Below are 72,089 nucleotides of genomic sequence, written 5' to 3' on the forward strand. Positions count from 1 at the left end.
TTAACGGTAATTAAGGTAATCGAGACCGTATGTCCAGACCTTAAGCCAATACAACTGGTGTCTTTGTAAGATGAGGAGATTAAAACACAGACTTGTACAGATTGAAGACCATGTGAAGACAGAGAGGAGATGGCCATCTATAAGCTGAAGAGAGAGGCCTCTGAAGAAACCCCGCCAACACCTTGATCTCAGGCTCCTAGACTCCAGAACGGTGAGAAAATAAATTTATGTTCGCTAAACGTTTCAGTCCATGTTACTTTGTTATAGCACTTCTAACAAACTCGTACAACTATTTTTCTCTAATTAGACTTTGAGCACCTATGAGAGGCCAAGGAGAAATATGGTAAAAAGTAAGATTGGAGAGAAAGGCTGTATCAAGATTCTGTATAGTGTTAAAAATATGGGAAAGAATTTGAATTTTATTCTCAATGAGATGTAAGAGGGGAATGGAATGCAATAGTAAAAACAAATCCTTTAGAAGGTAAGATTTGAGCAGTTTTGATAGAGAGGTAATGATATAAGCTAGACATGCAGTGGATTAAAAAATAAATGGATTAGGAAAAACATGGACTCAGGGAATGTAGGTAGCGAAACTGCCTATGTCTTCCCTCTAACAATAACCCAAGTAATGCTAGCTGGTATTTAATATGGGAAATAAATAAAAGTTTAATGCCTTGGTCTAATATAAATGTTTCTGCTTGTATAGTGGAAAAGAAACAGCAGTGCCCTGACAATGACTTACACCTATTACTTAAATATGCACATTTCTTCCTCTTGCAAAGTTGACTACTCATAAAATAAATTATAATTTCTCCACATCTTACTTTAGGATAATTGAAAAATATGTTTTCCCTGGAGACTGATATGTATGGATAGACTCGTACCATTATGCTATGTAGACTTAGAAAGTTAGAAAACAGTAGGTCAGGAGAATTTTTTTCTTTTCTTTTGCCGTTAGGCATTAGCCTTACATCCTTAGTCATTGATACGTCACAAGGGAAAGCTAAAATTCATATTTGTGCTACCTTGTGACTTTACTTTCTTACATCAAAATTATCCAGTAATTATATGAAGCTCTAAATATGTCATAATAATGGCCAGAGATTATCATCTGTTTGCCAGTGCAATCTTGGAAGATAGTATTACATTTTATAAATAGGAACTTTTGTTTCAACCCACTTGGGTGAGCATACTCATAATACAATTGGGATTTCACTTGAAAATTTGCAGGGATAGCCAGAATGAAGTTTCCAAATTTTCCTGAGATATTGTCAGAGTATATTAAATATTCATCATTGTTTTGCTACTTGGTTGGTTGTCTGTGATTGAAATTTTTAATTAAAATTCAGTGAGATAAATACACAAAATACTTAGCACAATGTCTAGTGGACATTTGAAATATGTATAGTGAATCAGTTACTGAATGAATAAATGAATGTATCATATGGCAGAAACGCAGCTGATTGTCAAGGAGACTAGAAAAAAATTGTCAGGAACTCAAGCTATATCTTTTCTTTGCCATTACTTCCATTTTATTGTTCTCATCCACTAACTAGCTTTCTCTGCTTCTCTGTTCCTTTGGGTATCCCAGTGCTCCTGAGTTTAAATATGTTTAACATATTAATATATTATTATTTATCCACCCCTCAGAGACTCTTGTTCCCAGTGCTAAACCTCGATTTGTTCAGCTTAAAACAAGTGCTCACCCAGGGTCCAATTGGCTTTCACCAGAGGAGAAATTTTCACATGAAAAGTATGGCAGTTGAGTAAATTCTCTAGGTAAATGGAAGGCCAGTTCATTTCCAGAAAAAAGGAATTGTTCTAAGTTGGGCAGATAACCAAAAGGTGTCCTCTGATGATTTATGGTGGGGAGGGGAATAAGATTTTACTGAAAGGAATAAATGAAAAAACATCAGTACAAAATACAAAGGAAAGATGAGAAAATGATGACTTTGAATCAAAATGGAAGAGAGATTTGAAGTCAATATCACAGAAGAACCATTCATAATTTAGTGGGTCATCTCTCTGCTCATAGTCCCAAATGGACTTTAATTAAGTTTTGTCAAACATATGTTTCAAATTAATTGTATTTTGAGTATTTTATTATATTTATCTCTTTAAGATATGTAAGTGATTAATTTTCAAGAAATTTAGCTATACAGTATATACTTACATGAGGATTAGGAAATATAAATTTAACCTATGAATATTTTCACATTTTTTGTTCCTTCATGTACATTTATAAATCAAGAGTAGTCCAAACATCCACTTCAGATTACATTTTTGACACCCTTTCATCACTGAATGGAGAGTAACGCATATAGTTTTAAAAATCAGCTAAACCTGGGTTTCCGCTGAAGCAGCTGAGGATTCAAGATGCTCTAGGTTACACGCTGAAGTTTGGAAAAGATTCAACCTGCTGACTTTTATCCCTTCTTTTGGACACAATTGCTATGGGTAATTTGGGCCTCTGGCTATAAAATAGGAAACTGTCTGTCTGCATTATTAATGGATGCTTGATGGGATGAGTTAACAGTGACTTTGGGTTCATTGCAAAAAGACCATAAGAAATTTCCTGAGATGGAAAAAGCCAAATGGAGAGAAATATGATGACAACAACAACTAATATTTGCACATTGCTTAAGATGTGCTAAGCATTGTGTTGAATACTTTAAATGGTTTACATGATTTAATACTTACAATTAACCTATCGCATAGATACGATTATCCCTCTATTTCCAAGACTAGAAAATCAAGGTCTGAAGAAATTAAGTAACTACTTATGGTCACAGCAGCTAGGAATAGGGTGGAACTGAAATTTCATTTTGTGTAACATAACTTTAGAACCATCATTCTCCTATAGATCATAACTTCTACTTTACTGCACCCTTCATGTTGAGGGTTAAATTTTAAGCAAAGCCACAAGTCATGGAAGTAATGGGCCTGAATTTTCTCTGTGCTAAACCATTCTTTGATTTTTTTTTTTTTTTTTAAGGATGAGATGAGGCAAGGGACTTAGGAAAAATTACACCAGATACACCTAGAATTAAAACCAATTTGTAAAATCCACAAAACAGAAATGTTGAAAAGGTTTTACATGCATTTATTCCCTGGTTAATATAATGCACAAACAGCATTTCGATATTACTTACACTTCAGCTGTTTCATTTGTTCTGAGACCAAAAGCTGGAATTTCTCATTCATGGATAGGGAAAGAAGCAGCAGGAAGAAGGTGATAAAGGGGTTATGCCAAGACTGTAATTAATTCTCTGCAGGAAACACCAAGAACTACTCCATAAAAGAGAAAGACGTTTCTGACCTTCCTTTCTCTCTTACTCCATAGAAGAATGTACTGGGTAGATTGTAAACCTAGATGGAAATTTATTTACAACCCCCAATCATTTACGGTAAAATCTAACTATGACTTTCATCCATGGCAAAATCATATTACAATTTTCTTTTGTTTTATTTTGGATAGAAATGTCACATTTCTTCTTAATCTATGTATATCAATATTGATATGCTTACATAAAGATACAAATATATTAAAAATACCCGGGGACGGCCCGGTGGCTCAGGCGGTTAGAGCTCCGTGCTCCTAACTCCGAAGGCTGCCGGTTCGATTCCCACATGGGCCAGTGGGCTCTCAACCACAAGGTTGCCGGTTCGACTCCATCCCAAGGGATGGTGGGCCCCGCCGGCTGCAACTAGCAATGGCAACTGGACCTGGAGCTGAGCTGCGCCCTCCACAACTAAGACCGAAAGGACAACAACTTGAAGCTGAACGGCACCCTCCACAACTAAGATTGAAAGGACAACAACTTGACTTGGAAAAAAGTCCTGGAAGTACACACTGTTCCCCAATAAAGTCCTGTTCCCCTTCCCCAATAAAATCTTTAAAAAAAAAAAAAAAAAAAAAAAAAAAAAAAAAAAATACCCTAAACAAAATAAGGAATTGGCATATTTTGCATATTTTTATCATTCTTAAATGAGATAGGTATATATCTTACACGTGAGATCTCTGTAACCTTAATTGTCATGCCTTACTTAAAATAATGGACATAATTTATTATTTCCATCTATTCTTATGAGAAGAAAAATTAACATAAAGTGTTTCAGGAACTTCAGGGCAATTTGTTTATTTTCCCAGTGATATCCAAACACTTCACACCTGCAAACTTCCAGATTTTCTCCTAATGTGTAAATGGGAATAAAGGGGAGACAGAAATATTCTCCCAGGGGTACACTAAATATGGGAAAAGGGAAACAAGGTCAAAGAGATTTTCATGGGGAAAAGCAGATGGTTTTGGTCTTAGCAATTAAAACCAAAATCCTGAACCACAAATTCTTTTAATCCCACTGCAGAAGTCTTCATTAAGCTAAGTGAAATAGTCAGACAGAAAAAGTTGAGAACCATATGATTTCATTCATGTGTGGGATATAAAACTCAAAACAACAAAGGAAAAAAACAAATGAGGAAACAAAAACTCATAGACACAGACAACAGTTTAGTGGTTACTTTAGCGTGGGGGGAAGAGGGTAGTAGGTGAGTGTAAACAGGGTCAAATATATGGTAATGGAAGGAAAACTGACACTGGGTGGTGAGCACACAATGTGATATATAGATGATGTATTACAGAATTGTACACCTGAAACCTATGTAACTTTACTAACCATTGTCACCCCAATAAACTTTAACTAAAACAAAACAAACAAAAGAATCTTCTGTTTGGTCTTAAAAGGAAGTAAACAGAACTCATCCTAAGCTTTCCTCAAATGCAGACTTTTTTCTAGGTTAATGTACAGTTTCAGAATTGAAAAACATACTTAAACTGTACTGTAGGAAATATTTTCAAGTATTTTACAATCCAAATTTGAAGAGAATTTGAATGTATTTATTGGCTTCTTAGCTATGCTTCTTTGCAGTATTTTTTAGTAATGTTTTTAGTGATAACTTTGGAGTTACAATGTACACCTTTAACTTTCAGTCTTCTTAGAGTTAATATTGTGCTACTTTACATAAAATGCAGAAATTTTCACCCATATGGGTCCATTTGCCCCTTTCCCCCATCCTTTATATTGTAATTGTCATATTGATTACATCTTCACATAGTAAATACCTCATAAACAATATTATAACTTTTTCTTCAAACAGTCATATATATATTTAAAGAAATAAAGAATAGAAAATAGCCTATATTTGTGTAGGCCTTCTCTAATGTTCTTAATTCCTTCCTGAATGTCTTAGTTTCTATCTGCTATTGTTTTCCCTAGTTCTGAAGAATTTCCTTTAGAATTTTTTTGTCGCACAAGCTGCTGGTAATTGATTCTCTTCATTTTCTTTTGTGTGATCATGTTTTTATTTTGCTCTATTTCTTGATGGATATTTGGATATTTTGGATATCTTTTTCTGGATATAGAATTCTGGGTTGAAGTTTCATTCTTTTAGCACTGTAAGCATGTTGTTACACTCTCTTCTGGTCTTCACAGTTTTCATTGAGCAATTAGTGGAATTTGATCATTGTTCCACTATATATACTGTGTCATTTTTTTTTAGTTGCTTTAAAGCTGCTTTTTCCTCTCAACTTTTATTTTCTAGCAGATTAACTATGATGTGCATAGGTGTGGTTTTCTTTGCATTAGTTCTTTTTAGATTCACTGAGCTTCTTAGACCTGTATATTCGTGTCTTTCACCACATTGGTGAAATTTTGGGCCATTATTTCTTAAAATACATTTACTACCCCTTTTTTCTTCCCTCTCCTTCTAGAACTCCAGGTACACATATACTACACCTTTTTATATTATATTGTTCCACAGGTCCCTGGGACTCTGTTCTTTTTTTGTTGTTTGTTTTTTAATTGTCCCCCTGATTAGATAACTCATATTACTCTATATTAAAGTTTGCTGATTCATTTCCCTATCATTTCTATTCTCCTGTAGGCCTATCCAGTATATTGTAACTTCTGATTTATAGTTTTCAGTTATAGAATTTACATGTGGTATTTTGATATAGTTACAAATTCTCTGCTTAGTTTTGTATTTCTCATGAGTATATTTTCCTTTATTTCATTGTGCTTAGTTTTAATAGGTGCTTTAAACTCCTCAGTCTGCTAATTCTACGGTAACATCTGATTATTCTTTGGGTTGGTCTTGGTTTATGATCTCTTCTCTTGAGATTGGCCCATACTTTCCCAAATCTGTACATCAAGTAATTTTAAATTGTGCTCTGAACATAGAAAATGATAAAAGAATGATTTTTGTTGTTCTTATTTTAGCAAGCAAAACATTTTGTTACCATCCAGCTGAAAATTCTATCTTTTGAGTGGCAACTAAAATATCAGTTTTATCCTTGCATCCTCAGTTGGACTGCTGTACGTGTGTCCCAGAAATATATGGCTCAGGAGTGAATCTAACAATTGGGCAGAATTTATATACTGTATTCAGAGCTTCTTGTCTCTGGCTTTCTCCTTTCTTGGATTTCCCCTTCACTTTCTTAGCAGCTTTGATTTCCCTGATCTCTGTTCTCTCATTTTTGAGGCCAGAAAGACTGATACCATTTGTAAAAATGAAACTCTCCCTCATGTCATTCCATTCACCCAAGTGTCAACTTCCACCACAAATTTGCCCAATTTTCTTTCGTCTCCAGTACTGTAAAGATTTTATTTTTAATTTTAGCCAGAGTTTTAATTATTACCTGTAGAAGGGTTGGTCCACTAAGGGGTTACGCAGCTATATCAAAAGTTAAACTCAAGATTATAAAATGTACTGATTGCTTTTGTTATTTCTTCTTCTCCTCTCTCTCTCTCTCTCTCTCTCTCTCTCTCTCTCTCTCTCTCTCTCTCTCTCAAATGTAGAAATAAACTTTGAAGAACATAGTTTATCAGAATATTTATTGTTGTTGTTATCTCAGTTCTTTCACATCTTTTTTTTTATGAAATAAGTTGCTTCTCTCCTTCTCAAACATATGAGGCAAATTTGCTAGGAGAATTGAAGTATTCGAAGAGTATTTAATCAAAGAAAAGGGAACTTCACGACAGGGTAGCATAGGAGTTAATTCCAAATACATTGATGATACATCAGATGACAGAGAAGTGATGACTGTAGGAAAAAAAAAAAAAAAAAAAGAATTTGGCCAGAACTCAAACCCAGTTTCGAATTACTCCAGGGTCCATGCTCCTGACCACCCATGCTATACTGAGGAAGAATATTAAAACCAAAAATTGGAAAATACCATTTAACATGGAGGAAAGACCGGAAAACAGTATAAAATTGTTTCAAAGAATGTGAAAAATTAGTAAAAAAGATCATTTTAAAAATGGTGCTGTTTGTGTTGGCTAATGATAGAAGCCAATTTAAAAATGGGGTTTCTGAATTCTAACATTGAAATGGAAGTGTCTTTATACAGAATTGGCCAAGGATCTTCAATATTGTAAAGAAGGAATGATGAGGTTTATTGAATATATTTAAAAAGCATTCTTTCTCTAAGATGTCACCTCTATTGCTCCTTATGATGATTTGCTAGTATTGTGGAAGATAAGGTAAAGTATTTTGTCCATTTCTAAGAGCCTCAGGAATGTTAAGTTCTAAAGGTAGTTGCAGCAACTTCTTTAGGAATACCTATTAGCTCATCAATAGAACAGCACCTTCTGATCACCTGTTTACACACACACTCTGCTGTTGAGGCATTGACACATTAAAGACCATGTTGATATAGGTTGACAGAAACAATCTAGTGATAAACCTGAACAAGTATTTGCATTAAATAAGAATTTATACTATGCGTAAGCAAAGATAAGTGCATTCACTATAGGGTAGCAGATAGAGAAATTTCTTGTTTAGACAGAAAGATCTGACAAGAAAGAGCTCATTAGGGCCTCTGGAGAGTGGCTGACAGCTGAAGAGCTGTCGGCTCTGTCAAAAGACCTTTGAAAATTATGCTTGTTTTTGAATCAGAATTTTGTGAATCACCAGCAGGACGCCAGAAGCACATTGTTTGCTTCCTTGACTATTTCCTCACCCTTTAGTGCTATCAGAATTTGCCAAAGCCTTAGCGGCCTTCAAAACTTTTTTGCTTTGGGTGCGTGCCCGCAGACAAACTGGAATTTGTTTTATCATAAATCCATTTATTTTCCCTTGCTTCTATTCTAACTAACTAATGCCAGGCCTTTCTTTGAAATATGCAGTTAATGACAATCTGTCATTTTGTGTGTGTGTGTGTGTGTGTGTGTGTGTGTGTGTGTGTGTGTGAAACACATACACAGATTGACCTTAATTTTGTGTCTCTAAGATTGACAAAATAAACATGGTAGGAATATAGTGCTAGACTTGCAAAAGGAAAACTGATTCAAATGCCTCCTGTTTAAAACAAACAAAACCCCCATAATTCTTGCAGACAGATCTGGTCTAAATTATGTATTTTAATGGTTCGCCTCTGATTTGTTCTGCTCAAGCGTAGAAGATTCTAATTTTCTATCCTGGAATCATGATCTAATTCAAGATACACACACGTCAGTCCTCAGCACCGCCATTCCCAGACTTCATGTGTATTCAACTTTGCCATCTGATCTTCCCTTGCGTCGCCCTCCCTGCCCCCGACATGCCCACGCTCAGTACTACCCTCAAATCGAGTGTTACCTGCATCGCCAATCTCTGCTTGCAGCTTTATGTTTCCTGACAGCTTATACCAGCACTTAGCTAAAGAAGGAATGACCATGTTCATAAATAGGTTAACATATCTTTTTATGTGTGAAAAAAGACCTTAATAACAGTTACCATAAGAGGTATAAGAATGATTATCCCCATTTGACAGTGAAAGAACTGACAGGTATTCCTCACTGACTCGGGATATGTTGTAAATAAGGGACAAAGTCTAGATTCCTACTCAGATATGACTCTTAAACCTTTGTTTTCTCTTAACCACTATACTAGTCTGCCACCCCTGAAGCAAGGCTCTCTATCCTTAGTTGGTGGTTGTATTTCCCTGAAGTTACAATATGTATGGGACCTCACCTCTGAGTAGTTCAAGAGTGCTTCCTAGGTACCCAAAGCACCACTGGATGAATTCCTCTAATAAAATCACAAAACCTCTATCTCATCTTTGGTGTTTGGTTACCTTGATTTTCTTCACTATCTGACTGCTTCAGAAGGGTGGTAGTGATTGAGCTACTGGTCAACCTGAAACAGCTATAATTATTATTTCCACTTTATAGATGAAAAAAATTGAGGCTTAGTACAGTCCCATGTCGCCAGGATCAAATGCAAGGTCTACTTGTCAACAAAACTACTTGTGGATGGAAACCTCACGTTGCTCAGCAGTCTGGTCCACACTCAATATATCTGTTGACTTGAATTGCCCTAAATAACTACTCTCAGTACAACCTCTCTCCAGTGCCAATTCTCTCATGCTGAGCAGGAACCCTTATGTGTTCCAACACATTCTGACCTTTCTTTAAATGTTTATTTCCTCTTCTATCAGTCAAAGTTTCTATAAGAAAAGATAGTGTACACACATTTTTATAGAATTATTATTTTTCAGGGATGTGAGTAGGGTTAAGAGCACCGTGATAGATGGTGAAGAGGTGCCCAGGGACTAGCAACAACATGTATCCATAATCACCTGCTGAGCTAAAAAGCAAGAGGGAAAGATGGTATTAGTGGAGCCAGTAGAAGAGGGGATGTCAAACAGGAGCTGTGGCTATAGAAGAATGGACCCTCTCTCTATGGTAGTGAAGCAGGGAGAAATAAATACTGTAATCTCTCTCTCTCTCTCTCTCTCTCTCTCTCTCTCTCTCTCTCTCTCTCTCTCTCTCTCTCTCTGTCTCTCTCTCTCTCATGCATGAGTGTGTGTGTGTATGTGTGTGCCCATTATCCAGTCAGCTTCTGGGCCTTCCAATTGCTAAATCCAATCAGGATACAAAGTACAAGGGAACTAGGATGATTCAGGGCACAGAGTAAGACAGAGAAAAAAAGAAAATGGATCCAGAGGGGCAATCAGAGAACCACCAGTGTCTCTCCCATGAAGACTACCCTCCTAGTAGATAACTTGGGCATTTTCCACTAAAGCTAAACATATGCATATCCCTGTGATCCAGGAATTCCAGTCCTTGGTATACACGTCAGAGAAATGAGTGCATATGCCCACCAAGCTAAACGTACAGAAATGCTCATAGCAATTTTGTTTAAACTAATCAAAACCTGGAAACAACCCAAGTGTTTACCAACACTAGAATGGATAAATTGTGGCATATTCATAGGAAATTGCACAGCAATGAAAAAGAACAAGCCACTGATAAATGCAACAAGATGAATGAGTCTCACTGATACAATGTGAAGTTGAAAAAAAGCCAGACACCAAAGAGTACATGCTGAATGATTCTATTTATAAAAAGTTCTAAAACAGGCACAACCAAGCTGTGGTGATAGAAGTTAGAATAGTGTTTACCTTTTGGTGTGTGTGGGAGGGGAGACAGAGCTTGGCATTGACTGGAAAGGGACAGGAAGGAACCTCTGGGTAGTGGTTACTTAGGTATATGCACATGTAAAATTTATTGAGTTGAACGTTGAACACTATTTCACTTCATGCAAGTTACATCTCAGTTTAAGCAATAATAACCATCACTACAACTATTATTACTACCACTCTCCCATGTACCACCATTATTCAGAATTAGGTTGTCTGCCAGGTAATAACAAGTGAAAGATTTAATCAGAAAACATTCTCTTCTTATTTGTAAACTGGACATTCCTCACTGGCAACAAAAAAAGGAACAGATTATTGAAAAGGAAATGACAAAGACAAAAACGCTTTCAATTGCAGAAGACATTTGGGCCATGAATCCAACTTTTGTTCAGAGACAAGAGGAAGACAAGTGGGTAGAGTTAATATTTTGGGATGGGCAGCTGTTGGGGCCCTTCAAATCATGCCTGGCTGGCAAATGCCTGTGTAAGTCTGTCTCAGAGCATTGTCCTAAAGTGTTACTATGTCACACAAGAATAAAGCTTCAGAGAACTACGACAGATAAGGCATTTTTACAAAAAGTGGTCAGAAATATCGCATGACTAATTTTCAAACATAATTTATCTTTTGCCTGGTAACTTGCGTAGAACATAGAATTGAGTGAAATTACCCAAACCGTCCTGGTTTGTTGTTTCCTCATTCACTACTAGATTGGTTTTCAATGTAATAGTCAATAATATTTCTAAATAGAAGTCCAATTACATGGCATTTTAATATCCTGACCCACAGATAAGAATTTAACAGATATCTTTACAATGCTGTTATCTCAATGGTCCTGATCCTATGGTAAAAAACAAACAAACAAAAAAAAAAAACTCCACCCTGAGAATAAAGTGTTCACCCTAAGAGTGGAATTAATATTTTTAAACACCATGGCTCCATTTTGTAAATTGCTTCTCCATGATATGTTACTGGGCAACCAAAGAGAGGTATATAGACTTGAGACACAAGAGAAAAGACTACTGGAGTTGGTACTATATGGAAGCAAAGATTTTAAAGAGACTCTCAAGATCAGAGGGGAATCAGGGCTATCATTCATTTGTAATTTGTATGATCCATGAACCCAGGGCTGTAGTAGCTTGTAGACTCAGAATATTCCCATCATCATCTGTGAGAACTGCACCCCAAATTCCTCTCAATTCCATATGGGATTCACCAGAAGCCTTCGTGTATGTACTCCATGAACAAAACCTTCAGGCTATCACATGTCATTCACCATTTTCCTCCTTTCCCCCCAGCTCACTCTGGGCAGTCTCCTGCTGGAGCCAGTGCTGCTCCCTAGGGCACTGATGTCTGTGCTGAGGGCACTGTCTTTTGTCAGAGCCCTCTGACAAATGTGAAAAATGTTGCTGCTGGTGTCTTAAAGCTCTCCTAATGGCACAGAGAGATTAGAGTGAAACTGCCATTAGGTTTACCTCAGATTCTCATCAAATATATGGTACATACAAAAGAGTACCATATATAAACATTCTTAAATAACAATAGTAATAAATTAAATAAATCAAATAATCCATGTGTACTCACTACTCAGCTGAAGAAATAAAAGTTTCTTTCAGCTTTGAAGCGTCCCCTCCATCCCTAACCTCTTCCCCCCTCCTCTCAGTGTTCATCAATGAACATAGTATGTCCAAGACATACTATTTGAGGGATTGTTGATTTTCTAAGTCAAAGGGAAATCTTTGTGACTTTCTCCCAAAGAAAATGAGTTAGGACAGAACTAGAGAGGAGCTCAGATTGGAGTAGCTGGAAGGTGGGTAGAGCAGGTTGCCCTAAGCATGGATCCCAGTACACCCCATACAATTGGGGTACTGGGTATGGACCCGCACACAGATAGTGGAGTCAAATCTGGTGCTCGAATGCTGAGGCTGAAACCTTAAACAGGCAGAAATGGCCTTAAAGTCAGTGATGTCTTCTGGCTGCTTGTAAAAACAAAAGCAGAAACAGATGCAAACCCTCTCTCAATGAAAGATACCTTAATTCAGGTGCATGGACATCACCCACGTGAAGATCAAACAGCAAGTTCAAAATCAAACACCGAGTACATAAGAAAGCAAGGTGCTATGGGTGAGCATCAACAGAAACAATAAACAATAGTCACAGACACCTCCCACTTCAAGGACTGTGGATACTAGAATTATCAGGTACAGCACATAAAACAAGTACAAATAAAATTTAAAGAAATCAAGAAAACACAAAAATCAAAGTAAGCCAATAGCAAGGATTACCTTTTTTTTTTTTTTGAAAGGGCCTGAACCTAGAGTTTCTCATCTTTTTTGTGGACAAGAATATTTATAACTATTTCAGTTTCATTGATCCTATAGGAGTATTAAGTTTCTATATCTTTATGTGTCAGCTTTACTAATTATATTTTTCTTTGAGATTCCTGTTTTATCTGTTTCCAAACTTATTGATGTAAAGTTGTTCACATTTTCATTACATTTGTTTTCTTTGCTGCATCTTTAGTTACACTATTTTCATTTGTAATACTGTTTCTTTTTTCTTCCTTTCTTTTACTCCAACTTGTCAGAGTTTTATTTTGTTAGCTTTCCCAAAGAACCAAAATTTTGTTTTGTTGGTCATTTCTATCAAATATTTGTAATCCTCTTTTATACATTTCTGTTCTTCCCTTTATAATTTCTATCCTATACTTCTTTTTTTTGGGGGGGGAGTGCTTATTCTGTTGCTAGTTTGCAAACGTGGTCCACTGAACAATATGCTGGGTATTGGTTTCCAAAACCACTTTCCTATGCTCTGCTTTGTGATGACAGTTCTGCAAACAACAGACAACTCTCTTTGTCAGACGTCTTACTGTTAGTTTCCACCGATAGGAAGAACTTGGGAGAAGAAAGGATGGCAGGAGAAGAAGAGACTTATTCATTTATGCTTGCTTATTTTTCCTGTTAGGTCATCCCACCATGGACTTTTGTCCTGGCAGCAGAAGAATAAAAGGTTAGAGCTTGCAGCTTACTGGGACACTCCCACTACCAGCCTCATTGAGCCCCTTGACAGCACCTGGTAGAGGCAGACAGTTCCTACTGCTGGTGTGTCTGAGGCACAGAAACATGGGACCTCTCTTGATCTTCAGAAGTAACAGCACCAGCTGGGCAGCATTCCCTGCTGACTGACCATCAGAATGACCACAGGAGATTAAAGCCCCATTCTATGAGTGCCTTCTCCAAGTCCTTACAACACCAGCAGCAGCCAAAGAGGTGGAACCTTCCTTGGAATTCTGAGTCCTAATTCTGTAGCCCCCTCCCTGAGCTTCTAGATTCTAATATTCTCAGCCTCTTCTCTTTATTTCTCCACCCTTAAGCTTTTTGTAATGATCTCTTTTAATGTTCCCTTTTTCTTTTTTTTCAGTCCTCCAGCACTTGATTAACAAATTTCCTACATTAAATTCTCTCTGTTGAAATACCTGCTGTGATGTTTTTCCCTGAATGAACCCCAACCAATATAAGTGCTCAGCATATTTGTTTCATACTTTTTCCTATTATAAAGATTTAAAGATTACGCTATATTTTCTGTTGCCACTCTTTCCTTGACACACTGCATAGCAGAAGAGAATCTGGGAACTACATCTCCCAGAATAATCTTCTCCATATGTTCTGTATTTGAATGTAGATTACGATCTCCTTCTCTAAGAAAATAAGAGAGGCCATTAGAATCATGGACATACGCCTGATACAAAATCCACAGTAGCTTCTGGGTGAGCTCCACTGTTTCAGTGCTTTAAGCAGCGCTGATAATAGCAGCTTCTTACAGGTTTTTTCAGATTCTTAGGCGCTTCTGAGAAAGCACCTCAGAACCCACTGGAATTCCTCTTATATTTATCTTTAAATTTTTCTTTTATTACAATTGTCTAGCTAATTCTCACTTCTTTAGTGTCATCTTTTGTATCCCAATAAAATATAACGACATAATGACATTGAGATAAACTGATAGACACCTATTTTATTTTTTCTCTACTAGTGGACTTGTTATCAGTGTTGGAATTTCTATACAGCAGCTGACAAGAAAGTCCACTGAATATTTGGACTGTTTTGAGCATTTAGAATTCATACGAAACAAAAATTATGAGCTTATTCTTCAAAATCACACTTGCAAATTAAAACACACATATAGGCTCCCCACATATTAGCTTGTAAATTCTTAAGTATTGGCTCTAAACTGAAACTGATCATCACAATGACCACAGGAGATTTTTAATAGACAGATGACCAAGACTTATTCCAAGAAACACTTCCTGAAGTAGGGTTAAGGTATCTGTATATATTGAAAGCTCTTCAGGTGAATTTGGATGATCAGCCTTGTTTTGGAATCACTGCTTTATATTATCTTGTAAATAATTTTTTGATCCTGTGTTTTAAAAATTAATCCCAAGCTTTTCTCCCTTAAGTGTTTCACTCCTCCACTGGACTTAGTACTGAAGTATATTTTCTTTAATTAAAACTTATTGGGGTGACAATGATCAACAAACTACATAGGTTTCAAGTGTACAATTCTATAACACATCATCTATATATTGCAGAATCAGTTCTCCTTCTATCACCATATATTTGACCCCCTTTTACCCTCTTTTACCACCCCCCTTGCTTACCCTGTGGTAACCACTAAACTGTTGTCTGTGTCTACCGTGTTTCCCCAAAAATAAGACCTAACTGAAAAATAAGCCCTGGCATGATTTTTCAGGATGACATCCCCTGAACATAAGCCCTAATGTGTCTTTTGGAGCAAAAATTAATATAAGATCCGGTCTTACTTTGGGGGAATCACTGTATGAGTTTTTGTTTCTTTATTTGTTTGTCTTGTTCCTTTGTTGTGTTGTTTTATATCCCACCTATCAGTGAAGTCATATGGTTCTCGAATTTTTCTCTCTGACATTTCATTTAGCGTAATAATCTCAAGATCTATCCATATTGTCATAAATGGCACTATTTCATCTTTTCTTATGGCAGAGCAGTATCCCATTGTGCATATATACCACATCATCTATATGCAATCATCTATCGAGGGATACTTTGGTTGTTTCCATGTCTTGACTACCGTAAATAATGCTGGAAGGAACATCGGAATTGGAGTACATGCATCTTTATGGATAAATGCTTTCAGATTTTGTAGGTAGACACCCAGGAGAGGGATTGCTGGGTCATATGGTAATTCTATTCATAATTTTTTGAGGAACCTCCAAACTGTTTTCCATAGTGGCTGTACCAATTTACATTTCCACTAAAAGTATATGAGGGGGTCCTTTTCCTCTACAGTCTCTCCGTTTATTATTTGTCTTGTTGATGATAGCCATTCTAACAGGTGTGAGGTGATATTTTCTTGTGGTTTTGATTTGCATTTCCCAAATAGCTAGTGAAGTTGAACTTTTTTTCCACATATCTATTGGCTGTATATCTTTTTGAGAGAAGTTCCTCTTCATGTCTTCTGCCCATTTTTTAATTGGATTGTTTTTTTTGTTGTTGAGTTGCATGAGTTTCTTATACATTTTGGATATTAGCTCCTTATTGGAGGTGTTGTTTGCAAATATCTTCTCCCATTCGGTTGGTTGCCTGTTTTGTTGATGGTTTCTTTTGTTGTGTAGAGCTTTTTAGTTTGATTTTCAAGTAGTTCCATTCATTCATTTTAGCTTTTACTTCCCTTGCCTGGGAGGTCAATTTTATAAAATCTTCTTTGAACCCAAGGTCCATAAGTTTAGTACCTAAGCTTTCTTCTGTGCAGTCTATTGTTTCAGGTCTCATGTTTAGGTCTTTGATCCATTTTGAGTTAATTTTGGTACATGGTGACAGATAGCAGTCTAGTTTTACTCTTTCGCATGTGGCTTTCCAATTTTCCCGGTACCATTTATTAAAGAGGCGTTCTTTTCCCCATTGTATGATTTTGGTTCTTTGTCAAAAATTATCTGTCCGTATTTGTGTGGGTTTATTTCTGTGTTTTCAATTCTATTCCATTGGTCTGTGTGTCTGTTTTTCTGCCGATATCATGCTGGTTTGGTTACGGTTGCTCTGTACTACAAGCTAAATTCGGGGAGTATATCTCAATCATTACTTCTTTTTAGGATTGCTTTGGCTGTTCAGAGTCTTTTGTGATTCCATACAAATTTGATGATTTTTTTGTTCTATTTCATGAAAAAATGCTACTGGAATTTTGATGGGGATTACAATAAATTGTTATATTGCTCTGGGTAAAATGGCCATTTTAACTATGTTGATTCTTCCAATCCATGAACATGGGATGTCTTTCCATTTTTTTTGTGTCTTCTTCAATTTCTTTTTAAAAATATCTTATACATTTTTTTCAGTGCATAGGTCCTTCACGTCCTTTGTTAAGTTTATTCCTAGGTATTTTATTCTTTTTGCTGCAATTGCAAAAGGAATTATTTTATTTATTTATTTTTCTGAGATTTCATTGTTAGTATATAGGAATGCAATGGATTTTTGTACATTGATTTTGTAGCCAGCAACTTTACTGTATTCGTTTATTGTTTCTAATAGCTTTTTGGTGGAGTCTTTAGGGTTTTCTATATATAGCACCATGTCATCTGCAGAGTGACAATTTAACTTCTTCATTCCCAATTTGGATGCCTTTTATTTCTTTCTCTTGCCTGATTGCTCTGGCAAGGACTTCCAACACTATGCTGAAAAGCACTAAGTTGATGTTCTAAGATGAAGTGTTCTATAAATGTCAATTATGTCCATTTGGTCTAATGTGTGATTTAAAGCTTATATTTCATTATTTATTTTCTGTTTGGATGATCTATCCACAGCTTTCAATGATATATTTAGGTCCCCAACTATAATAGCGTTTTGGTCAAGTTCTCCCTTTAGTTCTGGTAGTAGTTGCTCTGTATATTTCGGTGATCTCTGATTGGGGGCATATATATTGATGAGTGTCATGTCTTCTTGTTTTATTATCTCTTTTATCATTATGACATGTCCATCTTTGTCTCTAGCTGTGTTTTTTATCCTATAATCTCTTTCATCTGGTATAAGTATGGATGTACCTGGTCTTCCCTGGATACCATTTGCTTGGAGTATCAATTTCCACACTTTCACTTTGAGTCTATACTTGTCCTTGTAGCTGAGATGTGTCCTAAAATATACTTTATGAAGTTACCTGTATGCAAGTGCTTTAGGAGGTACGAGTTAAAAAAACAAAACAAAGCACAAACTCCTCCTGCCTGACATTATCTCCCAAACCAAGGATCCCTTCTTTTGTACATGATGTCCCAGACTACACTTATTTCAGAATGATAGTCTTGTGGAATCAACATGTTAGACTACGTATTTCTGTTTATAAATGCAGAGTAAGTCGGGAATGCCAAAAGACAATGTCACAGTTCTTCTGTTCTCTGCCAACTTATTTGCCTTATGTACTCAAATATGTTTTCAAACATGAAGCAGATGGCTCTCCCTACCCTGCAGGTTATTACACAAGAAGGTCAGGTACACAGGACTGGATATGCTGATTCCTAGGAAGACAAACACAATGCATGTGATAAGGCCCCAGGTGTAGGAGAAAGAATAAAGCTTCAGAGCCAGACATGTCTGGATTTACATCCTGGTCCTGCCTTGTTCTGATTACGAGAACTTCAGCAACTGAGCTCATTTGGCCTCCATTTCCTCTTCTGCAAAAATGGCAATAATAAAATCCCCATGTGTATTTATGGGAAATTTGAGTGATTATATATGTATATATATATGTATATATGTATATATATATATATGTATATATATGCAACTGTCAAATAGAAGATGCACAATGAAAGATTTGCTTTTTAAGAATTTCCACATGAGAAAAAAAAATAAAAAACAGGATTTCTCCTAAACTTCCTCACAAATGGCATTTGTTCTGAATTGAGAAAGCCACTTGATATGATTAAATGTAAACACAGGTCAGTGATCCTTTTGCAGGAACCTATCACAGTGGTTGTTATAACTTGAAAAACACACAGACTGAAAATTCAATCTGTTGGATGAATTCAATCTGTAGGATGTTGCTTATGTGAGTTTGATCTTTCAAAGCACTGGAACCTGGACTCTTGCAGTCTACCTGAGTTCAACCTTCCAATTATCTAAAAAACCTATGTATGTGTGTGTGTGTGTGTGTGTGTGTGTGTGTGTGCGTGTGTGTGGGGGGGGTGTGTTGTGGTGGTGTTGGGGGCAAACTTAGAACTTTAAAAGAACCCCAGCAAAATTTGATGAAAATTACTGAGCCCACTCAATGTGAGAACTACATAACAATGTTTAAACAATTCATTTAAATATATTTACATCCAACAAATGACAAATAATAAGTAAGGGACAATTCAGAGTAATTTCCACTTTTGATCCTGAAGAGGAATTAGCAAATGTACAACCTTAATCAAGGAAATGGTTCAATTAAAATATTTTCTTTTATATTCTGTTCAGTATTCTGTGTGCCCTGCAACTCTGTCCTACATAAACAAGATGGTATTTGTTTGTTTTTTAATTGGAGCTTTTGTATTGTTTTCAAATTCTTCATCTTTGCTTAAACCAAATTTTAAGATGATATTTGCATCAAGTATTTCTTGAGCTACACCTCAATTTTTTTTACTTCATCTACAGTGGCCACAGTCAGCCCCGGGCCAGCAAAACCCCTCAAGTTGCACCCACTTCTCTTGCTTTCTGCCCTAGACTTCTCTGACACCTGACATCTGATGCCTGTGATGCCTAAGGAAACCCAATTAGTTCTAACACATACATAAATCTGGACCACCGGCTTCCCATAAGGTAACAACCCTTGGTCAATGCACAATTGGAGGCAGAATCTCCCTCCTAATTAGAATTCAGAGATGCCTTCTACCTGACATTGCAGAGTCACAGTGGGACCAAACCTCAGTTGCCCACTGCTCTGACCAGCTCGATAATGCATCCTGATTTTGGCAATCCCTCCTTCCCCATTTTACTTTTCCCAGTCATCCATTCATGACCCCCTGAAATGACACCCTCAAGTAAACCCCCTTCATAAAAGATGTGTCTCAGACTCTGCTTTCTCACAGAAAGCCAGGTTAAGATAGCATTGTTAAGGCCAAACAACTTGGTAAGCAAAATTACTGAGTATCTGAGCTTACATATGACTGCAAGAATGGCTGGGCTTTGCTAGAATGTGCACTGTGTCTCTCTAAGATGAGTATTCTGTATTTTTGATCTATGTTTTCTGTTTCTCTGAGGTGACAGTGAAGCTGATATGCCACTGTGTTTGGTGGATCAGAGCTGATGCTACCCTTCTACTGGAGTCTAAAAGAGTTTCATCTTTGGGACAAAACATGGAGTAACAACCCTTTCTATGTAATATCCCACCTCTATTCTAGTAGAATTAGATCTGAGACTTTCTTGTTTAACCTCTTCATCCACAATATCATTTAAACATTTCCCATCAAACTTTAGGTCCCCAAATTTACTTTCTACAATATTCTCTTTTACCACCCCCAGTAAAACAAGAATATTTCCTCCCCCAAATTTTATTCAGTATGGTTTTTCTGTTAACTGGACAGTACTGCCAAACACTCAGAAATAGAAAATGATGGAACCAAGAGCACATTCTTGGCAGAATATTCCTTTATGTTCTTTCACTTTCCCGACAGAAGAGTTAACAAGACCTGCTCTCTTCCCTGTCTGCTCTGAGACAGGGGGTGTTGTCCCTGCTGTGTTCATATGTTCAAGTGTTACCGTCCATAGTGGCTGTGCTTTTCCCTGGTGTATCCCTCAGGGGTGGGTCAGGAGAATCAATCTGTGAAGAAGTAGAGACACATATTTTCTGTATATTTCTGTCTGGCCTTGAAGAGATGACTACAGATGGGGCTTCTTTCACTTTAAGCTCTATTATCACTCAAAATATCTTCTGTCCTTTAGTGAGGCCAGCTTTGCTTCCTCCTTTTAATTAGCCATATGTTTTTACTGGGTTTTGTTTTGTTTCCACCACAGACAGTCCCCCCTCCTTCCAAAAGACTGAAGAATTTTCCCCCTGACAGCTTTATTTAGCTTACTTCATCTCCCAATATGATCTCCCTTGTTCAATATTTCTTTTCTTTACTGCAGCACACAGAAGCACAGAAAGAAAGTGAACTTTGAAGTCAGACTGATTTGGGTTCTAATCAGAGTTCTGTCACCTACTATCTGTCTGACTTTGAGCAGGTGTTTGTACTTCTGACCCTGAGTGTCTTTCCTTGTAAAAGATGTATAACACAGAACCACAGAATTTTTGTAAAGACTGCAGAATGTACAGGGTAAATGCTCAGAAAATGACTGTCTTTATCTCTCTGTTAGTAGCTATATTTTACTTGAATGTGTAGTCAGTTATGCTTCATACTACTTGTCCATCATGGCTAACTCCACTTTTTTCAGCCAACTCTGGTTCCTCTCTTGGTTTCACACTCACTCTGCTTACCCCTTGATTAGTTTTCAATTAATGCCCGTGGCCTCTTATGTAATTTCTTAGACGTATTGTAAGAGTCCTTTATTGCTGATTAATGACAAACATTTAATACTTCGTACAGCTTCTTAGGGTCAGGGATCCAGGAGCATGTAGGCTGGGTAGTTCTGGCCCAGGGTCTCTCACAGGTTGCATTCAAACAGTTGGCTGGGGCTGCAGGATATCTCAAGGTCCTATAGAGGCTGGAGCACATGAAACACAACATCTGCCATAAAACCCATCTCAGCAATCAAGCAAACTCTGTAACCCCCAATCGTAGTCATCTTAACACATATTGGTTTACTCATCGTGGGTTTACAATCTGGTTCTTTCCACCTAGACAAGAAATCCCTAGGTTTGGGTGAAATTGTTCTTCTAATTTGGAGACTTAATGGTTTGAAGTTCACAAACCCTAACAGTATTTTTGCCTGGTGAAAGTTTACCCTGTGTCTACACAGAAATGACCTGCAGGCAAATGAGGATTTCCCTCCAAGAGCCACTTCGCATGCGTTCCAACTGCTGACAATGTGCCTAGTGGGTCCAGAGGTTTCCACCCAGCAGTGGAGCAGAGATAGTCTGGGCTGGCAACACATTCAAAGTCAATTTTCACAGTTCCCTCATTGGCTGTGGGAAATACCTCAACAGCTGTGATGCTGGCTGCCTTGTGTTTACATTTCCAAATCCACTCTTGGGTATCCTGTGTCTCAAATACTGACCTGCATGGACTTCACCAGCAGGTTCCCTTGACCTCAGGCTTCTCAGCCAGAGTCTGGTCAATTGGAAGCACTGGGAGGGGTTGAAAGAGCAGTAAGAGAATGAGATTGGATAGTTATCCCCCAGCTCCTTCCTGGCCAGATCCCAGCATGAACTATGCCTCCATTCCACAGACCAGAGCCCCTGCCAGCGGGTCCTCTCCGCCATACCTTCTCCCCACCCATTCGGGCTTACAAATGGTAACCGTTCTCCCACATTTACTGACTTCAGCTGCTTCGTTATCATTTTTCCCCTAAACCATGCCCACAACTTTGTAAACAGTCCTTTATTAAACTCTTCTCTATACCCAGTTTGCCAATGTGTCACCTACTTCCTGCCAGGACCCTAACGGATAGTTACTGCCATGTGGCTGGTTTTAACAGCTTGGCCTCCCAGGCTTCCTGCAAATGTGTATTAACCATAAAGTATCGTCAGGAGTCATTACAAATATCTGACTATTGAATTGCCTAGTTGTTATCTGAATGAAACTTAGTGACTGGCAGCAGTTTTCATTTCTAGAATATCTATGTGAACAATTATTCATCACCAAAAGCTGTAAGAGCTAAATATTAATGAATTAAAGGGCATCCATATTAAATCCAGCGAAATGCTTTGTAATTTAAAATAATGGGTAACTTGTATTAAGTGCTGTGTGGCAAGCATTGCATCAAATAATTTACATTTTTTAAATTCTTACAAATTTATTTTTATAATCTTAAATTCTTTTAGTCTTCTCAATTATTGTGTAAGGCATATTGTTTTTGCCATTTGACAAGCATGGAAATTAAGGCTTAGGGAGAAGTACTCTGCCCAACGTTACTGCTGGAGCTGATATTCAAACCCCGCAAATGCTACTCAATTTCCTCCTTAGTTAATGAGGAAGTAACTAAGAAAAACGGCCAAGGTATGTCTTTGGTTAAATGGAAAACATTTGCTAATTTCTGTATGTATGAATAAACTCTTTAGAATTATAAATTATACCACTACTTGCAAGACTTACTTATTCCAAGCTTGTTAGTTGATTTTGTGTAATAAAAGGAGCCAAGCTTTTGTGAATTTCAAGTGTGGCCCACAGACACATGTAATTCTGAGTTCACCAAACACTCCCCCCCACCCCACGCGTGCACACACACACACACACAAACACATACACTGGAGTCTAACTCTCCTAACTCTAGTGCTTAGCAGTTCCTCAAATGGGAAGCAGTTAGTCCTGGGTCTTCTTATAAATCTCCTTATAAATAATGGTTGTGTTTACACAACCTGGAAATACTGGATTTTTTCCCTGAATGAGTCTTTGTTTTGGTATAATGTAAACAGAGCCAGTGTTAAGGAAGAGGATTTCTTTTTCTAGTGAAGCTCTGAACATTTAAACAGCTGCTTAGTTTCACTCCAGAAGTGTTTGCATTTCATTGACAGATGGAGTAATTTCCAAATGGTTTTTAATCAATAGGTACCAGACAAGTGGTTGAGAATTTTCTCTTAAGAGGAGAGGAGCAGGAAAAAAAAAAATGCAGTTCAACGATGGTGTTATTATTTTGTTTTTTTAGCATCTGTTATTAGATAACTACCACAGAAACCACATGTTGGGATGTGAAATGTTATGCGCTGGTCCATATTAAAGCTGTTTATTTTCATGCCATTTGTTAGTTTTTCTTTGTATGGTTCTGAAATTTTATTTTCTTAAAGAAGCAGCACTGTGTGTAAAGCATAGTTCTGCCCAAATTTATACCCAGGTTACTCTTGACTTTGGCTTTTCTAGGAGGTGTCAAATTTTTAAGTGTTATATATAATTCATATATTAGCAATATCTCTAGGGATTTTTAAATAAAATCCACAAGACATTATTATTGCCTTTTAACATAGGCAATGTTCACTTAGATTTACACATATAGTAACCAAGTTCCTTGTTCTTCATCTCTTCTTGCATTCATCTCAGACCATTTTCCTTTTGCCTGACACATATCCTTTAGAATTAATTTCCTTAGTGAGAGGTTGCTGGGGGGATGTTTTCTCTGTGTTCTTTTTTTTCCTATTTTTTTTGCCTGAAATTGTTTTTATTTTGTACTCATTCATGAAGTGTATTGGTTGTATATAGAACAGTAGTTTGGCAATCACTTTCTCAGCACATTTCTGGTATTATCCCACTGTCTCTGGCATCCATTGTAGTTGTTGATAAGTTAACCATCAGCCTCACTTCTTTGAATCACCAGGAATTCTGTTCTGTGCTGTCAGGATCCCTTTTGAGAACTGACGTGATTTTACCCGCAGAGGTTGAGTGGTGCTACCAGCTACCAGCTATGGCTGTCATCCTTACTGGAAATTGCTTTCAACTGAAAAGACCCATCTCAGTCAAATTCATGTCTCTTTTCTGCAGGCTGCCAGTATCTGAATATTTTTCTAGCCCACAAACCAGGTGACAAAAGCAGCTGCTGGCTTTGAGTAAGGGCCAGAGGAGAAAATGGCCATGGTACAAGTGATCTTGCCATTTGACTCAGCAGACCGTAAGTTATGAGATGTATCAAAGAGAAAAAATGGTGCAGTGTGAGTTTAAGCCGAGCCGCAATACAAGAATCACCTTTAGAGTTCTGAAACAAGGTCATGCCATCTGCAACAGAAAATTGTATACCTTTTCAAAAACTGCTTAAGTGTACTACTTGGCTCTAATAAAAACTAAATGCCTGACCCTAGAGCACAAAGTTCCCAAGTGTACCAAAGTTCCAAAGAGAAGCTGGGTTCTGCCACATACGCCACATACGCCGAACTGGGCAGGCCCAGAAGCAATAGATCATGGCTGGAAGTGAAATATTGGGATGAAAGCCAAGGCATCGCCAGAGGTACAAACGTGAGGCATAAGGAGGTGGACCCATGTCACCTTATCATGAGCCTATGAGTGCCTCTTTCAATGGCAAGCTGATGAAGGAGAAAGAAAGTCAAGCTTGGTTCGTGGATGTGCTATCTCATACCTTTTTGCGTAATAGCTAAAAATAGACTTTGTCCACACTGCATCCCCATTTAGTGATGGCCTTGAAGGTGAGGTCTGTGAGGTGAGATTTCCCCAGTGGATAGATCTTTAGGCAACATATCTGATTTTTTTTTTAAATGTGGAAAGAAATACAATCAATACGTGGACTCAACAAATAGCTTAGCTGGTTGTTCAGAAGCCAGAAATAAGAAATACAGAAGATTAGGGACAAGGTGTGGACAGACCTTTAGTGTTGCAGAAAGAAGATATTTTACATTGGCCTTGGATTGTTTCTACTGATATACAGCTGATATACACCATAGAGTGTCCCTCAGGGAAGAGGCATTAAAAATCAAGTAGGGAGAATGATTTGGTCAGCAGGCATCAGTCAGCCTCTGTCATCAGCTATCCCAGTGCTGGCACAACGGCTCTATAAATGTAGAACCATAGTGGCAGTGAGAAGGGCTATGCATGGGCTCACAATCATGGGTTTCTACTCACCAAGTCTGCTGGCAAATGACCAGCCTGTCAAAATTGACTAAAACTGATCCCCTCTACAGAAACATCCCTCAAGGATACCAAGAGTCCACTTAGTGGTATAAGCAGCCTCCATTGGACCCCTCCTATCATAGAAGGAACAAAGATTTATTTTGACTTGCCACATATTCTATGCGTGACTTTTTATCCATACGGCCTCAACTAGCATCACTACTGGAGGACTTACAAAGTTCAACCCACCCAAATGGGATTCCCACATGACATTGCATCAGATCAATGAACCCATTTAATAACAACTAATATGGTATTATAGGCAAATCCACTGGATTCATAACATATCACCCACAGGCTGCAGACCTGAATGATGTGCTGAGTGGTCCATGGCATAGGAAGAGGCCTAGGGTCTGAGAAATGAAGGTTCAAGGAGTCCATATCTTATTACTACAGGGCACAAGGAAAGCTGTATACCAGTAGAAAATTCTGGCACATTCCCACAGGCATGGCTAGTGCAGTTCAGACTGATATAGCAAGGACAAGATTTATACAGAGACCAAGTAGAAATAGTGGGAACCTGAGAAGAGTGTGTGGACACATCTCCCAGAGTCACGATGCTTGTAATTTCCTGGGATGGAGAAAAGCAGTGGGGCCAGCCATACCCAGAACAGCCCAAATAGACAGTTTGACCCTTGAATTAATGAGTTTAAATCCTGAGTGAAATTAACAAATTTTAATTACTTGTTACTGTTTAAACCAGAAGAGCCCATATTACTTTTCAGTAGCAGGAATAGGAGATTTTTAACGTCAGTAGAATGGGGCACCAGAGCTAAGTCAAGCTCAATAACTGAAAAGGTAAAGTTACATTTCTGCACAGCTAAGCTATGAGTATTTCAAAACACTACACATGTAATCTTCTTACATATTGGTACCCTGACAAGCAGCTATCAGAATTTCCTGGGATTTGACTCAAAATTAGCCATTCTGGTCCATTCTCATCACTGAGGGATGGAGAATTTAGTCAAGGGGGGAGAAGATAAGTTCATCTCTTTTTAAAAACATAAATCAATTTTCTTTTGCCAACATACAAATGTCCTTTAATGATTCATTATAGGCACAGACATCTTTATAAATACTCTTAAAATTCTCCAAAACTCCAAACAACAACACCTATACAATACTGATGGAAATGTAAAATTGTTCAGCCACTGAAGAAGATGGTTTAGCAATTCTTTAAGACGTTAAACTTCTAAAAATAGAATTCTAAGAAATTTTAGAATTCTAAAAATAGAATTACCATGTGGGGAAAAAAAAAGCATTACCATGTGACTCAGAATTACCATCATTCTACTCCTAGGTACATAACCAAAAGAATTGAAAATAGGTATACCAACAAAAAATTTGTATAAAATCGCAGCACTATTCACAATAGCCTAAAGATGGAAATAACCCAAATGTTCATCAAAAGAAGAATACACAAATAAAATGTAGCATATAACCATACAAGGGAATATTGTTTAGTCATTACAAGGAATGTAGTACTGATATGTACTACAACAAAGATGAAGCTTGAAACCATGCTAAGTGAAAGAAGCCGGACACAAAAGGCCTTATATCATGATTCCATTTATTTGAACTATCCAGAGTAGGCAAATCCATGAACACTAAACGCTGATTTGTGGCTTCCAGGGGCTGTGGGAATGGGGGAATGAAGAGTGACTCCTAATGGGTATAGGGTTTCATTTAGGGGGATGAAAATGTTCTGGAATTAGATAGTGGTGATAGTCTCACAACATTGCGGATATACTTAATGTCACTGAATTGTAGAGTAAAACATGATTAGAATGATTAATTTTATGTAATATGTATTTCAGCATAATAAAATGTTCTCCAAAACTCAATTAATAGGTACCTTCCTTGTCCATCTAAGCCATTTTAGTTCTCAAGGAAAGTTTTCTACAGTACCACCTAAAACGAGTCACCAGTTTTTCCTTGTGGGAGGCAACACAAGACTGACTACACTGAGGAAAGTTGGTCAGCTGTTTCACAAGGAAAACACCTGGCACCTAAATCCTGGGCTGTTTAAAGAACTGCTAGCTAAGCCTATTCCCCAGGGTAAATTCAGGGAGAAACGCTATGAGTCTGAGCTTGCCAGGTTTGTCTGGGCCACACCCCGCAGTTAATAAGTTGTTCCAAACTCTACATGCCCCATCTTAATAACTAGTTCGCTTCCCAGTTTGTAGGTTCCCATAATCATGTGGCTACTCAAATGAGAACAGCGAAAACCACTAACAATTTGGAGATGAGACAGAATCCAGAAAAGGAAGAAAAGTCATGAAAATATAAATTTAGCTTGAGGTGTTCCATGAACACAGGGCCGAGACCTAGAATTAGGGCTTGTTCTAAATTTCAAAATTGACAAAACAGTGGCTTCTCTGAAAGCAGAGTCATTTGGGTAAGGAAATCTCTCAAGTTGGCATCTTCATGAGTGTGAGGGAATTGATCAAAGAATGCAAAATTGTCGGAATTCAAAACGAAATTTTGACTCTGGTCCATCCAGTAACAACTGGTCAGAACAATTAGCCGTAACATAAACCCAAGAAAACTGACCTGCACGTAGTAAAGAAAACTATAGCTTTGTCTACCCCAAAGTGATAGTTATGAGTACTAACTTTTAACTTAGAACCAGCCAGCAGTCCACAGAGAAAAAAAATAAACAAACAAAAAAATCCCTAGTACAGAGAGGTAGGCAGGAGCCGTATAATTTAACACGTTGAAGTCTGGAATTTCTTCTAAGTCTGATTAAAATACATTACAGAGTTCGAAGCAGGAAAGTTGACATCATCTAATTGACATTAATAAAAGATCTCTTTCTGGTTGCAGTATGGAGAATGGGCAGATTGTAGGAACCTGAGAGCAGAAGCAAGAGTAGTTCCCAGGACAAAAGCTGCATGGTGGTGGCTTGGACCAAAGGAGATCTAGAGAAGTAGAAGGATTCAGAGGAATTCTCTGGAGATCTAGAGAAGTAGAGGGATTCAGAATGTATTTAGAATGTGTGGAAGGGGAGCAGAAAGAGAAGAGTCAATATGACTTGTAGATCAAGAGGAAGGCTGTAGCACCCAGACTTTTCAATGTAATAGGCAATGCCAGGGTCCACCCTGTAGAAAATCTGGTATGCCTTGACCCCTTCATTTTTGTAAGTTTCTGCTATAGGAGATGAAAATGGTATCTCATTACATATATTTTTTTAAAATTAATAGTGAGATAAAACACTTGTTCATGCATTTGTTGGCCATTTGTGTTTCCTATGTTTGTTAATTGTGTTCTTTTCTTACTGGTGTGTGAGATCTGACCACCAATCCTGCAGAAGCCCTTTATCTCCCTTAGTTTTCTTGGTACTGTCCTCCTCTTACCTCCCTGACAATTCCTGCTCAGTCTCCTTTCTTGCCTCTATTTCCTCAATACTCTGCCCGGCCCCATTCCCACCTTGTCAAGCCTCTACTCTCAGCCCTCTTTTCTTCTTTCTATAAATGTCTCCAGATGATCTCATCTATTCACATAATTCAGCTATTTTCTCTACATTAATCATCCTATAATCTCTATATCCACCCATGACCTCTTCCCAGATGTTCAAACCAATGGCTCCAACTGTCTACTTGGCGTTTTCACCTCTACATCCAGCTGACACTTTTGTTAAAACATGTCTAAAATAAAATCTTACCCACTTCTCCAGGCAACTTCTTATTTCCTCTTTCCATCAATAGTACCAAACTTATCTTAATTTCTCAGACCATAACTTCCTTCATTTGCTCACTTTTTTAGCAAATATTTATAGAGTATCTGCTGTTTGCAGGCACTGTGCTGGGCTGCAAAGTGTGACTCCCTCATCTCCTTCGCTATATTCACCCTATTATTAAATCTCCTGAAATTTTCCTTTGTGATAATCTCTCAAATGTATTACCCCTTTTTCATTCTGGTTTCTACCATTATAATTCCTAGTCTCTCTAGCAGGTCTTTTATATCTCATCCATAACCTCATCACATTCCTTACTCCTCACACCTGAGCAAAGTGAATCACCCTAGAGCATAGCTCTCTGATCATTTACTTCATTTCTTAAAACCCATCTTTGACAGCACATTTACAAAGAAAGAAAAATCCAACTCTTCACTAACATCGATGGCCCTCAGACCATATTTCTCACTAATCCTTGCTCTCCATCCAAATCTCCGTGAACACACTTAAATATTTGATTTTCCTCCTTCTTTTTGTATCTTATTATTTCATTTGCTGCATCTTTTTTTTATGAAGTCATATATTAAAATGAAGAGTTTAAGCATGCAGTTCAATGACTTTGACAAATGTATATACACTGATGAAACTCATACTCAAATCAAGATATAGAATCTTTGCAGTACCTAAAAAGTTACCTTGTGCTCCTTTCCAATCAGCCCCACCCCCAGCCACAGGCAAATGCTGTTCTGATTTCTATCAACATAGAGTAGTTTTGCTTCTTCTTAAATACCATATAAACAGAATCATATACAATGTACTCTTTCTTGTCTGGCTTTTGTCTGGTTTCTTTTGCTAAACACAATGTCTGTAGAATGTGTGAGTTTTTTTTTTTTTTATGTGTCACTGGTTTTTTTCCTTTTGTATTGCTGAGTAGTATGCCATCCTGTGAACACATCACAATTTGTTTATTCAATTTCCTGTTGATGAACATTTGGACTGTTTCCAGTTTGAGGCTAGTATAAATAAAGGTGTTTGAATATTTGCATACAAGTCTTTTTGTGGTCACATGTTCTCATTTCTTTTAGATAAGTACTTAGGAACAGGATTTGTGGGATCTATGGCATGTATATGTTTAACTTTGTAAGAGGTTTTATACAGTGTTCCAAAATGATTTTCCATTTCACTCTTCCTCACTCAAAACATGAGAGTTTGACTCATTCCACATTCTCGCCAATATTTGCTGCTGTAAATCTTTTAGTTTTAGCCATTCTAATTGGTGTGAAGTAGTAAGTCAGTGTGGTTTAATGTGCATTTCCCTGATGACTAATGATGTTGGTCATCTTTCATATGCTTATTGTCAATTTGTGTATCTTACTTTGTGAAATGACCCTTCAAATCTTTTCTTCAATTTTGACTTGGTTTCTATCTTATTATCGATTTGCAGTGAGTCTTTATGTATCTAGGAATAAATCCTTTATCAGATACATATATTGTAAACATTCTTTCTTTCTGCATCTTACCTTTCCACTTTTAACATGCCTTGTGATTAGCAGAAGTTTTTCATTTAGACAAAGTCTAATTTATCATATTTTTTTCCTTTAATGTTAGTGTTTTATGGAGTCTTTCAAGAAATCTTTGCCTACCTAAGTAGGTAAACCTTCTCATATTTTTTCTAATAGAAATCAACAGGCTGATTCTAAAAGTTATATGGAAATGGAAAGGATTTAGAATATCCAGAAATGATCTTATAAATGAAAAGCAAATTTGGAGAAAAGAGGATACCTAATTTAAAAAACCAAAAAAAAAAAAAGAAGAGAGAGAGAGAGAGAAGCTACCACATTTCAAGATTTTCTACCAAATAACAGTAATTAAAACAGTGGTGTTGGCATTTGTGTAAGAATAGACCAGTACATCAATGGAACAGAATGGGGTCCTGAAATAGACCCGCACATATATGGTCAGTTGATTTTTGATAAGAGAATAAAGATAATTCAATGGATACAGGAAAGGCTATTCAACAAGTTGTTCTAGAATGGTTACATAAATGTATGGAAAAAATAAACATTAACTTTTAGTTTATACTATACACAAAGATTTATCTGTGATGGACCATACCAATAAAGACGAAAACTGAAACCATAAAGGTAGGGAAAAAATTTATTATTTTCACTTAAATTTTTCTCTTCCTTATCTTTTCCTTTTAACAGATTATCTCTATTTGAAGGCTGAGCTCAGATATAATCTTCTTTATGAAGCCTTCATGACCACTCCTATCAGAAATAAGTACTACTTTATCTAACTCTTAAAGCAGTCTCTTCATCCCATGTTAAGCACTCTGTTATGGTCAAGTATGTACATGTATGTATATGTATACATATCATAACCATCCTTCTAAATGATGTATTCCTTGACCAGATCCTGTTCCTCACTGAATCCCCTAAACCATGAAGCTGAGTATTTATCCATAGTAAAACATCAAAACAATTCATCTCAAAAATGTAATTCCATACCAAAGTATTAAGGGGGAAAAAAGGAAAGGAGGGAACAAAAAGAAGGGTTTGCTGTTTGCTTATAGGATGGGGAGAGGGCGACAGGAGTAGAGATAGATCAAATGCAAATGAATTTTAATAAATGTATCAATATACACTTACACAACTACTAATAACTCTCTAGCAAGAACATACTGGCAAAATTGGACAGGAGCTTTGCATGAACAACTACAAAGCTATTACCAAAAAGTAATGTAAGCTTTACAAGTTTTTCTTTTGATACAAACTAAGAATATTCATAAGTAACACTCTCTGGAGAAAGAAATTCATAATAAATGTGATCTTCCCCTAAATAATTTCCTGTATACTTCTGTTTACAGCAGACGCCTATGAGGTCAGAATTGTGAATAATTTTATTATCATTACCACTGTTCAATATTTTACTTGGAAGACTATAATACATATGTAACTTCCATATTCACTAAAAACAATTGCATTATCTCCAAGTTCAGTCAAGAATGTATTCAGCTTCATGTATCACCCTAACTCAGAAGGAAGAGTTCTAGTGAGCAATATGAAACGGGGAGAAAATAATGATAGGAGATTTAAAGAACAGTTGAGATTTTTAATTTCAGTTGAACAATATAATGAAGCCCATTAAAATTTCAACTTATTTGTGAGACACATTTTATACCTGTTTCAATACAGCCCCATTAATTCTCCAAAATCATACCTTTGTTTCAAAGACTGAATCATTCCAGTTACTTAGAATTGTCTTTCTTTTCATATAAAACTATATTTGCGTTTGTAGGTAAGAAATTTTTCAATAATAAGTAAAAATCTAAGAACCGTTGCTGCTGTCTTGCCATGGAACATTTATTTTAAACTACGTATGGTCTACAAAATATTTAAAAGAATGAAGCGATTACTATCCTGTTATTATTGTTACCAACACTGCTGTTAATAGATTCTGTAGAAATACTGGAATAAAGGGAAGGCCATCATTACTACTCTACCTTGGCGTTATTAGCATGGTGCTCTGACCAACTGAGCTAACCGGCCACCCCTTCACCATTAATAATCTTGATGTGATTTTACAGGCCTTGGAACATATGCCTGGTCCCTCAATCTTCCTCCCCCAAACTTGGTTTCTCCTTAGTTTGCAGCACATCCAGATGTCAGAAGGAAGAGGGAGGCGGAGTAACACCACCATTTAGGAGCCGGTTTCTGTAACCCTATCTATGCTTTGCCGGGGAAGCCTTTAAGTATTTGAGACATTTATCTCTTCTGTCTTCTGTCTCCTCTCTCTCTCTCTCTCTCTCTCTCTCTCTCTCTCTCTCTCTCTCTCTCTCCCCCCCCCACTCCCTCTTCCTCTCTCCCCCCACTCCCTCTCCCTCTTTCCCTCCCTCCCTCCCATTCTCTCTCTCTCTCTCTCTCTCTCTCTCTCTCTCTCTCTCTCTCTCTCTCTCTCTCTCTCTCTCTCTCTCTCTCATCCTATCTTTCCCAGGACAAAATTTCCTCTTCCTTTAGTTCTCATCAGACAAAATTTTTAGAAATCTTGACTTCTCATTTATACACAATGTAACTTAACTTTTAAAGAAAAATTTACCTTGCCTTTTATTTACTTTCCATGTTGTACATTAATGTATGCCCTTTCTATAAAAATTAGTTTAATTTTCATAATTATTATTTCAAGAACCAAATAGGTTGAACATTTATCCCCCCCAAATCCTTTCTTTATTCTTCATATTTTATATAGTTTTCATCTATGTTTTGTTCTATTCCTAGTAAATAATAAAGAATAATTATAAATAATAGAGACAATTCAAAAAATTAGGATAGAATACATTTCCAAAAATATCACTTTAAAATAAAGAACATTTACATAATGTTTACAATCAAATTCCTTTTTTTATATAAATGTACCCCTGTTGTGTTATCTGAGATATTCCCATAATTTATACTTTTATTATAAAAAGCAAACCTTCCTTTGTGCTACTGTTAATTGAAAAAATAAAAAACACATTTTTTTCTCAAACCAAAAATTCTGACTTTGAGTGGAACAGCTCTGTAAATAAGCTTCTGTGCCTTTAGGTATTTGTTTGTTCAAAGTAACTTTAAATAATTGAAGATGTGTACTCTGAATATGTAGACATATTCCTTCAATGGAAATAAATATATTTCCTATATGGTTTAATATCTGTTGTGGCAAGTGAGTAGAGATATTTGGAGGCTGGGTGGGAGAGGAGGGATGGATGTGTACGTGAAAATTGCATAAGTATTTGTTATTAACATGAATATGGAAAAAGGTTTAGAATCTTCATCTCTTAAAATTCATATGATTTTAAAGCACAAACCTGGATCTAATGTCAGTTTCAATGCTTATTAAATGTTTTATACATGTCATATCACGAGTTACAACAGAGTATGCTTTGAAAAAGTCACTTAGAGCATAAACTCACATGCCTGAAATAGCTAATGATTTAATTATTAATCTCATTGTTTTATATATCATATTCAATTATTATTTTCTCTGAACAACAAAGGGAGAAATCTCCCAGGAGCAGAATGAATCAGGCCAAAATTGGGGACATAATGATTTACTCACCTATCCCTAATACCATATTCAGTTCATTATTTCAATTCAGCTATAATGAGAATCTTAGTCCAGGCTGAATATTTCATAGGACCAGATACCAGATATGCACTCAATAATAAGAGATTGTTTTTTAGTCTATTTAATATATTTCTACCCCTGTTTAACATTACAGTTCCCAAGACCTCAGTGTGTCCTATTTCTGAATGCTGAAAATATCTTTAGCTAAATCATGTATTTTTGCCTGAGTCAGATAATTTATTGCTAAGCATGACATGCTTCCTCAAGCTGCAAAGGAAAACATTTTCAAAAATAGGTATAGCAAAAAAGAACAAAAAAAAACCCACACATCTACAATAAGTCAAGGCAATGAATCTACCAAATGATAAACGAGCTATCTGCTTGGGCATGCTAGGATCTAATTTTTATCACTCATCAGGTAATTAGCCATGTTCAACGACTTTCAGCACTATGTCAGACTACATGTCATGACAAGGATAGTTTAAAATTTATTAAAGTTTGCTTCTAGAGAACAGCATACGTTTTAAGCAAAAAAGAATGATTTTATACAATAATAATGAAAGCCAGAAATGGGAGGGGAACTCTTCTAGGCCCACAGTAACCAAAACATGGCCTTTTGTCCTAAGGAGGTTACAGTCCAGTGGCGGAATGGGAATGGATATAAATCATTATAATACAAAGCATGGTCTACGTGGCAAAAGCAATGTGTAAATATTGATTAATGTTGATAGGGTGGGGGTTGAGAGAAGCCTCCCAGAAGAGAGTAACATTCAGTTTAGCCTCAGAGGATCAATTAAACAGAGAGAAGAGAAAAACCCTGAAGGATTGGTCATTTCAACAAAGATAGAGAGTCAGGAAAAATGTAAGACGTATTTAGGGAGTAAAATTATGGGTAAAATGCATGGTGATTTGGAGACCATAAGGCCAGACATTATAATAAAAAGGAGGCTGAAATGAGAGGTTGAAGAGCCTTGAGGAACAGACAGAGGAATGTCAGCTCTCTTCTATAATCAATGCTCTCAGCAGGGAAATAGCACAATCAGTTTGGCTTCGGCTAACACAGTTCTAGTGGCAGTGTCTACGAGCAATTAGAAAGAAGATAGATCAGAAGCAGGCAACCCAGTGAGAAGTCAGTTTAAATTGCATGGAAAAGAGGAAACAAGGTAAAGTGGGTTTGAACTGAGGAAGTGGCAGTGAGAACAGCCAAAAGTAAATTATTCAAGAGACTAAAAGTGTTACCAATAAAATTTGGAGACAGATGTCATAGGAGTAAGGGAGAGGAGTCAAAAACAATCTGCAAGGGTGACTTGCCCCACTAATTTGGTGGATGAAAATCAGACACATTGACAGACACAACTGTGATTTTATAAAGCCTTTCATTCATTCTGAACTATCCATTTCTTATTTACCTCCAGCCCTTCTTCAAAGCTTGGGTCACATTCCATTTCTTGCGTAGCAGCTTCAGATTCCCTGCCCTATACTTCACCCACACCCAGAATTCATCACTTCCATACTTGTGCAAAATATTATCTTTACTTCTGCTTTCTGTCATAAATGATTACTTACATGTCTGTTTCCCCAGGGGTATGTAAGAACCTTGAGAATCATATATCACTCATCTTTGTATTTTTCATAATATCCAGTATGGTGATGTTTAACAAATAAACCTCTATGCCTATTTCACTTGTGACATTTCTGGATACTGTCCATGATTAAGGTGGTCCAAAGGAGGCAACACTGAGCAATGACTCTCAAAGTGTGGTACGTGTGTTACTAGGAAACTATGGAAAATAAGTTAGAGTATGGAAAGACTTTTAATAGTTTCTATTCTATATTTGTGAAATGGAATAATACCCAGAAATAAAAAAATTGAATGGACTAGTGATATATGTAAACAATGTAGATGAATCTCAAAAATAGCATGTTGAAGAAATAAGCCAAATATTAAAGAATACATATGATTTTATTTCTATTAAATTCACAGAGGAAAAGTTAATCTATGTTGATGAGAATCAGAACAGTGGTTGCCTAGAAAAATGGGATTCATTACCTTGTATACCCTAAAGAAAGGTATACAAGATAAGTTTCTAGGGTGATGGAAATATTCTGTATTTTTGATAAGAGTATTGATTTTACAGGTATATATATTTTAATAATTAGCGTGTTTCATTCCAAGTAAACTTTATCTCAATTAAGGAAAAAAACATTTAAATAAATTTGAATGTCATCTTGGTACTTGTTGATACTGAGGAATTATTTGTACTAATTTTATTAGCATTTGATGATAGCATTATGCAAGAACATGTCCATCAAATTTAGAGATATATACTGAAGTACATCTGGATGAAATGATATAATGTCTAGATGGCTTTAAAATAACTCATCACTTAAAAATGATTCAAAAGGAGATAAAGCAAATGTGTCAAAATATTGATAGTGTGGAATCTAGGTAAGGGTTATGTAGGAGTTCATTTTACTATTCATTTTGTATATATTTAAATTTTAAAAATAAAAATAAATTTTACAAGAACTACTTTATGAAAAAAATGAATAAACTACCACATGGATAATATCAACTCCCTTACTCAATCCAACAGCAAATTGTGTTGCCTCTAGCTTGAAAATAGGAGGTGTGATCAAACAATATGGTGAATATTTAAATTTAAAAAAATTATTACAATAGAAGACACATTGCTATTAATCCGCCTCAAAATACCCCCCCCCCCCACTTCAAACACACTTATCTTTTTATTCTTGCCACTTTCTGAAGCAGTTCTGGAGTTCTCTTTCGTGAGCATCTTCAGTTGCGCTGTTGTGGCTGCCTTGATGTCCTGAATCATTTTGACTTTGGGGAAGAGCCAGAAGTCACAAAGCACCAGATTCGGTGAATAAAGTGGATGAGGACACACAGTGATGTTTTTATTTGACAGAAATTACTATATACCAGAAGCGATGTGTGACATGGAGCATTGTCATGACAGAGGGTGATTTACAGCACATTTTAAAACATACCTTCTCTCAACCATAGCTCACACCTGACTGACTGCACCCAAAGTTGAAAGTTGTCACACACTGTTAAGATTTGATGCACCACTTTCCATATTGAAGATCCATGTTTTTCCATTGGATGGCACTCGGCAGCAGCATTCACTGTATATTTTGATCACAATGGAAAGGCTCTGTGTCACACATTACTTCTGGCACAGCAATTTCTGTCAAATAAAAACATTACATTCTGTCGTCATCCACCTTATTCAATGAATCTGGCACCATGCAACTTCTGGCTCTTCCCCACAGTCAAAATGACCATGAAAGGTAAACATTTTGAATCGATTCAGGACATCGAGGCAGCCACAACAGTGCAACCAGAGAGACTCATGAAAGAGGACTTCCAGAGCTGCTTCAGAAAGTGCCAAGAATGATGGGATAACTGTATTCGAAGCAAGGGAGAGTATTTTGAGGGGATTAATGGCAATGTATCTTTTAGTGTAATAATTTTTTAATTTAAACATTCAATGTATTTTCTGGTCACACCTTGTACATCCAGGATACAGAAAGTCTTACCACCTCCACTGCTAACTCCCCGAATTAGGCCCCATTCATCTCTCAAATGTACTATTACACTTGCCACTTTCCACCTAACCGCTTTCCCTATGTCCATAGTTTACCCAGAGTGTCTCTATTTCATATGAAATTCAGAACCATCTTTTTAAAGCACAAGTCAGTTCATATTATTCTACTTCTCAAAATCCTCTGATTTCATATCCGTCTCAAAGAAAAATTCAAATTCTTTACCTTGGCTTTTGAGGATTGAAATGAACTGTTTCCTACATCCTCTCTAAACTTATCGCCTATATTTTCCCATTTCCTTTACTCTGCTTAAGCCACACTGGTCTCCCTGTACTTCTAAAAAGAAAAAAAAAAAAAAAACGTCAACAACTAGCCTGCCTCAAAGACTTTGAGCGTGTTTTTCCCTCTACATAGAGAACACTTAACCTCAGGTAGCCACACGTCTCATTTCCTCACTCTGCTGAAATGTCACATGATCACAGAGGCTTTCCTTGACCACTCCATATGAAATAGCAACATCCCACTCATATTGTATACCCTCTCTTCTCCTTCACCGACTTTATTTTTTTTCCTATCCTTCATCGCTATCTGACATTTTATAAATTTTTTTGTTTCTCTGTCTCCTCTGATTAGAATAGAAGTTTTTTGTCAGCAAGATCACTGCCAGTTTTCTTCACTGTGGAATTCCCAGCACCTAGAGTATATATTGTATGGCACATAGCAGGTACTCAATAAATATTCATCACTGAAAGAGGAGTCAAATGGGTCATAGTACCATCATTACTTTGGGATTTCGAAATTCAGCTTAGAACTCTGAACAAAAGGAATTCTACATTCCTCTAACCCTAAAATAGTGTTACCCACCCAGGGACAGCATGGAGAAGCCGTGGCTAATAAATTTACCTTCTGAATAGCAACAAGATTAGGGCGTAAAATAGACAGGATCTCAAACTAAAGAAGGGCAGGTCCCATAGGACTCTTCATTGAGTTCAGCCATCCTCCAGGCATATGATTCACCCCTCCCCAGGCAAGAAGGAGTGAAGCTGGGTGTAAATGGTAGTGAAGGTAAATATCCATATTAACTTCCTAATACAGTCAAGAAAGCCAAGTACTTATTTGTGGACCAAGAGGAAAATACTAAGAAAGGGATAGAACACTTCCTATCAAAATGAAGATAATGATGATGACTGTAATAAAGAAGATAATGATAGGCCTTTTTCCATCCCCAATTCCTTTCTAAGCCTATCAGAAACAAATTAGATTACAAGAAGATGGGCAGAGATCACGATTTTTTTCTTCTCCACCCACCAGAAATTCCATCATTTGTACTCTTAAACCCAGGAAATCTGCCCATCCATCCACAGATATGCACAGAAAGAGATTTGGGTGTATTGGAATGAAAGGTATGATGATCCTTTTTAAGAAGGATATGGCCATATGTTAGGATAGGACAATAGTTAGAATTTGTGGCAATGAGTGTATACTTGAGAATTTTCTAGAAGCCAGTAAGCCGTACAACTTATAACTGTTGAACTCTATACAAGTTACTTGACCTGTCTGTGATTCAGAGTCTTAGAGTCTTATCTGTAAACCAGATGAATAACAATATTTCCTTCATAGAATTGTTCTGAGGTAAAATTACATTAATTTATATATATATATATATATATATATATATATATATATATATATATATATATACATATATATATGTATATATGTGAAACACCTAGAAAAATAGCTGGCACATGTAAGGACTCAGTTAATGTTAATTATTAATGGTTAGTTTTCTACAGTCAACTTTAAATCATGTATTATGAGATTCCAGAAGATGCGATTATATATATCTTCACTACAAATAATGGAATATTTTTCCTTGGAGCAATGTCAAATAGAAATTCTGCTTTGTAATTATTAATGCAGGAGCTCTGGTGTAACCAATGGAAAGTGGAAATGTTTTTATATTTCTCATTAAAAAATGAAATGTATTTAACCCACTTAACCCCTTAATTATTTGTTGGATGTTCAATGATGAAAGAATCAGACTAATACTTAACAAAAGTTTCCATAAAAGATTACTGTACATTGCTTTCAATGAAGAAATTAGGTAAAACATTTGTGGGGGAGAAGATATAAGACAGTAGATGGAATCTTATACTTAAATTTTATCTGCAACTGAGCTATTTGGAGAACATGGCTTTATTTTGGTGTTTTATGGGAAAAAAAATAACAAGATAAAGGTGGTACTTCCCGTCAAGATGGCAGAGTAGGTAAATGCTGTGCTCACCTCTTCCCACAACCACAACATCACAACAAACTTATAGAACAATAACCCTTGAGAACTACCTGAGGACTAGCTGAACAGTACTCCTATAAGTCAGAATATAAAGAAGAAGCCACAGATATGCACAGAAAGAGATTTGGGTGTATTGGAATGAAAGGTAGGAGGGGTAGAGACCCCAAATGGGCTGTTCTCTCACCCACGTGTAGCAGTTAAGAAACTGGAGGGATATCTCAGCTGCAAAGGTTCCCACTGAGAAGTGAGGAGTCCCAGCCCCACACAGGGCTCCCTAGCCCAGAGCACCAATGGCAGGAAGAGGAGTCCCCACAACAGCTAGCTGTGAAAATCAGTGGAGATTGCATGCAGTGAGACAGAGGACTGCTGTGGTCTCTTAAAGGGACCACACACAGACTTACTCACTGACAAATTCAAGCACGCTGAGCTCCAGAGAAGAGAAAGCAACACAACACAAAAAGCACCAGAGACATATGGGAAGGAACCAAATTGTCTGGCTTCAGTGTGAGGGATAGGAGGACAGTTCTCTCTGGTGCCAGCGGCACCATTGTTCCCTTGTTGAGTCCTTCATCCACACAGCCTGCAGGTAGAGGCAGGCACCCATTCTGGTGATTCTCTGACACCCTGCTCCACCCAATTTGCACCCAGCTGAAACCTCTTTCAGAGGCTAATGCACACAAGCCATCGTGGGCCCACACTGCAGACTTGCCAAAACACTATCAAGGATTCACAAACCACAAACAAGCAGTGGCAGACTTGGCATGCCTTGTACGTCTTTCTAAGCAGCCCCCAGCCCTAATGATAGCTGACCTCGATTCACAGCATAGCCTCTCCTAGGTACTTCCAACCTCAGCACAGGTAGCTACCAACAATAGATCACCTTGTATTTCCTACCAGCTGGCCCTGGGCCAGATATCAGCAGTGGCTGACCTTGGCTTGCACCAGAGCCCCTCCGCATAAGCCCCCAAACCAACACACCTGGTGGCCAGCTTCAGACCACAACAGAACACCATCCAATTAGCTCCACAAATGACACACCCAAAGGATGGATTCAGCAGGCATTAGAACCCTGCTAAAGCAAATATTGCCCCATGTGATCAGCCCCCACACAATAGCATGTCCACTATAGTCACAGCCAGACAGCCTGAAGGTCAATCACACCCATTAATGTGCCAACAGCCATCAAGGCTCAACTACAACAAGAAAGCATAGACAATTCATAAAACGAACAACCCTGGATCACCCAATAAAAAGGGAGACTGAGCCACTGGGCCCTATGATATACCTACTACATAAGGCCACACTGCCAAGACAGGAGATGTAGTACATCTACCTGATATATAAAAACAAACACAGGGAAGCAGTCAAAATGAAGAGACAAAGAAACATGTCCTAAATTAAAAGACAAAACTCCAGAAAAAGAACTAAACAAAATGGGGACAAGCAATCTGCCTGACACAAACTTAAAAATACTGGTTATAAGGATGTTCAATGAACTTGAGGAAGAATAGATGATCTCAGGGAGAACTTCGACGAAAACATAAAATGCATTTTTTAAAAAAAGGAGATAGAAAACATTAAAAAGAACCAGTCAGAAATTAAGAATACATTGTGTGGAAGCAATAGCAGATTAGACGACGTAAAGGCTTGAATCAGCAATTTGGAAGACAAAGAAGCTGAAAACACCCAATAAGAACAGGGGGAAAAAATCCAAAACAAAACAACAACAACAACAACAAAAAACGAGGATAGTTTAAGGGACTTCTGGGACAATATCAAGTGTAACAACATTTGCATCATTTGATATACTAAAAGGCAAAGAGAAAGAGCAAGTAATTGAAAAACTACTTGAAGAAATAATGACTGAAAACTTTCCTGACCTGGCAAAGAAAATGAATACACAAGTCCAAGAAGTGCAGAGAGTCCCAAACAAATTGAGCCCCAAAAGGCTCACACCAAGACACAACATAATTAAAATGCCAAAGGTTAGAGACAAAGAGAGAATCTCAAAAGCAGCAAATGAAAAGCAGTTAGTTACCTACAGGGGAGCTCCCCTAAGATTGTCAACTGAATTCTCAACAGAAAATGTATAAGCCAGAAGGGATTGGCATGAAATATTCAAAGTGATAAAAAGCAAGACCCACAACCAAGATTACCCAGCAAAGCTATCATTTAGAATCAAAGGACAGATAAAGAGCTTCCCAGACAAGAAAAAGCTAAAGAAATTTATCACTACCAAACCAGTGTTACAAGAAATATTAAAGAAACTTCTTTAAGGATAAAAAGAAGAAGAAAATAAAAAAATAAAAATATGAATAAAGAAACATAACAAAGAATAAAAAAATCTTACTAACAAAGGCAAACACATAATAATAGCCACAGATCGACAAACACTAAAGCTAGTACTAAGGTTAAAAGGCAAAAATAGGAAGATCATATGTAATTACAACAGTAAATTAAGGGATACACACAAATACATACACACAAAGGAAGTAAAACATGACAAAGCCATAAACATGGAAGGAGTAAGTAAAAATGGTAGTGATTTTAGAATGTGTTCAAACTTAAGCAACCATCAACTTAAATTAGACTGTTATAAACATAGTTTATACATGAAGCACATGGTAACCACAAACCAAAAATCTGCAGGAGATATATATAAGAAATAAAGAAAAAGGAATCCAAACATAATACTACAGAGAGTCATCAATATACAAGAGAAGAGAGCAAGAGAATAAGAAAGGAACAGAGAACTACAAAAACAATCAGAAAAAATATAAAGTGGAATAATTACATACCAATCAATAATTAGTTTAAATATAATGTATTAAATACTCCAATCAAAAGATAAATGTATAAAGAAGTAGTATATATATGACATAGAATATCACTTGGTCATGAAAAGAATGAATCTTACCATTTGCGACAATATGGATGGACCTAGAAGGTATTATGCTAAGTGAAATAGGTCAAACAGAGAAAGACAAACACCATATGATTTTACTTATATGTGGAGTCTAAAAAGCAAAATAAACAAATAATACACAAACAAATTCGTAAACAAAGAGAATACACTAATGGTTTCCAGATGGGAGGGGGTTGGGGGTTTGGGGTCTGGGTGAAAAACGTGAAAGGATTAAGAAACACAAATTGGCAGTTACAAAATAGTCATGGAAATGTAAAGTACAGCTTAAAGAATATAGTCAATAATATTGTAATAACTATATATGGGGTCAGGTGGGTACTAGATTTATTGGGAGATCACTTTGTAAGTTATATAAGTGTCTAACCACTATGCTGTACACCTGAAACTAATATAATATTGAATGTCAACTATAACTGAAAATTTTAAAGGAGAATAACAAGACATTAGGTGCTAGAATACTACTGATCAGCTCTAGAATTCTAACATAGGATCCATCATTTCAACATTTTCTGTTAATGATTTGAATAGAGACTAAACTGGCATGAATATTGAATCTCCCAGTACCATAAAGAACAGCAAGATAATGAATAGCATTGATGTCAAATGGAGAATTAATAAGAGCAGGACAACCTGGAATGTTGCACTAAACAAGCCAGCTATAATAAAAGATAAATGTAGAATATTTATAAAAATGTAGAATGATGTAAATAGCAAATATCCTATAATTATTCATCTAGATCTATTGCTAGGAGACACAAAAAACTAAAATATTCAGTTTTACAAGAAAACTAAAATATTTCATCCCAATTCTTCACAATATTCAGCCTAATTGAGGAGAACTAAAAAAAAAAAGTGCTATGATAGGCATAGTCATCCAAGTTCAGAGAAGTAACCAATGCTTTAGAGTTTGCCAATTATCTCATCTAATCCTTACCATAACTCTGTGGCAGAGAACTTATTATGCCAATTTTTCATGAGAGAAAGAAAACTAATAAAGAGCTTTAACACCCAAGCTCTTACAGCCTTTAACCAGCAAACCTAAGGCAGGATTTTAGTTCTTATATCACCAAATTCCACCTTTCCTCTTTACCCCTTAGCTGTCTGGTGTAGTCAATGACCTATATCTAACAGAACCCAGTAAAATTAAATAGTTAATGGCATATTTGCTTAATAATAACACAGCTTAAAAAAAAGGTTGTTAATACTCTTTAAAGACAAAGGCTGTTATATTTTTATACTGCCAAGAGTGGGACTCAAAACTAATTGCTTACTTGTTTTGTGAGCTTGTATATCAGAATGCAAATTCTACAAGCTTAAAGAGAGCAGTAGAACAGCTGCATTACTAGAGTAATTAAATTTCTGGTCAAGATTGCCAAGTAGCTAAACTCTGTGTTCACCTCCTCTCAGGACCACATCAATTATAATACAACTAAACCACAGAATGACCATTATTGAGAATCTCCTGAAGTCTAGCTAAACCAAAGCCCTACAACTATAGACAAACAGAAGAAGCCACCTTGAGACTAGTAGGAGCGGCTGAGATGCAGAACAGGCTGATCCCACACCCACGTGTTACCATTAAAAATTGAGAGGGATATCTCAGCAGTGGAGGTTCCCCCCTGAGGAGCAAGGGGTCCAAGTCCCTCTCCAGGCCAGGGTTTCAGTGCCAGGAAAGAAGTCCCTATAATTTCTGACTATAAAAGCCAGCAGAGATTGTGGCTGAGTGAGAGGGAGAACAGCTGCACTCTCAGGCTCTCCTATTAAACGGCCTGTGTATGGACTTACTCAGCACTCACTCTGAGCTCCAGCACTGGGGCAATAGCTTGAAAGCTGCCAGGGAGGAGCTGAATTGTCTAGCTTCAGAGTGAGGACTAGAGGGGCAGCTTCCTCTCACACAGAGGAGCTGGAGAAGCCACTGTTTCTTTGTTGAACCCTGTCCCTCCCTGCGTGCAGATGCAGGCAGACCCATACCTGAGTCTCCATCAAACTAGCTATCAGCTTTCATCTGCCTTGCCCTAGTGATTTCAAGATCCCACCCCACCCAACTTTCAGGCATACCCAGGCTTCTTCCAATGGCTTTTCTATATAAACAGTCTGCATTGGCTCATGCTATAGACTTTCCTAAAATCTCTCAAAGGTTCACAAAACCCAAAAAGCAGCATTTGGCTTTGGCATGTCCCGTACCTCTGGCTGAGCAGCCCTAAGCCCGGCACTAGCTATAGTCAGCTATGGTTCACAGCTTAGCCTCTCAAGGAACTTCCAAGCATGGGTGGTGGCCATCTGTGGATTGCTTTGTGGCTTATGCCAGGTAGCCCCAGCAAAGCAGACTGTAGCTGATCTGGGACTGCAGGTCCCCTCCCAGGAAGTGCTGGGTCTTGCAGTCCTAGTGACCAGCTCTGGACTGAGCTGGAGCACCACCCAGCCACCTCTAAGAATAACATCCCCAATGGGCAGACTGGGTAGGCACCAAGACTCCGCTAAAGCAAACTCTGCTATGGAGAGTCAGCCCCTACACCACAACTCTTCCACTGTAGTTACAGCCAGTCCTCATAAAAAAATCAGCCTGAGGGTCAACCCCTCCCAATGATGTGCAGGTAGCAATCAAGTCTCAACTACAAACAGGAGGGCACATTCAATCCACACAAGGGACATGCCTGGAGCACCCGGCTCTGGTGATCAAGGAGACTGCATGACTGGGTCTCACAGGAAACCTATTATATAAGGTCATTCTACTAAGACCGGAAGACATAGCAGCCCTACCTAATACATAGGGAGATGGCCAAAATGGGGACACAAAGAAATATGCCCCAATTAAAAGAACCAAACAAAACTCCAGAAAAAGAACTAAACAAAATAGAGATAAGCAATCTACCAGATGCAGAGTTCCAAACACTAGTTAAGGATGCTCAAAGATCTCAGGGAGAACTTCAACAAGGAGATAGAAAACATTAAGATAGAGATAGAAAACATAATAAAGAACCAATCAAAAATAAAGAATACAATAACTGAAATGAAAAATGATTAGAGGGAATCCACTGTGGATTAGATGAAATAGAGGATCAAATCAGAGATTTATAAGATAAGGTAGCAGAAAACACCCAATGAGAAGAGCAAAAAGTATTTTTTAAAAAATGAAGATAGTTTAAGGGGCCTCTGGGACAACATCAAATGTACCAACATTCACATCACAGAGGTGACAGAAGGAGAAGAGAAACAGCAAGGAATTGAAAACCTATTTGAAGAAATAATGATGGAAATCTTCCCTTACCTGATGAAAGAAATAGACATACAAACCCAGAAAGCACAAAGAGTCCCAAATAAGATGAACCCAAAGAGGCCCACACCAAGATATATCATAATTAAAATGCCAAAAGTTATAAGACAAAAATAGAATCTTAAAAGCTGCAAGAGTAAGGCAGTTAGTAACCTACAAGGGAGCTCCCATAAGACTGTAAGCTGATTTCTCAACATAAACTTTGCAGGCCAAAAGGGGTTGGCTGAAAATATTCAAAGTTATGAAAAGCAAGGACCTACAACAAAGATAACTCTACCCAGCAAAGCTATCATTTAGAATCAAAGGATAAATAAAGAGCTTCCCAGAGAAGAAAAAGCTAAAGAAATTCCTCACCATGAAACCACTATTACAAGTAATCTTAGAGGGACTTCTTTAAGAAAACAAAAACAAACAAACAAATAAATAAGGGAAATAACTACATATCTATCAACAATTACTTTAAATATACGTAGATTAAATGTTCCAATAAAAAGATAAGGTCACTGAATGGATAGACAACAAGACCCTTACATATGCTACCTACAAGAAACTCACCTCAGATCCAAAGACACACAGACTGAAAGTCAAGGGAAGGGGAAAAGATATTTTATGAAAATGGAAACAAACAAGAGCTGTGGTAGAAATACTTATACCAGACAAAATAGATTTTAAAACAAAGGCTATAAGAAGTGACAAAGAAGGACCTAATAATCCCACTTCTGGGTAATTATCCAAAGAAACCCAAAACATTATTTTTAGGAGATGTGTACATCCATATGTTCGTTACAGCATTGTTTACAGTGGTCAAGATATAGTGGTCAAGAAGGCAGCCTGGGTGTCCATCGATGGATGAATGAATAAAGAGGAGGTGGTACACATACAAAATGGAATGTTGCTTGGCCATGGAAGGGAATGGGTTCTTGTCATCTGTAGCAGCATGGATGGACCTGGAGGGTATTGTGCTGAATGGAGTATGTCAGACATTGAAAGACAGATGCAATGTGATTTTGCTTATATGTGGAATCTAAAGAACAAAATAAGCAAAACAGAAAAGAATTCATAGATACCAAGAACACATTGATGGTTGCCAGACAGGAGGGAGATTGGGAAAGGATGAAAAGGGGGAAGGGATTAAGTACAAATTGGTTGTTACAAAGTAGTCATGGGGATGTAGGGTAGAGCATAAGGAATATTGTCAATAATATTGTAATAACTATGTGTGCTGTTAAATGGATACTAGATTTATTGGGGTGATAGATGGGAGGGGGTTGAGGAATAGGGTGGAAAAGGTGAAAGCTTTAAAAAGTACAAATTGTTAATTACAAAATAGTCATGGGATGTAAAGTAAAGCATAGGGAATATAGTCAATAATACTGTAATAACTATGTATAGTGCCAGGTGAGTACTAGACTAGTCAGGGGGATTACTTCTTAAATTATATAAATATCTAACCACAATGCTGTATATCTAAAACTAATATAAAACAATATTGAATGTCAACTGTAATTGAGAATTTTAAAAAGGGGTGGAAAGGTGAAGTGGAATGAGGTTTATACTGTGTTTCCCCGAAAATAAGACCTAGCCAGACCATCAGCTCTAATGTGTCTTTTGGAGCAAAAACTAATATAAGACCCAGTTTCATTTTACTATAAGACCTGGCATTATAATATAATATAATATAATATAATATAATATAATATAATACCCGGTCTTATATTAATTTTTGCTCCAAAAGACACATTAGAGCTGATGGTCCGGTTAGGTCTTATTTTCGGGGAAACATGGTATATCTATCCAGGTATAAAACAAACAAGTTGTGGGGATGTAATGTACAGCATAGGGAATATAGTTAATAATATTGTGATAGCATAGTACAGTGTCAGATGGTGGCTGAACTTACGATAACTTCTTTAGGTCTATAAATGTTGAATAACTATGGTGTACACCTGAAACTAATATAATACTGTATGCTAGATATATTTTAATGAAAATCTTAAAAACAATAGACTAATTAAATTTTCTGTAGTTATACTGGCTTTTTTCTTCTCAGCTACTTTTTACCTATGCCCTGTACTAGCAGCCATAATTATATTGAAACATTATCAAGGTTACTTTCAATGAAAATAAGTTTCTGTGTTTAATTTCCCTTTGCAAAACCAACTTGTTCCTTTATAAGTTTCAGCAAATGATTATTAAAAATGTTGAAGATGTTCAGGTAATTTTGCCAGCCTATTTATTTTCAAACTTAAGATCAGGCTTGATTTTAAGTAATTTATATAAAACAATGCTACACATTTGAATTATAGAAAACTTCATGGTTCTGAAAACTTGTAAATTGTTTTTAAAGGCATGGGAAGGGGTAAGAAGAAGAGAACAGAAAGGTCTGTAAACTTTAATTTGTAATGTCAGTTTTCAGCTTCAATATTTTTTTAATTTGAAATAATTTAACAAAAGATATAATTATTATCAAGAAGCTTTTATATAAACAAACAAAATTTTTTAAGGACACATAGAATGTAAGTAATCATAAGAAACAACTAAACCCAGTAAATTCTGAGGGGTTTTTGGCCTATAAAAGTTATGTTTATGAAGCCTAATTCTGTAAACTTTCATTCAACAAGCAATTATCTGGTACCTATTTTGTGCAAGGCACCATACAGCATTGATTCCAGTACACCATACCAATCAAGTTTCCTCATGGCAAGCAGGAACAGAGTCCATCCAAGGCCATCAAGAAAAAGATAGTACACCAACAGACTCTGCATCCTTGAGCTTATATCACCCATAGGACCCGATTTCCTACATTACCAAAGAATATGGAAATTCCAAGCCCACAACATGAGCAAACACTGGTCTGAGACTGTTGTCTTCCCTAGGGTCCCCAAAAGGCACTTATACATCACCCCTGCTGAAATTCAACGCAACTTAGGGCACACATAGGATACCCAAGTAGCATCATCCAAGCCAAAATGCGCTCACACACAAAGCCTATCATGCCAAAAGGAAACCAAATGAAAGAAAATCCAAAGAAACACACAAGAGAAATTACACCAAAGGAATTTCAGAGTAGAGTAAACAGAATATAGTCTTAAAATGAGTATGTTTAACTCTCCAAGGAGATAAAGAAAGGAATAGAAAATAAGATTTAAAAAAATAATAAATTATTATTTTTACAAGGAAAATGGTAGGCAAATTAAAAGAGACAAGTAGAAAGCCTAGAAATAAAAATTAGATTAGGCCAGCTAGCTTGAAAATATATCTGAAAAATATCACCCAGAATGCAGATGAAATATCTAACTTAAAAATTAAGTGATGGAAACACATTGTTGAGAAGTTAAGAGAATAAAGTATAGAAAAAGTTCTAACATTATACTTAATAGGAGTTCCAGAAGAAGATAATAAAAGAAATGGTGAGAAAGAATATTTTACATGATATTAACTTCCATGTATAAGTATATATGAGCTTTTGACTCAAAGTGGTTGCCTAATATCAAACATAAATGTAAGTCCCTACATCAGTGCATAATAATGAAAGTACAAAGCAGCAAGAATAAAGAAAGGATCTACCAGAGAGAAAAGACAGATGGCAGACTAAGAAATGACAATTAGTGGACATTGTCACCAGCAACAATCAGTCTCCCCTGCAGCTAAACCCAAATTTAGGAATGAAGGCAAAATTGTTTCTCAGATGCAAAAAAATATAAACAACTTTACTACTCAGAGATCCTCATGAAATAACTACTGAAAGATGTACATTGTCAAGAAAGAAAATGAACCCTATGAATAACAAGGTAACAAGAAGTGATTATAAGCAAAAAAAAATCAATCTAAAGAAAGCTTGTTGACATTTAACATTATACAGGTGTTTACTATATATAGTATTATGGCAGTTTCAATACATTTCTGTAAAGTCTTTACTGGTCTTTTTTTTCAAAAGCAATAATAATAGCAACAGCTAACATTTATAGATACTTGTCATGTTCTAAGCACTAGACAATTTTTTATGGATTATCTCACTTATTCCTCACAACAATTTTTTTTTTAAATTAAAGTTTACTGGGGTGACAATTGTTAGTAAAGTTACATAGATTTCAGGTGTACAATTCTGTATTACATCATATATAAATCCCATTATGTGTTCACCACCCAGAGTCAGTTCTCCTTCCACCACCATATATTTGATTCCCTTTACCCTCAACTATCACCCACAACAATCTTTCAATACGTCTCTACTTGCTATTCCCATTTGACAGATATCAATACTGAGTTATAGAGTAGTAATTTTTCCAAGGTCATATTGATAGTGAACAATGGAAATGAATTTGTGTGACCCAGGGAACATCATTTAATTTTAAAGGGTGAAAAAAACAATTTCCTCATCTGTCAAATGAAGATACAGTTATTTGCTCTGATCAAATTACAAGGTTATGTGAAGATGAAGTGGTACTACTCTGTGTTGAAGAGACTTAGAAACTGTCAAGTATTACACAGTTTGAAATGATAATAAAATAGAATATTTTATAGATAATAAAATAGAATATAGAATTTAGAAATTTTAAAAAGGGAATTTGGCCACGTAATAGATAATAGCATTTTTAAATTATCCATTCAAAATGTATTTTTAATATGGCTCTGTAAGTAAACGTAATTTAGAAATAATGAAGTATGAATGTTTCACTTATTTATTTGCTTGCTTTTTTCTAACCCACTTTGTTTCAGAAAAGTTTCTCAGGTAGCTAACAAGGATATAATAAAAACAAACTAATTAATAATAATAAAGAATTCATTTTTTTTATTTTAAAAATATACCTTAGATTTAATTGCTAAATATACACATACTTTGCAAAAGCACTTGTGGCTAATTTAAAATACAACTCCACTTCACATATCTTAGTGCCACCCCCACTCCAACACACATAAAACAAATTTAAGCAGCAGAAAAAGTTAATATTGTCTCTTTTAAAAAATGAAAATTGCTAATTTTCATACCGCTTTGGCATGGTTCATGTTAATGAGGTGCCAATGTGATATTAAAGTAGTAACTCCTGCAGTTATAACAGCCGAATCGGGCGGCTGACATCACAACAATATTACTAAAGTGTTGGATTTTACTCGATTTCCATAAGTAAATGGAATCTGAGACTCATTGCATGTTAATCACTGCAGTTTAGTAGGTCCCTTATTTATTTTGGATGAGCCTTTCATTTGCAAATAAAGAATTAAGTTAGAAAATGAGCCAGAATTCGATAGAGACGTGGTTAGTAGCCATTTCTTTTGGCTCCCATAATAAGCAGAAAATTCTTAAACCTATAGAAAATGAGACCAGATGTGGATAATGACACAATTTGTTATTTATGAATGCAAGCTTTTTCTGAAGATTTAGGAATTAGCATGAGAACTATTCATTGAACTTCAAAAAAAATCAATAAATATTAATACCAGAACACAAATGTTTGCACTATAATTTGAAACATGAGGAATATTTATCCATTATGCCTTTGAAAACTCCAGGATGCCCAGAATACTTATGAACTGTGTGTCATCAGATGACTCAGAGAGCTTCTCTGAACTACTTAGAATTCTCAAGCAGAACAGTTAAGAACACATTCTCAATTAAAAAAAGAAAAAGAAAGAAAAATAAAAAAGATTAAAAGATTGTGCATTGTTCTGCCTGAATTTTTACTGGCTTTTAAAATGGCTTAGTATAAAGAGGACTGGATATGAAATCAAGAAATCTGGGCTCAAATATTGGCCTTGCCACTTAGCCAATGTGACTTCAGATAAGTCCCTTAAAGATAAGTTATACTTTCCACAACTATAAAATGACAATAATGACCTCTCCCACAAAGCAATATTTGAAGATAAAATGAGAACAGAGTCTAGTATACAGTTAATTAAATCTGATTTAGAAATGAGGATATTCCACAAAACTTTAATTAACTTTATTCACTTTGGGAATTCTATTTTGACCTGTTGAAGTTGATGACACCTTTCTGATAGAAATGAAATGCTGGAATACACATCAAACTGTTACTGTATATTTATTCCATCTTCAATATAAATGAGTTCTGTGCAATGGATTGGGTCACTAAATTTATTTAATCGTTGAAATGGATTATGTCCGTCTATTATTACTGTTATAAAGACTTCTGTTTGGGTTTATTCTGAGAGAGACAAAATAAACAATTGGTTTAATAGAAAATCATCTAGCTGATACACTGCACAAACATCAATAGAGCAGAAAGACTTGTTCCAAAGAATCTTGGCAATTATCTATCGCTATGCTCTGCTGAGTCCAAGACTGCCTAGGAGGTGCCTCCATCTGGGAGGCTGTGAGAGGGGAGTTTGAAGGGTTGGCTCCTGCTTCACTCCCTTACTTCAACCCCACCAGCTCTGTTTTTATCACTTTCAAACACTAACCTTTTGTCTAAGATTTCATTTACACAAAGGGTTGGGTTGCTATAAAACTGTTTAAATACCTGATCTAGTCCAACTTTTTCATTTTAGAGATAAGGAAAGGGAAGGCCAGAAAAGTGGCACAAATCACCTAAGATCCCTTAGAAGTCAGTCCTCCAATCAGAACCCGAAAAAAGTTGTCTAGACTGCCAATCCAAGTTATTTCCACCATATTGTTCTCTTGATAAGATTAATCCCCATCATGTACTGAATGTTGAGCATCATGCTAGTTGTACTACCTGTGATTACTAACGATTCTAGCAAATTGTCTAAATCTCTTCCTCATTTGAAGATGAGGTTCGAGAATGTTAAGACCTTGCACAAGCCTACATCCAAATTCAGTCTAACTCCAAATTCTGTATATGTATTTGCCGAGGTTAGTTAAACTGGAATATTTCCTGTCAGCCATCAAAACAAGAGACTATCAAACATGACCCAGAGGAAGAAGTAAGTAAATGTTGGATATTTAGTTGCCAAATTTTGACTCTACTCTTTATATGTACTTTATGAAAATTGAGGCACAATAAATATGTATGTATAAAGCCAAATGAAAACCTTATTTGAGAATTGCTCTCATTTCTTTCTGGGCTGGAATTCTTAATAATCACTTCTTATTTTATGTTGGTTCTATATTTTATTAAAATAAACATCTGGCTTTTCCATTCTTTGATGTATCACAGATCATGTGTTTGACTATATTAATCCTATATTAATTTCTTCCCTCGTTCTAAAGGTCTGCTGCTGCCTATATTGCAAAACAAATTGCACATGTGCTCATAGGAGGGGAATATTGCAAAAATGTTTTCCCACTGGCATTGTCATTTTCAAGTTTCTTGTTTAAAACAGTTTCTTTGCCTCACATATCCTCTAACACAAATAAGTAATGTATTTTTTTCAGCACAATTGTGACATAGCTCTGTTGTTATCTTATTTTTCTTCAAATGTAAATCTGCATTTCATTTGTACAGAATGCCAAGGTAACGTCAAGGTACAAAGTCCTTAAAAATCTCTATAATATGAAACTATTGTGGACAGATCTTCAAAGAGAATATAAAAGGAAAAGTGATCTAAAATGAAAATCAAATAAAAAAGCAGAATGACAAAAATTCTATACTGAATACAGTAAGGTGACCACAAAGAGAATATGTCTAACCTAATTGTTATTTAAGTTTTGATAAACTGTATTTGGAATTATTGTAGATTTACTGAGTATTGAAAACATAGTACAGAGAGTTCGTATAGTTTACCATCAACTTCCTTTTATTTAACATCTTACATAACCATGTAGTTATTTATCAAAACTAATAAGTTAGCATTAGTATGATCATATTAACTAAACTACAGGCTTTATTAAAATGTCATCAGTTTTTTCACTAATATTCCAAAAGCCCACATTGCATTTAGTTATCACATCTCTTCAATCTCCTACTATCTACAACTGTTTCTCAGTCTTCCATTCTTTTTTTTTTTGTATTTCACATCCCCATGTCTAGTTTGTGACTACTAATTTGTACTTTCTAATCCCTTCATCTTTCCCTCCATCCCCAAACCTCTTCCTTCCATCTAGCAACCATCAGTTTTTTCCCTGTATCTCTACATCTATTTAGTCATCCAGTCTTTTCTTTTTCATGACTTTGACACTTTTGAAGAATATTAGTCAGAAATTTCGTAGTACATCACTGAATTTGGATGTCTTTTCATGATTAGATTAAAGCTATTATTATTATTTTATTTTTATTTTATTTTATTTTTTGGCATCAGCGGTATATGATGTCCACACATATTACTGGTGGAATCTTCTATCAGAGTTGACATACAATATGAGTTTCAGGTGCACAACATAGTTATTCAACATTTACATGCCTTACAAAGTGATCACTGATACATCTAGTAACCATCTGTCACCATACAAAATTATTACAATACTATTGACTATACTCCCTATACTGTACATTATGTCCCCATGACTTACTTATTTTATAACTGGATATATGTACCACTTATTCCTTTCATGTTTTTACCCCTTCCCATAACTCCCTCCCATCTGACAACCATCAGTTTGTTCTTTTATTTCATTCATTCAATAGTGTTTATTGAACACCTATTTACTGAATACTCGATCACGTGTTAAGTACAATACAGCATTAAGACAAGGTATTTTATGCCAATATATAATTTATCAAAAGTTTCCCCTTCTAATATGTACATTTGTGTTGTGATTGGCTTAGGAAAGTGTCTAAATGAAAGGCTTGATTAAATGGCTTAAGAATTATGATTAATCTCAAATTATTATAAGGTATTACCTTACTATTTTGAATGTTTTCCCCACTTTTTAAATTTTTTTTCACTTACAGTTGACATTCAATATTATTTTATATTAATTTCAGGTATACAGCACAGTTATTAAACATTTATATAATTTATGCATCTGGTAAATGTATTTACCTGGCACTATTGTAACTACCAATTTTTATTTCTTAATCCTTCACCTTTTTCACTCAGATCCTCAGCCCACCTTTCTTCTGACAACCATCAGTTTGTTCTCTGTATCTATGAGTCTGTTTCTTTAGAAAGACTGTAATTCCCCTTTGTTTTTGAAGGCCATTTTGCTGGGTAACGAATTCTGTATCGACTTATTCTTTTCCCCAACACTTAAAATATATTACTTCACTGTCTTCTGAATTATATAGTTTCTGATGAGACCTGCAACACTTCTTACCCTTCAAGTTTTTTTTTTCTCCCACATTTTTTCCTTCTCCTAGATTTCTATTGCACATATGTTAGACAATCTGATATTGTACCAGAGTTTTTAGATGTTATAATTGTTTCTTTTTGAAATTTTATTTTTTACTTGCTTCTATTTGTATTTCACTTTGGGTAATATATACTGACCTATCTTCAAGCTCACTAATTCTTTCCTTGTCTATGTCTAGTCTACTTATAACCCTGTCAATGGTAATCATCATCTCTGTTACCTATGATTTTAATTTGATTATTTCTTATAGTTTTCACTTCTCTGGTGAAATTCCCACTTGTTTATGATTTTTATTTGCCTTTTTCACCAGAGCCTTTAACATAATAATAATAGTAATTCTAAATACCCCATCTGATCTTTACAACATGTGGGTCATATTTTTTAGTTTTGTAGCTACTTTGCCTCTTGTCAATGTGTGCTTTTTATTTTTTAATTTTTTTGTGTGTGTCATAATTCCTAGCTAAAAATGAGACATTGTATATAGGACAGGAGTAATACAGGTAAATATTATTTATACCTGCAAATGGGCAAAGATTTTGTTCTGTACATGGATGTTCATAGAATCTTTATTCATAATTGCCAAAACTTGGAAGCAACCAAGAGGCCCTCCAGTAGATGAATGGATAAATATAAATATTCCAAGCAATGGAATACCATTTAACACTAAAAGGATATCATCTATCAAGCTATGAAAAAATATGGAAGAAACTTAAAGGCTTATTACTAAGTAAAAGAAGCCAGTTTGAAAAGGCTGTATACTGTATGATTCCAACTATATGACATCCTGGAAAAGGCAAAACCATGGAGACAGTAAAAAGATCCAGGGTTGTAAGAGGTCATGGGGGAGAAAAGAATGAATAAACAGATCACAGAGGATTTTTAGGGTAGTGGAACTATATGTATAATACTATAATGGTAGATACACATACTATTACATATATATCCAAACCCACAAAATGTTCAACACCACGAGTGAACACTAATGTAAACCATGAACTTTGGGTAATAATGATATATCAGTGTAGGTTTATCAATTGTAACAAATGTACCACTCTGATTCAGGATGTTGATACTAGGAAAGGCTCTGGGAGAGGGGGGTTGTGGAGTAAGGGCTATATGGGAACTCTGTACTTTATACCCAATTTTGCTGTGAACCTAAAAATGCCCTAAAAAAATAAAGTCTATTAAAAAGGGGAGAAAAATGCAACTCCTCTATCTTCCAAAATGTATTATAAATATTTTATAATATATTACTAAAATACATTATTGGAAAACCAAATTTGAGAAAACTGGTAATTATCCAAACAAAACCATGCAGCTAGTAAAATGTAAAATATGCTTGGAGAGTGTTAAGTAGGTAGTAAGTGGGAATGTCTCACCATCTAGGAATGTTGCAAACAATGCCAGAAAAGCAGGCAAATTAGACTATGTGTATGGAGCCACCAATGAGATGTGGGAATATCTAATGTCAGCTAAGGAGCTCAACTTTAGAGGGCATTAAAAACAATAAATAAATTAAAATGCTGTGCAGGAGAGTGATCTGAAGAAGGTGGTCTTTAAAAAAAATGTCTGGTGGCCTGTTTGAGACAGATTGAAGGTAAGAGAAGGAAACGAGAAATTATAATAGTCTAGGACTAATGCAGTAAGGCCTAAATTAAGATGCTAGCAATGCAAATGGGAAACAAAAATGGGAATAATTTTAGAGACATGTACAGAAAGAATTTATAAGACTGGTTGACTGAGTTGATAAGAGTGATAAAGGGAAAGGAGAAATCAAATATTCAAGGCTTCATGCTGGGATAATAGTGGCACAATTTTCTCACCAGTATCTTCAATCCTTCCCTTTCCAAGAGCTTTCTCCTCTCTGCTTTTAAACTGGCTCATGCTTGAATTAGCATAAATGTTTGGAAAAGGTAAAAAGCATTTATCCTCAAAATGTTCTTGAGGTAAACCATTTCTGAAATACGAACCTGTTTGCCAGCCAAAACTCAATTTGTATTCAAACTGTGGTTTAAACACTCTGTCCAAACATGACAGATGTTGGAATCAATTGGTTTTCAAGTCTTGTTTCTTTTTGTCAGCTTCAATAAACAAAATCTTCTTAAATTATCTTCTCTCACATACATTTACCAAATTCTTGCAATGCATATAGTCCTTTATAAATTTAATTGAAAATCAAAATCGGCCTTTAGGAACCAAAACAAAAAGAGGAAAAAAAGTTAAATTTTTAAAAACCCTGCACACGGAAAAATTTTTTCTCATTGCAAGTTCTCTAAAATTTTTGCCGAATATTTTTACCTAAGGTTCCAAATAAATTTTAAGGCTCTAATCCTAAGAGTCTATAGGATTGTTTACTAGATTCTATAAATTACATAGAAAACTTGACATTTTTATGATATTGTATTATAATTCAATAATTTGAAATATCTTTATTTGTTCATATTATCTCTAATATGCTAGAGTCTGCTAAAGATAATACTATATAAGTGAAATGAGTCTGAAACTGTTCCTATATACTAACATAAATAATAAATTTTTATTGACTGTCTCCTTGATAAAAATGAGAATAACAACAGGCCAAATTTGAAGAATACAAAAGAATTGAGACATAAAACTTAGCCCCAGGGCCACTTGGCCTCTCTCTGCCTATTTACTCATCTATAAACTAGGCCTTTTAATAGGACATGGTCTATAAGATTGTGGGGATTAAATGAAATAATATATGCAAAGTACATAGCATGGTGTCTAGTGTATAGTACATGTTCAATAAATAGTATCTAATAGTATTATATTATCATATCTTTTTAATTTATTATCTAGTTATATTTATTTTTTATACATATCTCTTTACTCTTTATTAGAATCTTAACATTTTAATTCAGATTTAGTATGTTCTTTCTGTATTAGAATATTAATCCTTGTTATATTTACTGCAAATAAATTCCCTTTTTTTTTTGATTTTCAACATGTCTTTGTTTTTTGGTTTTTTGTTTGTTTGTTTGTTCTTTTGCCGTTGATAGAATTATAATGTTTCTCTTAATATTTTCTTTTAATATTTACCACTGCTTTCAAAATGTAGAAAATTTTCCTTGTTCAGAAATACATAGTAACACATGTTTATTTCAGCTTTTATTTCCTTTCTTTTCTTTTCTGATAACAGCCAGACATTTTACATTTAACTCTTTAGTAGGGTTGGAATTGAGAGAGGGGGTTGAAGTGGGGACTGAAATTTAACTTTTCATCAAACATTGCTAATAACACAAGCCCCACATGTTGAATAATCTTTTCCTTAATTATTGATTTTTACTGTATGTTTAGCGTAGCTCACTAGCCTTAAAAGATCCAGCTGCCCAAACCTCAGCTACAAAAATGTAGGTTCTGCCTCCCACTCTCCATTTTGAACCTGTTCCCTCAGGTCTGAACACTCGGTCTGGCCCACTGTTCACTGTTAGATTTCCTTTTCTATCCTCACAACAATCACTCTGATGCTGACTTAGGCTGCAGTCTAGGTCTCCGACTTCATTTGGCTCCTACTTACCCCTCTGCCCAACATCACATATAGTGGTGACCAGATCTTGTGTCTGAGGAGAAGGACCAAACACTACATTTACTATGGATTTGAAAAGAATAGACTCTGAACTTTTACTTCCTTTTCCCTTTGTACTGAGCCCTTCAAGCCCACAGCCATATTTGACAGCTTAATTTTAAACTACATTGGCAAATGTCCTCAGGACCAAAGCAGTGATCAGGTCATCTCTCCAAATCTTAGCTCTTAAATAATTCCTTACTATTTCAGGTTAGATCTTCAATGCTTTTATGAAAGTATTTTGTATTTTAGCCACTAATTTTAGTAGTTCTTAGACTTCCCTTAAAATAGACTTGTTTTGCATTACAATTTATCTTTGCAATGAAATGCATGTGTGTTGATTCCCTACCTAAATTATGTTTCTTCAATGCAAAATCATTCTAGGTACCTAAAACAGTACTTATTTAACCCATGGTAGACACTCAAGCAATATTTGATAATAATTATGAATACAATAATGACAATATCTGTCAGTCAGAAAGCTTCAGATTCCAAAAGTAGTCAAAAAACTATAAAAACTCTGAAACATGGGGAAAATGTCGTATGTATACACAATGGAATACTATTCTGCCATAAGAAAAGATGAAACGGTATTATTCGTGACAATGAAGGATCTTGAGATTATAATGCTCAGCGAAATGTCAGACAGAAAAAGGCAAGAACCATATGGTTTAACTGATATGTAGTATATAAAACTGAAAACAACCAAAGAACAGGACAAACAAATGAAGAAACAAAAATGGATAGACATAGACAATAGTTTAGGGGTTACCAGAGGATAAGAGGGAAGGAGGGTAGTAGATGAGGGTAAAGCGGATAAAATGTATGGTGATGGAAGGGAAATTGACTCTGGGTGGTGAACACACAATGTGATATATAGATGATGTAATACAGAATTGTACAACTAAAGCCTATGTAACTTTACTAGCAATTGTCACCCCAATAAACTTTAATTTAAAAAAAAAGATATTTCTTATCATAGAATACTTTGAAACAATTATGATAGTAACATGATTGGAAAAAAAGAGAAAATCTAGATCCTATCTATAATATGCCTCTGTTGTTCCAATTTTAAAATATTTATGAAGTAAATGCAAGAGAGTAAGTACAAATATGAAGGTCAGGGAGTGAGAGGAGGCACCATCGTAAATGTGATTTTTCTATTCTCCAGCAAGAGTTTAGGAATAAATTGCTTTACATCCTTCATTTTATTAAAAGCATGGAGTACTCCTTGTTCCTCCATATGTTCTAAATGTTTGTGAAAATATGTAATTATATTTTTATTTACTACATGTCTATATTCTTTGCTAGATGGTAAGTCCACAAGGAAAGGGATGGTTGATTTGTTCGTGACTCTATTCACAGTACTGTGTGAGCACATAGCTTAGCACATAGGAGGAGCTAGATAACTTTTTATTAAATGAGTAAGTGGATTCAGTATGTCCAGAGGCATAAGACATTGCTCTGCCTCGGGGAATTTAAAATCTGCATAAGATGAAAAGGATGAAGGACTACCATTTGTTTAGCATTTACCACATGCTTATTTTCATACATTATACTATTTATTGCTTGCAAAAACCTCATATGGCAGCTACTATTACCAAAATTTGTGAGCACAACTACATGCTTTTTAAAAATGAAGAAAGTGGGACCTACAGAGGATATGGAATTTGCCCATAGTCACACTGTTTTAAGTGATAAAGCCAGTAATTGTCTGAAGTAAGTGTTCATACTTTTTCTTGTATGCTACAATGCCTCTCTAAAAGTAAAACTCAAGTGACAAAATACAACATACAATTTATTTTTAAAATGTACAGGGTGACTATAAATGATCTAAAAATTAAAAGAATGAGAAGAATGAAAATAAAGTAGTCAGAATAGAGGCTCACATGAGAATGAGGATTTGAGTTAACTCCTCAAGTCTCTAGACAGAGTTAGAGCAGAGGTTTCTTCAGGAAAAGCAATTTCAGAACTTTCATCAGGATCCTTTAAAGTCAGTAAATGTTTTTAATGGTATTGGTTGATCAGCACTGGCAATAATAGGGAGGTGAGATATGGTTTACTCACAGGCCACATAATATAGCATAGACGTTACAAGGGCATATGAAAAGGGAGATTGATACAGTCTTGGCTTTTGCCTGGTAAGACTATACTGAAAAATAATTGAATGGGAAATGCTTATGATATTCATATAATACTTCACTAAGATAAATGAGAGTACTCAATATCTGAGTCCTTGTTATGCCTAATGATGACTGCACAGAAAGCATGAAGAGCCAGTAATATATTCTGATTCCCGCAAAGAGCTAACATGGTAATTCCCTCACTTGATGAGAAAGAGGATGATAATTGTCCAGTGCAAAATTGACAATGACCTCTATGATGCTTTGAAATGACTGGGTTCAGATGAAATGTAGACAAGATATCTTATTAGTTAAGCATTTTTTTCAGAACCATACTTATTGGCATTATGCTGATTTGAGAAACCCCATTCTGACTGGTAATGAAAACTTAATGGAGCTGCCATAAGTAAGATTATCTTAAATCTGCCTCACTCTCTAAATTTATTTATTTATTATTATTATTGTTGTTGTTGTTATTATTATTATTATTATTTTGGTGGTGTTGTTACCTTCTGGAAAGTTTCTGGGTCATTAAACACTGATGTGATGCCCAGGTATGAAAGAAAAACAAGGAGAAAAAAAAAAAAAAAGATTGAGAACGTGGAGGTCCAGAACATGGCCAGGCAAACCTCAGAGTTGCACAAAAGATTAAGATGTAAGAACCATGAAACCAGCGCAAGAACTAGGAAATTGATAATTTAGAAGTGATCAGGGCTACAGACCCAATTTTGCTTCTGAACTCTAATATTTAGTAGCTTGTTTACTTAGGGAAGTTACTTAATTTTCTGTTTCTTTGTCACAAAGACAGATTGTAAAAATAGTGCCTACTGCAAATGTTCATTATGAGGATTAAATGAAAAAAATTCAGGTAAAACACTTACCGTTATGCCAGACACATAGTTTCTCAAAAAAAAAAAATGGTAGCTTTCTCTCGTTATCATCATCATCATCAACAACACTAATAGGAACAAGATAAATGTATAAAAATTAAGATATGCAAAAGAAAAAAGTGAATAATAAAGTCTAGTACCTCAAGACAGTCAGGGATCAGAAGGTCATAGAGTCCCGAAATGTTGAAAGGGAGTTTAGAAATCATCTAGTCAAACAACTTTGTTTTGTAAATGAGCAACCCAATAGCAAGAAACGTCTGATGGTACAATCACTTTTGAAAACATTTTGACAGTTGTATGTTAAGCTCAGCATAGATTTACCATGTTTACATGGAAAACCTAGTAATTCCATTCCTAAGCAATTATCAAAGAGAAATAAAAATTATGTCCACACAAAGACTTGCACATAAATGTTCACACAGTTTCATTTATAACAGCTGAAACTGGAAACAATTAAATACCCATCAACAGGAGAATGGACAAATAAATTTCATACAATTCAACAATAAAAATGAATTACTTGTACACACAACAACATGGATGAATCTTAAAAAACATTATGCTGAGAAGAAGAAACAGTACAAAATAGCACATACTGCCTGATTCTATTTACGTGAAGTTCTAGGACACACAAACTAATCTATAGAGAGCCAAAGCATATCAGTAGTTGTCTGGGGCTTGGGGGTGGGAGTGGGGGGGTGGGGTAAAGGTTTGACTATGGAAGGATACAAGGGAACTTTTTGGGGTGACAGAATATTTTGTATCTTGATTATGCTGGTAGTTACACAGCATGTTAATTTGTCAAAACTCATTAAAACTGTACACTTAAAATTGGTATATTTTATTATATATTGACTATACCTAAGTAAAGGTAATTTTAAAAGAGAGAGAGAGAGATGCCTTGATGCTTTATTCTTTTCAGGGGCAAAACTAGAATTCAAAGCCAGGTCTTTGTTAGCTAGTTAACTAAACTGGTGCTTATTCATCATTAGGCTGAGCTTTCCTCAGTAATTTATGTAACATCTTGCCACAATTGCTCTTATTCTGAGAGCTAGACTGGTGACATGGCATCGCCTTGGCCTTAGAGTCACAAGATGTAATTTGGTGTCATGGCTCCCCTCTTACTAGCTGTGTGGGCTTGGCCAGGCTGTTAGACCTCCCTGATCTACCTTTTACTCATCTCTCAATTGGGGATAAAGCTCCTATCATAAAATTCCTATGAAGATAAAATTATATGACATAAAATGTGACCAGAAAATAGCAGGCACTGAATATGTTGTAGCTACAGCTACTACTAATTTCTTCCAAATTAGTAGTACCTCAAGTACACAGCTCCACGCCAGACCTGGAGCTGTGCCATAGATAATGCTCATCTTGTGAGGTTGGGAGATAATGCCTCCAGGCTACATTTATTCATTCAGTCAACAGACACTACTTAGAACCTATGATGTGCCAGGCAGTGTTCTAGACTCTTAGAACTCAGCAAAGAACAAAAGTGTTATACTCTAGTAGTAGGAGGCAGAAAATGGATAAGCCAGTCCTGTATAATAAGTCAGGGGCAATCCACGCCAAGAAGAAAAATAAACTGAGTAAGAGGGAAAGACATGGATTAAGGATGACAGGAAAATGCCATTTTATATAGGGTGCTTAGAAGCAGCTGATCTGCTGACATAATATTTGAACAGAAACCTGTAAACAGAGAAAGAGGAAGTTATACAGAAAAAATGGCTGGATAGAAAGTATCCAGATAGAACAAAGAGCAGAGAGTAGGTCCTGATGCAAAAACAATCTGCTTGGCACACTTTGGGATCAGCAAGAAGACCTGGCAAAACTGGTTATTTGTGCTGTGTGTGATGATGCCATACGCAATTTACTGACTGTTCAGGACATTGAACTTTACCTCTCCTTTATTTGTACTTGGGTTACCCACATAGGCATAAATCTTTGTATCAAATTTCTATTGCTACTGTAATGTTTAGCTAATGGCTTTGGTGCCAGAAGGAAGTAGTTACTTATCTATGTACTTTTTGTAAATAGGAAACATTGGTTAACATTAAACAAAAATCAGTAGATACTGGTCCTCTTTGTCTGAGAGAGACGTAAGTCCACGCACTTAGTGTAAGGTGTAACAGCTGAACTCTAAGGTGCCATTTTTCACCAACATGAGAAATAATGTTTTCCATTCCCACCATGGACTTGGGAGCAGGAAAGAAGCTGAAAGGGGGGAAGGGTATCTGTGGAAGAAGATTGCACAGCTCTACCCTTTCTCTCCTCATTCTGATATTCCCCTGTGTCTAAACAGTGAAAAGCACAACAGCCAAAAACACTCAGAAATAGTGCTTAAGTTAACTGAGGCCTTCTCTGTTAATCTAGGTTCACAGAGTGGGGTGCAGTGAAGCAAGCCCAGTATTGGGACTGGAAGAGCAGGAGGTGAGTTCAAGGTCAGCCAATGTCCAAGAAGGACATTGACCTTCTTTAATAAGTGACATTAAGGCTTGAACACAGTGTCTTCTTTTACATTGGCTAGTCATCCAGAGTTTCCTTCCAAGAGAAATGTACAGGGAAAGACAAAGACTGGCACAGCTTCCTTATCTTCTGGTACCAGGACAATCCATCTGAACACTGTGACACTCTCTGGCCACACACTGGGACACAATGGAATGCCACCCCAAGAATGCTCAGGGGTAATTCCTGGGGAGCACCAGTCAAAAGCCAATCAATCGTGGTTAAGACATACAGGCAGGGTGTCAGCAGGAACACCATAAAAAACACAAGAAACAAATGTTGGCATCAGGACAGTAAATTCAGGATCCATCAGCAAAATAATGTAGACACAGGTGGATTTTCCAGAAAGAAGTCCTCCCCAGTGCTCAGGAAAAATAGTTTGGTGAGGATCCTTTTAAAGGACCGAAGAAGGTCCTTCTCAATTTTGTTGCTTTGCAACTAAGCTCTGTTTTCATTAGCACACTGAAAACTAGTTGTGTTAAAAATACTTTAAAGAAAAAATAATTGAGAAAGAGTACAATGAGAGATTCAGTTTTCCTGTGGGAAGATCTTGAGTGTTTGTTTAGTCAATTCAGCCCACTAGCATAAAATAAACATTTAATAAACTGATTGCAATTTATTGGGCTATTATTAAATCACAAAAGCACCAAGTTGAAATCCAAACTTAACTTGAGACAAGCATGAGGACATGACACTGCTTAGTTTCCTGAAGTTCATTGAATGTCGCCTATAACTATGCCTCCCATCCCAACAAATGACGACCACAGTGTTTCCCACTGCTGTGGGGAAAGGTCCAATAGAAGGTGCTGCTGAAGCTACATTGATTTATATGGAAAGTCATCAAAAGCCAGAAAATTCAGAAGAAATCGAAAGACGATACAGCATTACCTAAGTTCAATGACACTGCTTCTATGAGAAACTGAATACATAGAACGCTCTGTGTTTTAAAACTTTAACTCAAAGTTGAAAATGAATGGTCATAATAATATTGATGTACAGCAATAGATATTGACTATGTGTTTTACATTTTTGTAAGTACTCCACATGCCATGTATCAAAATAGCCCACGTTTGTCAGTACACTGCAGTTTAAAGTGTTGTGAGAGTTCACTCATTTAAACCTCATAAAAACCCTGAAAGATAAATATTATTACCATGCAGCAATTCTCCTAAACAAACCAAGACTTTGACATGGTAAATTATGTCCCCAAATTTCTACAGGCAAGCACCAATGGCACACCAAGACTCACACAAAAGGCCTCTTTGACCCCCAAATCCTTTTCAGCTTTCCCATTCTGCCTTTTTCAGTAAAACCTCAAAACAATTTGATACAAATAAAGCTGATGAGTGAAGACTTTCCGTATGTGCAGGTTACCTTTCATGGTCATAAGTACTAATGTGATTGTTTTGTTTACGTGTTTTATTTATGTGAGAGAAAAAAAGAAAAACAGAGGGAGAAAAGCAGTGGGAGAGAAGGGCCCTACGGGGGAGGTGAGAAGTGTTTTATTTAGACCCTTGTGCTTTCTCTGTATTCCCTCCAACTCTTCCTGTTTTTAACCACTTTTGTGTCTTAGGGCTAACCATGGCCCTTGTTCAACTCCAAACATGGTTAGTTTGCATTTTCTGAAATGTATTAAATGGTAGCTCTCAACATTAAAGAGTTGTTGCTGATAATTATTCTAATACATAGGTTTCTGGTATAAATAAAATATTATGTTTTAAGACTGGTTCACCCAAGCAGTCAATGACAATTATTCAGTCTTATTTAATGAGGCAAACTTAGTGTTTTTATTAATTTTAAACATATTGTTTTCTAGGGTATATCATACACAAAGGACAATATGTGAGAATCTTCATATATATATATATATATATATATATATAGCTAGATATAGATATAGATATATAAAGGCAAAACATAATGCCATGTTTATGGTATGTTATTGTATGTTAAGGTAAAACATAATGTCATGTAATCTCCATATATATTTTTTCCATATATATATATATATATATATATATATATATATATATATACACACATAAAGGTAAAACATAATGTCATGTATTGTAAAGATGGTGAAGAGGCTTCAATTACAATCCTACTCCAACAAATTGGTAGTTGCCACCTGGAGCACTATTTTTAAGTTATTCTGAAGTCAAGAGCAGAACCAAAGACAGGGAGTACAGAAATTGATAAATAATGTCTGCCATGGCTTCAGGAATGAGAACTAACCCTTCTCATCCTGAAGGTATTATATCTTGCCAGACTAAGAAATAAAATATTAAAATGTCTTTCATTAAAAGGCAAATTCATAATTTACATGTCAGTCTATAAAGAGAACCACATACTTATTTTGAACTCCCTGAGGTAGACACTGGGCCCCGAGTGATGGTTTTAATCAATGGCACATTAGGTAATTTTAGAGCCTGAGATAGCCCTAGTCTGGCATCTGACTGGGTGTGTTTCAGCATGTGGAGCAGTAAAGCAGAGATGTTCAGAAAGAGAAAAAGGAAGGGAAAATATTGACTTCAAGACTCATGGGGATATTTAGAAGTGTACTACCTAACTATTGGCAACATCTTACATGAATACTGCCACCTCAGAGTTCAATACATCTGGCCAGTCCAAGTGCTTTGTATGTCACTCCATTCCTACCTTCATCCCTGCCTTGTGCCCCTGGACTGTCTCTCCAATTTGCTTGTGACCTTGTTAGAATCTACACAGTTTCAGCAGGAAGCTCTTACAAAATATGTAAACGCAAGAGTTTAATTAAACGAAAATTACAAATAACTCTCTTAGTTTTTTTTCCTTGTGTCGTTTCATTAGGTCTGTCCAAATACGGTTTACTTTACTGAAACTGCCTACATTCGCACAGGTAGACTTAAGCTTTTTTATTGGTGTGGACAGACAGAGTTGCTTATTTGTTTGTAACATCTTAATACCTAGGAGACAAAGAATATAAGTGAAAAGCTCAATGAATGTCCAAGTCCTCTATTACCTTCTAATTACAAAGAAAATGCAAGCGCCTCTGATTTTCCCTCATTTGGCATATGGGAATAAAACAAAATTATTTTTAGGAGTTGGTGTGAGGTAATGAAATCATTAAGGTATACTTGACTTAAGTCTCAAATGTACTACCTTGACGCGTACAGTTTCGGAATACAATCCCCTTTTGATCACTTCAGCTTTCAAGATCTTTGGTGTTGTAAGTAATTACAGGAATATTCAGTAGACATATACAATTATTCCCGTCTGAAAGTTTCTGTGAGAAAAGAAAGCAGACCAAGTCTCCCTACTGTGGGTTGAGAATTGAAATATATTTAGCCAATGAAAATGCATGCCACAGAAAACAGTGGGGAGGAGAGATAGCATGAATTTCTTGGTCAGAAAGTCATTGGGCCTTGAAATGCAAGGAGTTAAGAGGAATATTTGCTCATTGCAGTCTCTTCCAATTAAATCCCCAGGAAAATACTTTCATTAATCACTTGCTACTTCAGACATGACTTTCTAGCTTGTTGTTTGGTGTTCATAATCATATTTCTCTTTTCATCACACAATCATCTTTTGGGTACTATAAACCTGGAAGCATGTTGGGGAGACATAAATAAACCAAGTCCTGTCTTTAAAACAGAAATCACATGTTTCATGGTGCAGAAAATAATGTCATTTATTCAGGTTTCTGCCCATATATACCCTCCTCAGATCAGCCTTCCGTTATTCTGCCATCTAAAATAACGACTCTATTCCTTTTTTCTGTATTATTTTTCTGCACTGTACTTACAACTTCCTGGAATTACATTATATATTTATACATGTATTTATTGTCAGTCTCCCTTAACAGAATACAAACTCCATGAAGGTAGAGATTTTACCTGTTTTGTTCACTTTGTATTCCCAGGGCTAAGAGTTTCCTTGCATATAGGAAGCTCTCAATGATTATTTGAAAGATGGATGAATGAATGCAGACAGCTTAAATACTGGTTAAAGTGGGTTCTAAAGTCAGATGTCTCAGTTTGAACTTTGCTTATGCAGATTACCTTGGGAGAATTAAAACTTAGCTAAAGTCTCAGTTTTTAATCTGTTCTACGAAGATAATAATACTTAACTCATAAATGGGTTGTGCTTAATGTATAATTAGCATTCAATGTTATCATTACAATAGAGGCATGCACACACTCAAGGAAGCAGAAAGTCAGAGCACAATGTTAGCAGTGTCTTAAAGAGAGGGAAGGGTAAAAGAGGTAGAGGAGACAGTATAGACAAAAGTACGTGGACATAAAACAATTCAACAGTTTCTAAGGGTGATTAACGCAGAACCTGAAGCAACAACACAGAGTGCCCGATCGTGCGGAGCTGCCCAAGAGCAATACAAACACCCTGACGGTATCAGAGCCTCATTACATACTTTCATCAATCACAAAAAGAAAAGTCTCTCTTTTCTCTTTGACAATAGGACTCAGCAATATGTAACAGATTGGGAAGCCCTACGAGAGTCTTTTCTAGACATAAACACCATACCTGCACTTAAGACAAAATGATGAGGTGATGGAGGGTAAAAAAAAAGGAAAGAATCTGTGCCTGTCCCACAAGCCACGAGCCCTTTAAGTTTGCTTGAACCTCCCACTGCATGCAGTACACATATGAAAATTGTGAGTTACAAAGAACAATGATAGTTGAGAGAGTCATCTAGAACTCCCTCTCGCCCATTCTTGACCTGCATGCCCTCTGAACGGTCCTCAGCTAACTTTGAGTTCCCCCTGTGTCCTTCAGGCTACCTCTTGCTTCTCTGATCCTGCAGTCCTGTAAGCCACCACTGAGGTTTGAGCCTCCTCTGTTCTAAGGGGAACATGGCTTAGTCCTTTGCCTCCCAGGATCCTTTACTATATTGAACAGAAGCACTTTGCTGGAGCCTCACGCCTCAGACTCCAGGTCCTACACCCATCCATGCAGTCTACACCCAAACAACTGGCCCCAGCCATCATCTTTCAACCTCACCCGCAATGAGAAATGTAGAGTGAGGAGACATGGGTTCAGTTCCAGTTATACCTTTTATAATTATATTCCAAGACTGAAATGGGCTTTCCCTAGTTAAGGACCACCCAAAAGGCAATACCAGGGAGATGGAGACCCACAGCCATGCCCTACCTTGTAATGTGGCAGGGGCAGGCACTGAGGCACAAGAAGTGGCGCCCTAGTTGCCTTTGTTTGAAGGAAGTACAGGTAGAATATGATACTCTGGGGAACTGCAGCAGGAAGCAAGTAAAGGCTAATGCAGCAGCTGCTATCAGGGGACTTCAACACTGAGCCAGAGGGACCCTGGCAGGTTGGGCAGCCTGGGATGAAGAGGACGTGGGACACAGGACTGCTTACATCATGGGAGAAGCAGGCTGAAGAAACAGAAACTTTTGGATCTGTAAGTAATAGAACTCCAGCTTCCTGGTGAAATGATAGATCTGTCTTTCCCTTGTGGGATTGGAAGAGCATTGTAGGGCACTCGTTTAAGGACCCATGACACCAAAGAAAGGATTCCAGCACAGGGGGCAGTGTTGGTTCACTTGCAGGACTGGAACATGCAGGTGATTCACAGAGATGATAATCTTGATTCCTGCAGGTCACCTGCTCCACCTCTTGGCTGTGGTTTCTAACCTCTCTGTCTCCATTTCCTTACCTATAAAATAGACTCAAAATATTTTCCATCCTACTGAGTTTTGAAATGTTTACATGACATTCTTGTAAAAGGGTTATAACAGTGCCTGGATTATATAAGAACTCAATAAATTTTCACTCTGATTATTAGTTCATAAGCAATGTGTATAAGATACATATCATCAGTGAAACTTAATTAGCCATTGCTTTTTGCCGGACATCCTTCCAAGTGCTTTCTACGAATTACTTCATTAAATCCTTACACAACCCTATGAAAGCTGTACTATTACTACCTGCATCGTGCAGATAAAGGTGTATCCTGTGAAAGCAACCAGTCCCAGTTCACAATGTTAGCAAAAGGCAAACTAGGATGCAAATCTAGGCAACCTAATTTCAGAGCCTCTGCTCTAAACACTCTGCTTACTCTGCTGCCTCTCTAAATAAGGAACATAGAATTACCCTCTGAGAGTTAAGCTATAAAATCAGCACAGAGACATGCAGAATCTCTCCAAGGAGTCAGAATGGCCATCTGGCTAGAGTGGCCTTCCCTGTAAAGTCATTAGTTATTAATGTGATGATCTGAAAAGGGGAGCTGGTCAACCAAGGAACATAGGAGAATGAGAGTCCCAGAGACAAAGCGATCGTAGTTGAGGTATGTTTCTTAAGCTCACCCAACTCCCTTTGCTCTGATGTTATGCTCAACAAGCAAATACTTGATTAGTTTGGTTAGAGGGAGAAAATGTGTTACTCTGAGGATTCCAGTATTTGGGGTAACTATAAAAAGTAAAATTCTAGTTAAACACCAGTCTTTTCTGTGTTTATTAAGCGTATTCTTCCCCTGAAAGCCTTCTCTACTCAAAAACAACACAAAATCAAGTCTTTGAAGTGGACGGCCAGACACATCCAGTAACACAGAGTATCCACTAAGGTAAAGGCCATCTCCCAAGGGCTCTTCCATCCAGATGGACACCCTTCCCTGATGAAATGCCTTCATCCCGTCAGCCATCTTTGCAGCCTCATCATGGCCAAGCCAGTCACAGGATCATTAATGGTGAATCCTGCCGTTAGCCTAGGACATTGTGAGTCCCTAAAACAGTCTGTCCTAAGATTAGGGCTGGTGAGACTAAGCCTACACATTGGTGCTGTGGCTTCAAAATGAGTTGTGGCTGCAAATAAGGAACTGGAAATTGAAAATAAGGAGGGCCAGGATCCTACTAACTGAGTGGCACTGGGGAAGTAATGTAATTGCTCTGAGCTTCATACTTCTCTTAGAGAACATTTTAGATGAAATATCTATTTCACTTACCTACACGCTCTCTATGAGAATCAAAGTCCATGTGAAATGATTTTGTGAATTATATGCAATTACACAAAATTAAACATTGCTAACTTATTAACTTTTTTCATGCTCACAATAACTCTGTAGTGAAGTCTGTGATGTGTCACCTGGAAACTGCCTGAAGGATTGACAGGCAGCCAAGATACTCATTCTGCAGCTACCAAGAGTGTTGGCAACTGTCTGCCCAGAGACAAGTTGCTCTCAACAAACTGCTTTCAGTCAAAGGAAGTGCCTCACCAAAGGTTATGACCCCTCACTGGGAGGCAGTGCACTTCCAATAACTAGTGTTGCAGTGAAAGGGGAAAAAGGCTCAGTCCCCTTGCCCTAATATGAGACCACTCTGGAAGGCCATCCAGCTCCACAGTTCCCATGAGAAGAGCTGAGGCACCGGTTGAGTCACAGGGCAACTTCTCTCTGCCCCATCCTGCCCCTCCCACTCCCTTACTGTGCTATTCCTGAGAGCATCCCCGAGGCATCATCTGTATTCAAATGTCTGCCTCAAAATCTGTTTGCGGTGGGCACCACAGTTAAGACAAGCATAATGGAGTATTATTATTATTATTATTATTATTATTATTATTATTATTATCATTAAAGAACTAAAGTAACTCGTTTAAGTTCACACACCAAGTAAGTAGCAGAGCCAAGATTTGAAACCAGGCCATCTAGCAAATGTTCTTATTATAACATTTGGCACAAGAATTTCTCTAAGAGAAT

The sequence above is a fragment of the Rhinolophus hipposideros genome (genome assembly GCF_964194185.1).
Source record: "Rhinolophus hipposideros genome assembly, chromosome: 9".
In the NCBI taxonomy this organism is placed as follows: Eukaryota; Metazoa; Chordata; class Mammalia; order Chiroptera; family Rhinolophidae; genus Rhinolophus; species Rhinolophus hipposideros.